We start from the raw sequence: 70,324 nt of genomic DNA on the forward strand, positions 1-70,324 counted from the left end.
TATTTTCATATCTCAGAATCTAAAAATATAACTTTCTTGAAAATTAAAAATGTATCAAATATTAATCATGATCATAAGAATGAATAGGTCTTTTTAACAGGGAAGACAATACTGCAATAATTCATACTTCAAAGCTTATATTTAACACTAATACACAGCCATTAGTTTTCATAGAACAAACCAGTGACTATTGTTGAGCTGTCTAATCATTAGAAAATATAAAATTATACATAATGACACAATATCATTCTAGTATTTTGTTTGCATGATGCATATTTAAAAAAAAAAAAATTAAATATTTTGACAAAAGACCGTGATACATATTAATATTAAGGATACTTTAATTGTAGAAAAGGATATTTAACTAAAGCATACAAATAAGATGGATCTATTATTAATATAATTGAATAAATAAAATAATAACAGTCAAATCACATATTTAATGCGTATTAATTGGGATAAAAAAGAATAGGTATCTAACACAAAATCAACACAAAGTATACACATAATTACAGTATACAAAAATGTTCTCACAAGATAAATAAAAATAACTTAACAATCATTATATAAACCATAAACAATAAAAATTTGTTGGTACCAATAATTGAATAATTCTATACAATGATGACATTATTGCTTAATTTGTAATAACTATACAATATCTTACAATTATAACACATTTCATGTTAGTTAATAAACATTTTAACTGATGTTTGATTTTGTGTGGCTACCTATACAATATTAAAAACTATATTGTACAATGTTAATTTAAAGTTATAACATGTATTCAACTTAACTAAAATTGGTAAAAATATCTTTGTAATATTGCCATAATAAAAAATTATAATGAATAATGAATATAAAAACACATATTTTGAGTTAATTAATGATCATTCATACTCAAACAAACATTTTTTGTTTGAATATCGAGATATATGTTTTTAATCATTGAATAGATATTTTAAAATATTCATTCTATAAGATTATTTTAACATGAATCTTAATTTAAGTTAATTTTTTATACCATTTAAAATAATATTATTTACTTTTAAAAGTTTTGGGCATTTTACGTAAGAATATTAATAAATTGTTATACATATGTAAGTGTGTAAATGTGTATGAATATTAACAACAGATATTTTATATTATTTTTGAGTTTATGGTTTTTACACTTTTGTTAAAGAGTAATATAAATAATACTTATTTGTATTTATTTTTAATTGATTGTTATTAAATATATATAGTGGTTACAACTTACAAATAAAAACAGCTACAAAATAGTAACATTTACTATAATCTCTATAGGATTACTATTACTAAGAATATATAAATGATACATAAATTATAATATTTACAAAGCTCATTATAAGATTAAGAGTCAAAATGACTACCTATCATTATTTTGTCCATTTTCTAAATGTGTTTGTACATGTACTTTAAGTTCATCATCAGTGTCAAAAGACATTTCACAAACATCACACAAGAATATTACATTATCTGGTTTATTCATCATACTATAAACACACTCACTACATTTTGATGCATATCTTAAATGCATTTTCATATGCTGGACATACTTATACCATGATTCTGATTCCAATAAACATTCTTTGCAAATGTATGGTGGGGTTTCATTATGATTCTCAGTTTTATGTTTGTTTAATGTAGATTCATTTTTTATCATAAAGCAGCTAGAGCATGGTGGTTTAGATGGTAAAACATTACCTTCATTAGATCTTGGTAACCTAAAATAGATAAAACTAAAATTAAGATATATTTTTGAAAACTTAATAGATAAAGAAAATATATTCAAATGATTAAAAGTCAACTGGGAAATTATATTTTATTTTAGGCATTGAAAATTAATTGATCAAAAATGTATTAGAAATAAAAAATTGTTACGTCTAAACCTCAAAGCTTCCTGTATTCCACTGGACATTGACTTAATGGAACACTAAATAATACATACAATTATATAGCGCAATATCAATCATTAAGGTTTAAAAATTACAGTAAAAACTAATAAGTGGGGCTAAGATTTCAGTGTGAAGTGTATTGTTTTTTTGGATACTTGGGATAATGCATTCCTAGTATACAAATTCTTCAAAGTGACACAGCTACTTCAATCATAAGACTTAACATTATTTTGCATTTTTAAGAAATTTTTTAGCATTGTACCTATGAAAATTTTGTATAAATTAGATATTTCAAAATATTAATCAAGACAAGTTGTATTGATATTTACACTTAATTCTTTTGGTATTTATTATTCATAATAAATAATAATTACTCTATTCATGAATGTCATAATTTCTTTATCTATATCTATTTATTAATCTAGACGTGATTTCTTACTAGGACTTAAATTACAATTAATAGGTCAGTTGGAGATATATTGTGTAATTATATATAATTCTAGTATACTGTTTATTTATTGTATGTACATAAGTTTGATACTTTATTTTTGTATCGTTATTATAGTTACAAGAAAGTAAGGAAGTATTAAAAATACCAAAAGTTAAGCAGCCACTTTTTTATTGCTTGCATAATAGCATAGCAATAAAAAAAATGTTAATCAATTTTTAGAAAAATAATGCAATAAAAAAATAATTTTTGAGTTTTTAGAGCACTTAAATATATATCTAACAAGCAATGACTCTTTCATATTCAAATTTATAGTAAATTGCCTCAATGAACAAAAAAAAAAAATAAATAATAAAATTGAACATATGTTAAATTTATTCTTTATTCTTTAGAATAAATTATAGATTACGTTAGTTGAAATGTTAAGATTAATTTTCTAAAATTTCTATTTGAGAAAATAATTTTAAATATTAATCAAATAAGTGATTACCTTGCAAAACATTTTCTACAAGACATACATTCAATAAGTCTTAGTTGACTTTGAAATTGCATAGGAAGTATATCTTCTTCTATAAGACCAGCCTTGACTAGAGCATTTTTCCAAAATAATGGACCAATTAATTTAGCTCCATTAATTTGACCAGTAGAATTTTTTTGTAGTTTTAAAGTTTCTAGAAGCTTTTGGTATTCTTCAGTATTATAATCGGTTAGTTGTTGTTTTCTTTTTCTAAGCATATTTTGTATATCTTGTCTTGAACTTTCAATTGCTTCCTGAACAGCATCTCTTTCACTTTTTTCTTCTTCAACCTAAAATAAATTTTAAGTTACATTTAAGTTTTTTACTAATTTTTAATTAATTTTTTTTTCATTATATATTACATCTAAATTAACATTTTCCAATTCTTGTTGTTTTTTTTCCCATGCTTTTTTAGCAAATAAAGGACCAAATGGTTCGCTATCTTTTCTAAACTTTCGTGAACTAAGTTTTTTCTTTTTATAGTATGAAACTTTGGGATTAAAATCTTCATCACTGTCAGATGAACTAGATTGATAAGGTCGAGAATAACGGATAGACATTTTATTATGTACATCCAAATAATGTATATAGTAATTTTTTTCACCAACAATAGTTTTTTGACACAGAGAACAAATCAATGTTCTCACATTATTATGACTTTTTAAATGCGTTCGAAAATTTGCTATATGACGAAATTTACGATCACATACCCGACAATGATGTGGTTTTTCTCCTGTATGAGTTAACATGTGTTCATTGTATGACAGTTGACTTTTACAAAGTTTTAGACAATCATTGCATCTGTAGTATTTTGATGGCTTTATTGAAGATTGAGGTAAAGGTTCACTTATACTGTTAATATTACTATGATGAAAAGTCTCATCATCAATGTGAGTACGCAAATGTGCATCTAGGTCAAATTGTGTATTGTATGATACATTGCACATAAAACACGAATAACATTCATCATACATATCTTCTGTTTCACTTTCTGATTGATGATTTTGAATTGAATATACCTGATCCATTATTTTATCTTCCATCTACAAAATAAATAAATATAATTACTTACATAAAATATAGTTAAATATTTTTATATACTCAATAAAGCAAGAGAGTACCCAATATTTACACATTGTATCTTGTTCAGTTTTAATAAAAATAAAAATTAAAAGTTTAACAATCATATGTATAAAAAAAATGAATTAAAAAAAAAAACTGGTCACTTCAGATTCTAATTTATTAGTATATCGGATTCACTAAATTTTCATAATTAAACTGAGTATTGCCATAATTTAGGGATTTGTCTTTGTACAATATTTAACCATCTAAATATTATACATACTACTCCAACCACCACCAGTACTAAGATAATAGTTTTCATCATGATCTTTTTTAAGGAAATTAAATTTTGTCAAGAATTATTTTTACCACAATTTAAACTAAGTTCACGATTACAACCAATTGTTTTTAACAATTATTTGTAAAAAAAAATGTATTCATTAATTAACATTGAATGAATAGTACAATACCATACAGAAGAATTAATGGTAACGGTGTCATATGCTATCTACATATAAAATAATGTCCACACATGATTTTATAGTGTAATCTTAATTTGTTTTAAACCACAATACTTCATGGATAAATTAAGATTATTAATGAATGTTCTCAATTAAAGTTGAAAAGTATTTATTTATATTGTCAAAATTTTTTATTATATTTATGGACCGCCACCATTCTTCTTTAAATGCCTTTTCAGCCATTTAGTGGCACAGTGTAATTTTATATCATTTTTCCTTTAATACGTTGCCAAATATATTTACATAGGTATTCAACATAGGGTTTCAGCACCTGTTTCTGGATCAATAAAATTATTTTTATGATTTACAGTATTGTGTATATAACTATGATTATTTAAACTACTGTAAGCTTAAAAGTTTTTCATTCATCTGAGAAAATGGATGTCCCTGGTTCAATTTCTGTTTGAACAATTGGAAGCAAAGTGATGCAGTCTCTCTTTTGAACATAAAATAATCGGCCTTATAGAATGTAGATAAATAATATTACGATTGTATAGATAACATACAACGATAAATAGTATTTGTAGATAATAAATGACACTAGCATTTATTGAGTAGATAGCATATGACACCACTACCGATTTAATTACCACAATTTTAAACATTGAAAAGAATATTTCAAATCAAATTCTTATGACTAAGAACATAATTTAAAAAAATTTAATGTTAATGTAACTATTTTTTTATATGCATACACATTTTATATAAATAAATATTTTACCGGATCCTCATTTTTGATATTTTGAATTACGCTTTCGTCATAGTTACAAGAATTAGGAATACTGACATCTGGAAAGTCCTCCATAATAGGCTCAGCCTTAATGTCATTTAATTCCGTTTTGATGACCATATTAAAATCCATTCTGTAAACTATAGTATATTAAATCTATTTATATAATTAAAAAACGTAATTTAAATGTTAACACGGCATAAATATAAATAATTATATTATAATACATTAATGTGAAACCACGTAAGTGATAATTATCATGCTTATTACTTAGCAGCATTTTCAATTACACTGTATCTAATACATTATTATCAAAGCTTACCAGTTTATTTATGATCTAGTACAGTTTTTTTTTTAAATACTAGTGGATATTAGATTATTTATTAAACGATAAAAATGCAATTATTTAACGACGAAAAGTTTAAATACTCAAATAACATTCACATTCCACAAACACCGGGGATTCGTGTTTACTTGAATTTTGGATGTTGGATGTAGATTACAGGAAAAATGCTTTTTAGGTAACAGTTTTACAAACTCTTTGGTTGGCCAAGGAGAATCTGAATAAATTTAAATCATTTTCAGGATAAATTATTTTAATGTTAAATTATTTATTATTTATTATTATAGAACTCAAAATGTTAATACAAGGTAATTTCAGGGTATTTATGTAATTATTTTAATGTTAAATTTAATACTCTCAATTATTAATTGACGAGATAATTTGGAAACTTTTTCTATTAAAACGATGAATTTTATTGTATTTAGTATTAAATAAATAATAAATTTAAAAATTATAAGCTAATAATAAATAAATACAATTTTGTTTTTTAAAGGAAAAAAAACTATAATATTATTTTTAAGCTTTATGGTTTATAGTTTATGCCTTTTACTATCTATTAGATCTTAAAATGAATACAAAGGAAATAATTGTTGGTAAATACACCAACCAACTGTTTTGTGCTATTCATAATAAAAAAAATTTAAATTTTGTGGATTTAATGTGCTCTTTAGATTTTTTAATTTTTCATTCTTTAAAGTATGATTTTGTGTTTGTTTCGGAGTAAATAACTTAAAAACTTAAAACAAGATTAAAAAATAAATCCCCTGAAACGGCTGAAACGAGTGAATAACAATATAAAACAGTATGTACTTCAGCCCTAGTCAAAATAGATATTTTTTATTTACTAAAATTTTTACTAACTTTTTTTTTGAGTAAATAACGATAAAAATTTATTACTAGTTCAAAATTGTTGAAAATTCAATACAAGATCTCACAAAAGTTGTTCTAAAATCTGCATAAAATTGAAAAATTACATTGATAAGATTTTTTGTTTAACACATTTGAAGTGTAAGTACCTATTTACAAAATTCATCAAAATCACAAAAATACAAGTATTTTGTTGTAAAAAATTTAAAACATTATATTTAAAAAAAATAATGTATGAAAATAAAGTATAATTTTCCTTAAAGTATTTTATACTGTAACTATCTTAAAAATATACAAAGTAGTGTTGTAACTACATGGGCGCTCATTAACTCAATTTTAGGGAGGGGGTAAAATTTGTTAAAAAAAAAGTCTTAAAATATAAATTTAATAAGTGTTTAAACTGTGCATTTACTTACTTAGTCATCAATACGCCAATATAAATATATTTATTTTTTTTATTTCAAATCCCTACAGTGATAAAAAAAAATAAAATAATTTAAATGCTCTTTAGCATGGGCACCCATAGGTAATATTTTAGGGGGGTCAAAATAAAAAAATTTTCGAATGTAAGATAATAAAGATTTAATGTTATTTTTCACATATAAATGTATACACTATACATGCATGTTATATTTTTATTTGTATATATATATATATATATATATATATATATATATATATATATATATGTATATAGTGTATTAATATAATAATTGCCATACGAAAAAATAAATAAATATATAATAATTGTCATATGAATAAATAAATTAATAAATAATAATTGCCATACGAATAAATAAATAAATAATAATTTTAATAAGTATATAAAAAAAATAGAAATTAAATAATATAATTAAGTATATATTATTCGGTATTAGTAAATAAGAACTGTAAATTTCTTCGTTTTATTCCAAACATATTAATGACATCCAGAATGAAAGAATCCTTGTTTGCGTTAGGTTAAAATATTTTGTAGTACCTATATTGTGATTTTTATAGATTTACCACAAATTATCTGCGATAAATTATTTTACGTATAGGTTATACAGACTACAGAATACGACCTATCTATGATGTTAATATACGATAACAATGAGTATATTTTTATATTTATTTCATATCTTAAAAGTGATTTCAACAAATAATTTGCCTCGGTAATAAGGTAATATTGTGGTAATATTTTTTCCAGGGGGGGCAAGTGCCCTGTCTTGCCCCCCCCAATGGGCGCCCATGCTCTTTAGGTAATTAGATAATATTTATAATAATAGACACTAATACTTTTAGGATTATATTATTTTTCTAGGGAGGGGGCAAGTACCGCGTTTTGCTCCCCCCTAATAGACTACCATGTTAGGTAGATAGGTACTATTGTCGAAGCCTTTTTGGTATTAACTAAGCATTCATCAATATGAAAATTCTACAATGAAATTTTATTATTTAGTATTGCATTACGTCATGTTATACATATTGCTGAATTATTTATGTCTATTTTTTCAAAATAATTCCACTCTTCACTGATATTTTTATGAGTCATTTTTAATAATTTTAATCAAAATATATCTATTTATTTTTAATTCATTAAAATGTAAAATTAAACAAAACAAGTGAATTAACGTTTTTCTTTGAATTAAAGCAGGACAGCACAAAATTCTCACAAAAAAAACTCAAAAGAAATACAGTTACTTACCGAATTCGTGAAAACGATTGGACTTTAAACGTTATTGTCATGAACAGTACGATTGAGATATCTCATTTATAAGTTATAAGTTATAACTATTATGATTATCACATAGCAATGTGTAAATTTCGGAGTTTCATACAACTTTTTTCATAAGTCACAGTAATAATAAATACCTACTTACTTAAAAAACATTAAAAATACAGAAATCTGAATAAGTACTATAAATATTCGAATATTTGAATAGGTTTATCCTATTATGGATAATTGAGAATATTTGAATTTTACAATTTTAATTATTTGGATATTACATTCTAATTATCAAGATATAATAACTCCAATCGTTAATATAAACATTATTTTTTATTGATATAATATATTTATAGTTAAAATTTGAACAAAACTATGCGTTTTACCATAGAATACTGAATAATGATATTAATTATTTTGTTATAATTCAAAAACATTATTTGTAGGGATTTAAAATTTATATGTATAAATATTTTATTATGAATTTTCTAACATGTAATGACATTTTTAAAATACTTAGGTAGATAAGTAGATTAATTTTAATTTTTAAAATATTATCTATTTTAATAGTACCTACATAACTATTCACACTGTTTTACAGTATTTAGAGTAAGGTATTATCTCCAAATATAATAACAATAATGTGTGGTATTGGTATATAAATAAATACATTATTGTAATAATTAATTAATTGCTAATGAAATAATGAATGCAATGTTTTCAGCAAAAATTAAATCAATTTACGGTAGGTAATAGGTACTATAAGTTTAACAAATTACTTTTGTAGAATAATATTATACGAAACATAAAAATATTATAAATTACGTTTAAATTGTTTTTAGATAGAATAAAAAATTTTCATAAAAAAATAATTGAATATTCAGTGTGAAAACTTTATTGAATAGATTAGCAGGATAATAATTGGAATTATAATAGGAACTTAAAAATAAATCAATTGAAAGTGGATATAAAAGTTTGAATATTTTAAGACTTAAATTGGTGATTAATAAGAAGAAATATCTTTTTTTTTGTCTAAAAACAATTAAATATATATATATAACAATTGTTTTTATTAAATTTCTTGGTATTTTAAAAAAAACAGATAAAATATCTAAAAATACTTGAGTATGCTAACCTATACAATGTAAATCTACTTACTTGAAATCTAATGCATTAAATATTTATTTCTTCGTCATTAACTACATCGATCATAAACTATAATTATATAATGTCTCAAGTTAAAAATAATATATATTATCATTGATTTTATTGTTCTAATTGTACAACATATCTTTTATGTACTTAATGTCTAAATAAAAATAATTGTATTTAAGTTAGTAATTACTAAGCTTTTGAAGCTTAAAAACTATTCCATTAGTTCCATTCTTATTAATTTCTGAATTATTGCATCATAATCAATTTTTGATAAAACTTCATTTATCAGGTCATCTATAATTGTTTCTGAAATACTTAAAAATAAAGTCATACAATTAAATTAAATTAATAAATACAATTAATTTTTTTCTAAGATTTATGGTTTAAAATTAAATATAGAAATTAGAAAACTTTAAATAAAATTGAAGTTGGGTGGTTTTTGAATAATGATGATTTAGAACTCAGAAGTAAATATCATAATTAAATTATAACGTGAACAATTTATGGTTGTTTTGAAATAATTACCTATTAATTAAATGTTTATAGAATAGTATATGAATATACTTTGTTTATTGTTACCTCACTTTTATCATATTTATAGTTTTATCAGAAGATAGGTTCATCATACAAAAATATTTACCACTTAGTGAAAACAAATATAAATTAAAAATGTTTTACTTCAGAAAATTAAAACATCTTGTGTTAGTTATTAAGTTATAGTTATCTAGTATTTGCATTAATAATTAAATAATATATCAAGCTAAAAGTTTAAATTTAATGCAGAGAAAAATATTAAATTGACTCAATTAAAAAGAAGTTTTTGTTTATGTGTATAAAATAATTTTATAAATACTAGGGTATACTAAGAATGTAGAGAAGATATCTTTTTTGTATTATGGGATTAACACAGATTAAAAATATATTTACTTGAATAAGATATTAACATCATACTCTTCTATTAATGATTGTTGTTTGAATTGTCTTTTGTACAAATAATGTTCCTTAGTTAGTTCTGGAGTTATATATAAAGTCAAACATCCATTTTGAGAGAGCCTTATATCTTAATAACATAAAAATAATAGATTAATTTATTATTTAATTGAACACAGGATAATTAAAATGTAATTTGTTGTATTATTACTCTAGATACACTTTAATTAAAATACCTCTTTATAAACTATAAATTAACTAATTTAGTACTTTTAATAGGAAATTGTCTCCAGATGTTTTCTTGTACAATATAAAGGCCAACATTACTTGTTTTTTTTAATTGATTTGACCTGAAATATTTATTTATTTATTTAAAATATAATCATAATTAGGTATAAGCTAATAAAGTTATAACTTATAATTAATAAGAGTTTTTTAAAAATAAATTCTTTAATATTCTTGAACGTGAATTTAAAATAAATTATCTGATAACAAAAATAAAATATACATAAACATAATTACAATATCATACAATTAAACCAATAATATATTATACCCAATATTTAAATACCATTTTGGTTTGTACCTACTTAATTTAGATACTAGAAAAATTAAAAATATAAATCTAGATATACACATTTATACATACTTTGATACTTTTAAGGCAGTTGAAAATTTAATTGCTTCATTGGTATCAATTAATTTTTCATCTTGTTTCTCTTCAAAAACAAAATTATAATTTGTTTCCTAAAATAAAATTGGACGCTAAAATGTAATAAATATATGCATTATAATGTATCTTACTTTCAATTTTCTAAAGGGGTACTCTTCCATTACAGTTTTTATATTGTCTAAATTATTTTTAGTTTTTAAGATATTATCTGTTTTTGACAAAATTTTATTTCCAGATAATTCAAATGATTTTTTTGACCATCCTTGAGCATAGTATGATCCCAATTTTGATTTATCTTGATTATACATACTTAATCGATTTGAATTGGCAGAAAACAATTGAGTTTTAGATTTACTTAAAGCTTTATTAGAAAGCTCATTTAATATATTACCGTGAATGTCAATATCTGTGTCTTTATAATCACATTCATCCAACATATTCTCTAAATCTTTGCAATTTTTAACTAAATCCTAGAATCATTAAGTTCAAAATTTTAAATATATTTTCATCTGCAATAGAAATATTAATAAAAAGAATATAACTTAAGTAATACATACAAAACTTTCTTTCTTTTTTTTTGAAAATAGTTCGCCATAAATATATTTTCCAGTAATTAATGATAAAGCTGATATAGTTTGTATTAAACTTTTCATTTTATTTTGAATAGGGTTATAAATTCCAGCTTCCAAGGTTTTTGAACATATCTGAGAGTGATATAGAGCATTATAAAAATTATATATTAATTAATTATATTTATAAATACCTTTATGGCGTTAATTGCTAATTTATAGCATTTAATTAACTTAATTTGAAAAGCTTTTCTTAATGTGACATTAGTTTTATTTTTTTTATTGTGCAGGTCTTTATGTTTTGATTCTTTTTTAATTTCAGAAAACTGAAATACAATTATTAAATTTAAAAAGTAACAATTAATAATGTGATTTACTGTGATTATAAAGGTCCTCAAACATTGCAATAGTGGTATAAAATATAGTAGCCATACACAGTTAATTGACATGGTGAAAGATAATAGAATTTAATTGCCATCGCTGCAGTGTGTAGACCTTAAAATATTTATGGATAAATGTTGATACTTGATAATTGTTTGAACTTGATATACAAAAATTATACTAAACAAAGATTTCTTCCTATAACTCAATGAGAGGTCAAATATTTGAAATAGGATCAATCTTTTACTGTGGTCAGTGGTGTGTACAACTCTCTAAACCAGTGATTCTCAATCTTTTTTGTACAATGACACCCTAATATAGATTCATAAAAATGATGGCACACTTAGAGGCTTAGACTGGGAGAATACCGGCCTACTAATCCAGGCAGCTCATAGACAATATAAAACAGTTAATGTTTAAAAAATGTTGTTATTAGTACTTCACGCGACACATTTGGACTTATTTGGTGATATACTGAGTGAGAACCACGGCTCTAAACGATAATAAATTTAGAGGGATTTATTACACATAGATAATCAAATAACTATAAACAAAAAGGTATTTAATCAGAAATACAATATAACAAATAGAGTTTTACAACCTAATAAAAATAGCTGCAAGAGATAGGAGTCATGTCATCAATAATATGAAAAATTAAATTTTTTTAATAGGAAATTTTCCATTAGATTACACTGTTGACTGTCACCCAAACTTTGTTCTAATTCATATGTTTTCATCAAAACTTTTATTTCAAATTTCTGACCACCAAAGGTATACCAAGAAATTAAATTCAACATGCAAGAAACAAAATGAAATTTAGTACCACTCATTTATAATATTTTTTCCACATGTATTTTACATAATTAATGTATAAGAATTGACTATTTAAAAACAAAATTATTTTCAATAAAAATTAGAAATTTTTATTTTTAAATTATTTATTTCTATAGTAATTAATTGTTTAATCTTAACAAGTATAAAAAAAAATACTAGTGATCCCCCCCTCCTCCAAAGATTTATTAATTTAAAATTTATCCTGGTTAAGAGTTATTTCCTCTTTAAAACTAATGTTATACTAACATTTATTACAGTAAGTAAGTTGCTTATATTTCTCAATATTTTTTCCTTCGAGACAGTTAAAAAGTTAGTCTAATTGTTTTGTTTAATAGGTATGTTCATAAGTATATTGTATATCAAAGTAAATCATTACTAAATTTTAATTATTTACCAGTGAGTTTAGATCAAATATGTAATTATTTGTTTGTAGATCACATTCTTTTATTTTAATTTGTACTTTTCTAGCACTTTTTAAAACAGGTGGCAAAAGTGCATTTTCTAAAATATTAGAAAACTCAATAAATGTTTTAAACAAACGACTATAAAAAAAAAAAAAAACAAAATAAATATCAAAGTTAAAATTAATTAATACTTAAGTATTATGATTATAGTAAATACTTTCTAAGCCCGTGTATATGATTAAGATCATAAGGATCATGCAATGAGTATAAATTTACTGAATCGTGCATGCTAGATTGGCTGTTTCTACACTTATTAAATGAGTGTTCACTTTGTTTAATATCTGTATTATTTTCAATAGTGTATGCTTTTTTTAAATCTGTACTTTTGATTGATTCCATGTAAATGTTCCAATGTTGATCATCTATTTGTTTTTGTCGACAACGATTGATTTTTTTGTAAGCTCTATTAAAATCTTCTTTGGAAATATGCTGAAATAATAATTTAAAATTTATACTGCGGTAATAATTAAGATAATAAAACATACATCTAGCCAATTCATAAATATCAATGTACTTTATCTGAAAATTATATTATTCTACTGAAAATTATTTTTAAATTAACCGATCTTATAATATTTAGACTATTAAAGTAAATGCCAGATTGTAATGTCATATCTAATTTAGTATCTGTAAAACATATTGATAATTTAGCAAAAATTATTCCTTAATAATTAAATTAATTGTGCATAAATTATTAAAAAAATGATTTTATTAAGCTAAGTAATAAAATACCCACTTTAAATTTGAAACATTCTTCCTCCATATTTTGCTTTCAGGAATAGTTCAATTATTATTATTTAAAACAAACATAAGTAGAATGCATAATTTAGTAAATAAATGTTGAATATAACTAATGTTTAGAAATCAAAAAGAAAATTTATTTTTACAATGAAATTACTAGATTCAATTGTTGAGTAATTACAGAATATTCCAAATTAAATGTATATTTTGTGAATATTTGAATTTTAAAAATTTGTTGCAATCTAAGCTTTTATTTAATGAGTTTTTACGAACTATTGACATTCGTTTTCATTAATCGATATTTGTCTTACTGTAAATTTTAATTCAAGGAATAGCAAAAGTTCTTAAATTTGTAAATTGTATAATCCACGCGTTATAATAGTTAAACAAACATTTCTCAAAGGTTTAAGGCTTGTACCCTGTATTTGGCAAATAATTACTAGTCTATAACGTCTATAACTGACAATCACGCAGAACTATAGAAGTGTGTATACCGTTTCCTGGGTAACAAGTAACAGTTAATAAACACTTGACTGCAATAACCTAACAACTAAAGAAATAATTTAAAATACCTAGTAATTTTTTTTTTTTTAATCATATTATTACGCAATTTGCATTTGTTATTTAAGGAATGATCCGTACGGTGAAAATATTAGTAAAATACAATAATTTAAATTTAAAATTAATAAGTTAATAGTTATTAAATAAGTCAATGCATTATTGATGATTCTATATTTTAATCCAAAATTGTGTATTATTCAAAATTTAATGATATGATATCAGATAAAAAATGTTAGGTTAGGTTCCATAGTAGAGTAATAAGAGAAGAAAATAATAAAAAATAAAAATTGTTAACTATTTTTTATTTGTTTTCTTATAGTCCGTAATTTTATCATAAACATGAATACATGATATCACAGATTATTGAAACACATTTTAAAACACAATACATGTGTGATAACTGATAATATTACAAATTACAATTTAGGAGTAATGTGATTTAAAATTATAATTTACTTATTATATAGTTAGGTATTACAAATAACAAAATATTTCAATAGGACTTAAGAGTTAAGATCAAGGTTCATAAATCTTCTAAATCACAAACGGCTTACGGACAATTGTTAAAATGAATCCATTAACGTAAGTATAACTTTTTTAAAAGATTGTTTCTTACTTAATAAACCAATTATAAATTTATTCGGTATGTTTTATTTTTAAATTTTATGTAGTTTATCTTGCGCAATAACTTAAATGTATTATTATTCACAGAACTCATAGAAGTATAAAAAATAATACGTTATCATTTACCAAAATAACATAATATGGTATGTAAATGTAGTTCTACGTATCTTTGAAATTCTCTACATTAAATTTATACATTTGGCAAATGACAGTAAAGTGAATTGTGAGAATTTTACATTCTATTTCTCAAAAAACCTATCTAATAATGTATATGTATACGTATCATAATAATTAATAACCGAAAAGACATTTTATTACTAATAATAGTATAAATAAACTGCATGTTTATTGTAAATATTTTCACATTCTACTTAGAATAACTTTTTTTATACAATAATTATTTTATTGAATTCATATTTGATACATAAGTGATAGAAATATTACAGTGATCTACTCAATGATAAGATATACGCAAAAAGTTAAATATAACATTTTGCATCATACTAATCCATTGTATAGTACCCACCTACCCATTTTTTATCGAGGCAATGGCCTCAAAAAAGCCTACTTTGGCTTGCTACTGCACATAAGTATTATTATTTAGGTCGATAAAGATGTTAATTAATTCAGAAGACAGTAAGAACTTAATTTAAAAACTATGTGCTTATTTTTAATTTATATAATTTTCCTTAAAATATCATTTTGAAATCATAAAATATTATTGATTGTATTGATAATTGACATAGCTATAACTATGATTATTATTAAAAATGTTAATTTGGATAATTTATTTTTTTGGTACTGTTACTATTTTATTTGTTTAAACGCATGTACTGTGATAATTAATATTACAATCAAACTTGGTTTCTCGAACTTCTTTAATTTGAAATTGTTATTACCTCAAGCTTTTCTCTGGTCCTTAAAATTTCCTACTTAGACAATGTGAAAAAATGTTGTTTAACTCTAATATTTTCGTGGATAACTCGAAGTTCTGAGTTTTATTAATATTATGTTATTGTCATATTTCTCTCATGTAATTATGCATGTATTTTAATATCAAAAATAAGGACTATTACTCATTAGTGTTATCGTCACCGATAAGTGATACGGTTCACTACAAACGCTAAGATCAACAGCAAAACTCAAACAAAAATAAATACCTTTTTTAAATCATTTTCTGATCTCATTTTTGTTTATACATAAATAACTTTAAAAAAATATTTATACATAATTCATGTATAAATACATAGGAATTAATATATTTTGTGTTATTTCAAAAATTTTTAATTTGGATAACTCAAACTTTTTTCCAGCTCCTTCAATTTTGAGCTAACCAAGTTTGATTGTCCTAAGGTCAACAAGCTAAAAAATCTAACTGAAAAAATACAAAATGACTTTTAACACAGAACTTGTAAAAAATTATTCAAATTTTGGGTTAACTGTTTTAGGATATTTTATTTTTATTTCAATAAATATGGATGTTTTTGAACAAAATATCATTTGAATTTTATGAGTATTGGGTCTTGAATTTTTTAGAGGTTGTTTCCTGGTGATTTGAGTGTACATTTTTGCTTAAAATATTATTTTAAAATAAATTATATACAAAAATGTTATGAAATTATATTGAAAATATTAACTTATAGTATAATTGTTGTTATTTTAATAAGAATGTATTAAATTATATATATATTTCTTAAAAAATTTAATATAGCTTATTTTAAAAAATATATAATTTATATATAAATTCGTAAATACTAACCTAATTATCACTGTAGACTGTATAACATATTTATAAATATGTTTTTAAAATAAATTTAATATTTCTCTGAACAAATTTATTTGCTTATTGTATTACTTAATAATTTAGATAGATTGTAATTAAAAATAGTTTGATAATAAAAAAAAAAATTATTATTAATAAATTTTTCTATTTTATCACAATTTTCACTTTTATAACTGTATTACGAGGCCATATCAATGGTACTTTGGCAACAATACATATAAAATTTAAAACTGATCATCCATTTGTGGATCATAAATAACACATCAATGAAAAACCATATGTGCAGCTGTTAAAACAGTCCTAAATAAAAAATATATAAAAAAAAGTGGGCAAGTGACTGTCACTCGCCTTTAAGTAGGTGTCGAATGGATAATTATAATGGATGTATTAAATTTGAATTCAGTAAGATATTATATACAAAAAAAAGAAATCTGAACGAAGACAGTCTATCGGCCTATATCACTAGTATATTTTATGTTGTTTGTTAATAATGTTATTAAGTTATTTAATCTTTAGTTATACAGTAGGTTAAATTATTTTTAGTCAAGAAATTGCATTTGAAAATATCATTGTGAGTATAAAATATTGTAAATTAAGAACTTCAAATTTTAATAAAAGAAAATTATGCTTAAATATATATTAGATTTTTTGGTTAAAAAAAAAAAAAAACAAAACCGTTATTTAAAAGTAAAAATATTTACTATTTGAAACTAAGTCGAGTATCAACAATAGTGTAATATCAATATTATTTTATATATATATATATATTTGTTTATGTTTATATAAAGTGTAATTTATTACATACTTAAAATATATTTATGTATTTTATTCTTTTAGAAATATGAGAAATGTGAAAAAACTCAGTGAACAAGAATTGCAACGACTACCTAAAAGTTCATGGCATGATGAATATAAATCAAGTGCATGGATATTTGTTGGTGGATTACCTTATGACCTTTCTGAAGGCGATATTATGTCTATATTTTCCCAGTAATTGAATTTTGTATAATTTAATAATCATTTACAATTATTGAAAAATTAATAAATTATTTTTAATTTTAGATATGGAGAAATTACTAATCTAAATTTGGTACGGGATAAAGACACTGGTAAACAGAAAGGATTTTGTTTTGTATGCTATGAAGACCAAAGAAGTACAATATTAGCAGTAGATAACTTCAATGGTACACGTGTACTAGGTCGAATATTACGTGTTGATCATGTTAAAGATTACAAACCACCGAAAAACTCAGAACCTACTAACAAAATTAAGACTGAAAAGTTTGATGATGATTTCCAGGTTAAAACTGAAATCAAAGAGGAAATTTTATCACCACAGGTTCGAAGAACAATTGAAACTCCAGAAATCAAACAAGAAGTTTACACTCCAGAAATAAAACGAGAAGTTTGTACTCCAGAAATAATTAAAAGTCCTGTTTATAAAAGTAATAAATCACCTAAAAAATCTAAAGATAAGAAACGGTACCACAGTGATAAATCTAAAGAAAAAGATGATATACATTATAAATATCAAAGAGAAGACTTAAAAGAAAAACATAGAAAAAAACATAGTAAAAGTGAACAAGATATATTTTATAAGAAAGATAAAAGTCATAAACGATCTAGACACAGTCAAAGTCAAGAGAAGGATATTAGTAAAAATTCTAAAGGTATATCATCTAAAGATTATAATAGTAGAGATAAATCAAGAGAAAGAGATAGAAAGAAGATAAAAGACGATAGAAGAGAATATGATAACAAGGATTATGACGACAAGAATAAAAGAAAAAGTTATCAAAAAGATGACAGGAATTATAAAAAACAAAAAAAATATTAAAAGTCTATGTAAATATAATGTGAGTTTATATCAAAACCAATACTATTTTAATTTAACAGTTATCCATCTATTTATTATTTAATTTTCTTCACTGTTTCCAAAATTATTAGTTTCTTCCGTTGTAGTTTGAATTATCAGTGATTTTCTACTCATGTGTGGAGTTGACACACAACTTTCTTCCTTTTTTAAAATAGGTTTGCTTATATTAGCTTTCTTATGTAAGTAATTAAGTTCAAGAGTAGACTTCAATAAATCAACTTTAGGGAGTTGCAATGATGCACTTCGAAGATCACTTTGGGATTTAGTTGCTGTTAGTAGTTCTTTATCCAATGATGCTAAAGATCCACGATGATTAAATTTAATCATTAAGCTTAAACGTCTAGCCTCAGCTTCTAAATCAGACAAATCTTCTTTATTGTTCTCTTCAACTCCTTTAAGAGATTCTACTTCTGATGGTTCTAAATTTAAAAAAAAATATATAATAAACATAAATTATACTATTAATTTTAATTGACAAAGTTTACCTGATTTTTCAGTATTAGTTTGATCTTCAAACTTGTAAAGCCACATACAATGTAATAGACCATATATAGTTCCACTTAAAATTCCAAGTAACCCCATTAATCTAAAAGATTGTCTTGTTCCATAGGATCCAATTAAAAGTCCTCCAATAAAACTTCCACTACCACGACCTTAAATATATTTAAATATTTTCAGTTTTAATAATAACCGTGACAAATAAAATATTATTTACCAAGACTGAAGTGGGACATTCCAATGACACCAATCAGTGTTGCTAGAAGATTTTTAGGCGCAAGTAAAGCACAATATGTAGCAGCAGCAACCCACATTAAATGGACTGCCAAAGATTCAATTGCTTCAAATGGAAAAACCCACCATGGATCTCTATGGTAAAAATGTCATATTATAAAATAAGTATTTTATAAATATTTAATGTGATCTTACTCAATAAATGAATAACCCATTAATCTAGCTGCGTGTGAAAAGAAAGCTATCACAATGATATTGACATGTCCAATTTTTTTTGATATTTTTTCTGCACCATACAAAAATGGTATACTACTAATTGTTGCTACTGACACTGTGATTCCTATAAATTCCATTTTGTTATTTCAATTCATTATTTTTTTTTTTTTTTTTTTAATAAAACTTACCTAATAAATAATTAGAAGCACCCAATTCTTTAAGGTACAAAAATAAATATGACTCTATAAATCCCCAACAATTTCCAAGCATGAACAAAAAAAAAATAAATGCTGTTACATGTGGCAATTTTAAAAGTCTTAGCATATCTTTTAAAATGTGATCTGCAGGCATTTTAATGCCTACCGGCATCATTAGTAATGTTACCATTGATAAAACAAGGAGGATATCATAAGTGTAGAATGCAGATGAATAATCCGTGTAACCTAATATGACAACATTAATTACATTTATTTTGTTACTTTATAATTTAAGTTTAAGTTGTTAATAATTATAATGATTAACAGTATTGATATTTTTCTTCATAATAAATCATATCACATTATTTGTTGTACCTTTTTTTTAAACTCATAGAATCAATTAGCCAACCAGTGAGAGGAGAGAATAATGCCATCCCCACAGTAGAAAATAATCTTTCTCTTCCAAACTGTCCGCCATATCTTTGTATAAGGCTTAAAGCAATAGGATCCATAACTGTAACCGATGCTGCTAACATAGTAGTACCTATAAACCGCAGACCAAAATAAATCCAAAACACTTTTTCGTTTGAGGGTTTATACTCGGGTGGGCATCGTTCAGGTCCACCTGTCCTGTATTAAAAAATGTATTCATTTTACTAAGTTTAATATAATGAAACAAGGTTATCTGAGGTTATTTGGTATATTATCTCGGGTTTATTACAACCGGTACCTACCCATTTTGATTTTTGTATAACAATTCAAAATATTTTAAAACCAGTATATGTGCGGTCCACGCAGGATATGCCATTTAAGCAAATTTATTTTGTAGGTAAATACACTTAAATATAAATATGTAACATCACTGCAGTATACCTGAAAATACATTTTTGGAGCATACAATCCGCAGCGAGCTCTTTTAGTTTGTTATACGTTAAGTTTGTAGCTAGCACTCTACCGCCACATCGTAAATCATGATCGAGAAGTGCTGAAAAATTCACTCCAGATGATACCAACATATCCGACGAAAAATGTTGACGGAAATCCGTTACTTGTTCGTCTTGATCAAGTTCTGGGAGTTCCATTCCTATAATATATAATACATGTCACATTGTCATACGTATGTAATGGAATCGGAAACAAAATATTATTGAAAAATGATTATATCCCGGATTCGTTGATTCATCATGAATCATTCATGCATCAACGCAGGAATTAAAACGTGATGTTTAAAGTAGGCAAGTATAATATTATTGTCTTTATTTAGCATTTACTTAAAATACAAAAATACGATAGTAAGCTATAAGGTTGTGAACAGTATTAGACCTGCCTTTGAACTTTCAGATGTTCCTAACGATCTTGACCGTCTGTCGAGCTCTTACGTTGATCTCCGTCTACATCATATGTTACCTACATGATCTTTTCATAAAGAGTGATGGTCATGGTGGTGGTAATTTTTCTAGGCGGACAAGATGGATTTTGGGTTCTCATAATATGATTGAGTATTCTAGTAAATTCGCATCCCTATCCGTAAACATCGAGTTTCGACTTTAAAGACTACTAGAATTGACGCGTGACAATAATGTAACGGTCGACGTACAAGCATCGGTTTAAGGGAGGTGTGCAGTAGCTTATGTGATTTAATAAATTCGACACAAAATTCTTCTAAGTGTTTTTTTTTTATTAGAAATATTTCTAAGTCAAAATAATAAAATTCTGTCGTGAAAGTACTCGCTCTAACTCTCGTAAATCACGTCTGAAAAGGGCTCATCTCGGGTTCTCTCACATAGGTTCTTTCCCCTCTATTTTTGGTTATATCACTTCTGGTCAAGTGATATTCATTACGTCGTATTTCCACGGTTTACGAGTTCTCGGGCCAATGCGAACCTATGCGTGATGATCCTACTATCTTATGGAGCCTGGATGACGTACATCTAATACCTAAATCCTTTAGTTTATGAATACGCGCGATTGCATTAATTTGATTGATTTTGTACTTAACGCGTTACGTTATCCCCGTATAAAAAGTTATAGTTACAACCTGTATTTGTTTTGATTTATATTTGACGATGAATTACGAGTACAGGGTATATCAGGTCTGCCCCATAAGGCCATAATTATGAATTATATTGTTGTACCTTTCTCCTCCTTGTTATATTGGTACTATATAGTGGAATATGAAAGTCTACGTAGTACCTACATTGTATTGTATACGATATCAGAGCACGCGTAGCAATACTTCAATTTTATTGTTTTGTTAATACAGTAAAATGTTCACTACGCTCTTAGCCCTTACTTATGCTTGTATTGTTAATTACCTCAGTGTCGCCACACTGTATGAAATGTATGTTATAATATTCAATTATTTATACTTATATAATTCATGTGGGGCGTGTAATAATATGTAGGTACCTATGATTTGAATACAACTTAATACGTATTAAATATAATAAGGTATCACGCACGCACAATTTTACAATAAAGTTAATGTTATAGGTAGCGTTTTATTAATGGAAATAATTGAACAGATTAATTTATCTACAGCTAGATTGAATCAGATATAGGCAATGACATATCTAAATTAAAGCTAGACTAGTATTTTGGGTGAAGGTGATGATGATTACATATTTTTGTATTATGCCCCGTATTTAATATATTTATCAAATAAAACATTTATTGTAATATTTATTTACCGAATATTAATTTAACAATTTTATCATGTTACCAAGGCCCAGCTCTCAACATGGAACGATCCATCGATCATCCATATCAAATATTATGCAACTGGTCAGACGTATAAACTGGAGGTTACTAGTTAGTGGTTAGTACATACGGATCTCTGGATGTGTTTAGCAGATAAATTATAGATCAATATAACTATATAAGTACCTACCTATTTATTATATATTTCAAAATTATAATTTACTAAAAAACGAAACTTCCACCACGTTCTGACACTGTGTATGGTTAAAAAAAGATCAACCCCTAAAATATAGTTCAAATTACGCCACTACAATATATACCGAAGAATATGTTGTAAGTAATTATAATTTTACTTATAGTTCCAATCTTATAGTACCTACCTAATGTTTCCGTCGGATTCATAAGACCTGGGTGCATGTCCAACACCACAAACACGGTGGCTTCTTTTTTACTAGATGTATCGTTGATGTTGTTTAATCCAGCACCGATGTTGGCGATTTCTTTTACAGTTTCATTATTTAATAAAACTCCCATTCTTACTTTATTTTTCTTTGGTTCGGGTTTTTTTACACTGTAAAATGCCAATTGACGAATAACATAAAAATCATTGCTGATTTGTTTTTATCAATTTCTATTTTATGGTTTTATATAAACCAAATCACTCTAATTAAGAACCTATACGTCTAAATTTATACTTAACTTTATAATTTTCATTTTGGTGTCCTTTTATAAGTATAATATTTATTAATTTAGATTCCTATTTAGAGTCCTCAACAATTTTATAAGTTAATCACTCGTGATTACAATACTTACATTTGTTTAGTCGCATTTTTAGCTTGTTTGGTTTTTTCGTAAATGAAATATAAATCTGGGTCGTCTATCCCTGGTTGGTGATTGTTTACGGGTGGTACAATACAGTTGGGAAGCTGTTGCTAAAAAGTGAAAATTATAAACCAAACAAATTGATCTATGTATTCATAATAGGTTAATCCTATCATACGAGTAAATGTAGAGTCGTAGAAATTTTTGATTTAAATAAATATGTAGGTAGGTACCTACTTCTACGTAGTTGTCAGTTTATTACATAGGTATAGGCCTATATAGTTATTTTAAAATTAATCTATAAAATAAGCATAAAGAGCTTTAAAGTTTGTTAAATAATAAAAATGATTAAATATACTGAAATATTTTTGTTCTTTAATTATCTTTAATAAAATTTTCAAATATACATAACTACCACTGCGTCACCACAAACGTCTAACGGTTATTATGTTACATATTATATTATATATAATAAATTTAAATACTTGTTGGGGATTTGTAAGTCCAGTAATAAAAGTTGGTGGTCTAACAGCAATACTTTGTTCAATTTTTGTTATCCCTTTGTTTTCATCGTGCGGTACAGTGTTATCTCTCAACAAGCAATAATCATCACATTCATCTAAAACTAAATTGATTTCTTCGGCTTCTGGACATTCTCTGCTTGGACAAGGACTCCACCAAACCTGGTACACCGTTAATTGTTTATTAAAATAAGAAAATGCCTTTTAGCTTTTATTTAGAATAGTTATTGTGCATTTAAAATATATAAATATATATATTACTTGTATATACTACCCTCTAAAAAAGAATGCCGTAAATTTCCCACTTGATATTTAAAAAAAAATGTATTTTTATGTTTAGTTATTTTTAAACTGTCTCATAATACTCCAATCTTCATAAATAATAAATATAATAGTACAACATGCATTATTATAAAATAAATATTTGTTATTTTAATTTTTTGAAGGTATTTATTAAATGTATAAATTATGAATTTAATAGAACTAAACGCAATAGGTTATAATAATCTTTGCCTAAATTTTATTTTTAGTTTTGTTTGTAAAAAGTAACAATTATTTACAATTTTTATTAAGCAAAAAATAACTATTTCAATTAAAAATATACACCGTAAATTGAAATGCAGTAATATAGGTAAATATTAAATACCTAATACTATATTATGATGAAAACCCAAACTATAATAATCATTAGACAGTACCCAGTTTTTTTTTTTTACGAAAATTGAATGATAAAATGTGGTCAGATTTTTAAATAAAAATTTCATGAGTAAATATGGAATTATTTATAAATTTAACAAAAAATGCTGACAATGTCGTATATGAAATGTAGTATATCTACAACAATCTTTTTTGCTTCTTTTGCTAAATAACAGATTTTCACCTATTATGTAGGTATAAATACTCTACAATATCTGCAATTATGTTTTATTTTTTTATAAGCACGAATTTTTAGTAAATAATCATATCAGTTATCTACGGTAGTCTAAGTCTTCAGAATTACAAAGAACGTGTAAAACTATAACATATAAATACTGTAAAAACATATCATTAGATGCTTTTTTTTTTTTTAATTTTATTTTATTGCATTTTTTTTTAGCATGGCAGTGGATATCTAAATAAAATACCTTATGCAATGTTTTATTCTGTCTATTAATTATGTATACATGTTATATAATATATAAATATAAATTATCTATATAAAAAATAAAATGTTGGTTTTAGTCTTTTTAATTTAATTTAGTAAGGTTACAATTTGTAATTATTGAACATAACATAGCATAATGTAATGAATTTATTTTTTAAAAGCACAATATTTAAAGTTTAATTTTATTTCTTAAGTTTAAAAGTTTAAATTTTTAATTACATCAACTTTTCCAGATTCTGGATGTCTCATGACATATGCAGATGGTATTGCTCCAGGTGTTTCCATTTGTGGTATTAATATCAAAGAATGATGAAATATAGCATTTAATGCCAGTGATATAAATAAAACTGGTTTATAATGACCAAATTTATCTACCAGAAATCCTAAATCCATGTTTTTTAAAATACAATTATTCAAATTTTATAGTACAATTCAAAATTTACAATTTATTACGTAATATTTCTACTTAGTACGATTATAAATACCTGAAACAGGTGGAGCTAAAAATGTAGTTAGTGGCAATGCCAAATAAACAATAGCAATTTCTTCTACAGATAAACCAATGCTTTGCATGTGAATAGTTAAGTATGGAATTAATGACGAAGTTGCTAAAAAGTAAATATTAAATATAAAAAAAGTCTCCTTAAATAGTTAAAGAAATATATATTATGTTGGTTCACATTGTTAATATTATATTAAATTAGTTCTAGACTTACCTCCATACATCAGAAATAAAGTAATTTTTAACATAATAAGATTATAATTAATATTACACTTTTTACAAAATCTCTGTATTGGACCATCATCAGTTTCTTTTTTCCCAGACATTTTTTTGTACCTGAAGACTTTCTAGTAGTGAGTTGTACTAATGTTTAAGAAATAAAAATGGATGAATTTTGAGGAAAAACATGGATGTGTTTAAAAAAACTTATCTCTAATGATTTAATATTTTATATAGGTGCATGCTAATATGCTATTGTTTCATTGTTTGTTTTTACATAAACTATGATATCATGATTTACCATATAGTGAAGTTAATTTAGATAACTAAAATAAAGTCTAATAAATGAGTTGTTTATTGTGATAGTAAATTTAATGTAAACATTGTAAGTATAATAAAACAACTATGGTTTTAATAGTTATAATAATTAAATTAGTTGTTACAATAATAACAGTGTTGACATTAAACATTTTATTATGCTCCATTTTTTAATTTATTGACCAATCCGCTTAAGGAATAATTACTGCTTGGATTAGTTAATGCAACAAATTGTTGTGCAACTTCTTCAGCAACCTGAAATAATTTTCACAATAATAATTCTATGATTGAAAATACAATATAATAAATATATTAATCAGAATTATGTTAAGAATCAGTTAACAAACAAAATAATTATATAATATAAATACAAAAGTGACTAAATTTACTTTAACTTGTGCTTCAAGAGTGGAAGCTCCTAAATGAGGAGTGGCAATAACTTTTGGATGTGAAATAAGAGTCTTAAGTTCAGAACTTTTGGGTGGTTCTTCTGTCAAAACATCCAATCCAGCACCACCACATTTTTCATTCTATTAATTTAACCAAATTTTAACATCAATTAAAAAATTTTAATTCTAAATAAAATTATTCAACTCACATTCAAAGCTCTTAGAAGAGCAGCTTCATCCACAATACCACCTCTAGCTACATTAATAATTTTCACTCCTTTTTTACATTTACTGAATACATCATCATTGATCAAATCTAATTAAAAAAAAAAAAAAGAAGTTTATTAGTATGGCATTGGACACATTTGGTACCAGTTCATCAAGTTGTATAATTTACTTGCTGAAGTAAGAATACAACTGTCGATTTCTAATCAGATAAGAAGAATAAATTTAAAGAATAAATCATAAATTAATTAATAACTATTAAAAATGCAGTATAGGTCAATACCTATATGTAGGTCACACTGAAAATGTATGTGTAAGTCACACATTGGACCAGTGCCCTAATTTTATTTCTATAATAATTGTACATCTCAAATAATAAATTATAATTAATTTAAGATTTTGTGTTTTTTCATACATAATAGGTTATATTTTTCTAATTTATTTTTATTTCACCATAGTAAAAAGCTTAAAAAAAATTAAATTTAGATAAGTAGGCACATTATTTTGGGTATGGACAGGCCCGTCGCTAAGGTACAAGCAAGCCATGCATTGCTTTAGGGCGGCAAAATTTTTTAAAGAAATTGAGGCAGCAAATTGTAATATTATACGTATAATTATTTAATTTAGTATCTTAAGAGCAGCATTAAAATTTTTGCTTTAGGGTGGAAAATATCTTATGACGGGCCTGGGTATGGACCTATAATAAAATTAATATATTTTTATTATCTTACAGATGTATTTTATTAATTTTTGTGCACCATCTTTAGTAATCACTAAGTGATTACTGACATAATTACTCACTTTTTGTTTGTTCAATCAATGGTGTGTGTATAGTAATATAATCAGCAATAGGCCAAATCTGTTCTAAAGTTAACAATTCTACTCCAAATGTTGCTGCAGTTTCTTTGTTGATAAATGGATCATATCCTACAGTCTAAATAAAAAAAATCACAGATTCTATATTTTATTTAAAAAAAAAATACTGTTTTTTATTGATGTACCTTCATACCAAATGCTTGCATTCTATAAGCTACCTCACGGCCAATTCTACCTAAACCAAGAATACCAATAGTCTTCTCCTTGATTTCAGTTCCCATATAGAGCTTTCTATCCCATCTTCCTTCTTTTAACGATTGACATCCTTGAGGTACGTTTCTAAATTTAAAATATTAATATGTCATGGTTTATGTTAGGATAGATTAGCCAGATAATGAAAATATTATCCAATTGTTAACATTTTCTATTAAATCATTATGGAGCAAAGCTTTAAGTTATGGTTATATTATGATTTAGTAGAAGCTAATATCATTACAGGACCTGTAAATACTTTATATACACTTAATTAATTACTTAAGACATAGAAAAGAGTTAATTATATGTAAAATTAAATTTAAGTATATATTAAGTATGGTAGTATAATATACTCACATTAATTATAATTATAATTTAGAACTTTTAATATAATATATTTTAAAACAAAATAAAATTGATCATATTATATTGTAGTTTTTATCATTATATAAATCTATTAATCTAAAAAAAATAAACTTAAATGTGACTTAATAGTGTGTTTGTGTAAATTTACCAAGTACTATTAACACAAAATAAAAACACATATTTTGGATTTTTTCAATCTTAGTTGATTAATTAATTATAAAAAGACATTAATGTTGGATTGTATGAACAATCATTAAATGTTTAATAAATTAATAATGAGCTAATATTCCCTTAAAAATGATTTCGTGGTCTGTGATTTGTCCATTAAGTTTTATTGAACCACTAAATTAATCAATTTTTCTAGCAACTCGGTATAAGAAATTTAAAGAATATAATATTAATTACTTTATTGGTAACGTTATTTCACTGATCATCCATTATTCAGACTTGCTCACTTACTTAAATATAATAATAATAACCAATCACACTTTGTACAAAGGCTAACTTAAAAATAAACAAAAAAAAAAAAAAAAGGATAACTTATTATTATTATTAGGTTTTTAGATTAATATGATCTATTAACGTAACTTTAAACTTTAATTTAAATATGTTAAATAAAGATAACTGATTTATATCTGATATAAAAAAAAGTTTATAAAATATAAATATATTTTAAAATTTAAACTTACCGAGCCAATGATAATATTAATGAGCATGTCAGTTCACAAGCGCTATTTGAGTTTCCACCAGGAGTACTACAATAAAAATAATAAAGTTAGAACTATAATATTATATATAAAAATAAGATAGAGATTTTGAGAAGGGGTTGATAACCATATGGCGTTAACAGTTTACATTTAATTATATAATAAGATTTTTCAAAAATGTGAGTATAAATTTAATCAAAGTAAAAATATAGTGATTTTAGCCTGGAAGCTAAAATTTTAAATCCTTCTAATCTTAACAAATATTGAAGGACCGTTTGCCTATATGCTGAAATTATTTTCAACATTTTTTTAATATTATTAAATGCTTTATTATTTATCAATCATTTCATAAAGACTAACTATTAAATAACATAATAAAATAATTTCATACGAACATGTGTTCCAAAAACCATTCAACCTAATAAATAGTATCTTACTATAAAAAAATATTCTATAGTTAATTACCATACTGTTGAAGTTAAATTATTAATAATAAAAATCTTTATATTCATATATTATTTTTCTTTTTTTTTTTATTTAGTGAAACAGCTACACTATGAAAATATGTACCCACTTTTACTATTTGTAAAACATGCATAACACTACAGTTTTAATTAAAAATGATGAATTTTCAGTAAGTTAAAGTAAGATATTATAAGCACCCTGTACACATAGAAACGGAATTGGTAATATATTATAAACACTCCCTGCTACAAGTTAATAAAATTAAATTCAACTATGTTTTGAATCATTAAAATAAATTTAAAACTGTACTTATATTATTAAAAGAAAAATATACTTTGGGCTCACTAGTATCTGGGCCTAGGCACCATTACATTTTCTAATCACTCTTGGTTACGTTATTATTAAAACAAGGACACTTTTATAATCTTCTCTTTCCTTACCCACCATATATAAAAACAGGTTCTAAATTTCAAAACATTTTATTTTCAAAATATTATTATAATGCATCCTTTAACAAATTATATATATTTTTATTGGAAAAATTAATTTACTGATTTGAATCAGGTACCTACTTATTGTTGATAATCACATAAAAATAACACAAGCAATTCTAAAATATAATATTAAACAGTAGCATAAAATTATTTTTCATTATAAAAACCATTTTTGATGATACATTTAAAATATACTTTCATTTTTAACTTAAAATATGATGAAATCATAAATCAATGTGAAAAAATGATAATTTTATTAGTAATCAAATACTCAACAAATATTAATAGGTAGGTTAGGATTATGTACCTAAATAATGAATTGCTATTAATGAAATATTACACTTCAATTAGGCAGGGAAATAGTATCAACACTTTAAATATATATATATATATTGTTACTATAAATTAAATTTGTATCTACCGAAGACATGATAATATCAAGCATAATATTAATATGCATCTATTATAATCTTTTTAATTACCAAGTTTAAATGTTAGAAAAAATCACAACAATTAACATCAGAAATACAACTAAATTTTATCTGAAATTATATATGACTAACCACTTAAAATTATATTACTGAGATTATTAAATGTCTTTATACATTATAACTTATAAGCATATTTATATAACTAATTCAAGTGGCATTTAATAAGTTAATCATTGATAAACTTTAATTAATGTTAGTATTTAATGAATAAAAAAAAATGAAATGATTGTATTATATTTTATGAAATCTGTTATCTGTATATATATGCAGACACAGAAACTGGTGAGTTATCAAACATGCCCAGATGGGAAAAATTAAATTTTAGACATTAATCATAACTATTCTAGGCCATTTTAAAGATTTCTAGACTGGTAAAAATTAGAATTGAACATAACTTTTTATTGCAATTATTGATAATGTAACTATTAAAATTAAATAGTTTTGTATAACTATAAACATAAATAAAAAATGTGTATCAAAAGAAATGTTTTTAATAATTAAATCATGTTTTTACAAAAAGAATAAAACTAGTTTTTTAATTTTTGGTTCATTTACCAATTTTTTTAGAAAATTTCTGTTTCCTAATTTTTTTTAGATATATTTAATTATTGTACTACTGGTGCTTTAAATTGATTAACTGATGTCTACTTTCAAATTAAAAATAAATTATTTACTCAGTATAAAAATAGTTATAGGTATTAGGTTATACAACTCAACTTTGAACTTACTTAAGGACTAATATTCCTGCATCAGTTGCAGCGTTTAAATCAATATTGTCAACCCCTGTTCCAGCTCTTCCAATAACTTTAAGACCATACTGGGCTCCAGCTTCTATTACTGCCTTAGTTACTTTTGTATCTGAACGAACAACCAATCCATCATATAATCCAGCCTGGGGAAATAATTTATTCGAACCTGATTATTTTTTTTCTATAATAATTATTATATTTAAGAACATACAAGTTAATTGTATTAATTATAATAAGGTTGACTGCAGTAAGATTGTACTACTTGCAGGGTGTACTATCACCGATTTGACCATAGTTGATAGAAAAAGACCATCACATGCCTACTTTGCAGAAGACAACAGGAAACCACTGTACAGTAAATTTCCTTAGTATATAAAAACAAGTCTAAATCGGAGAATTTCAAACTTTTTTTTGTGTTCCATCAATATATATTACATATCAGATACATTACCTTGTATGATTAAAAATAGAATTAAAACATTGTCAACATATTTATTTCAAAATTATAAGGTAGTAAAATATTATTTTAAATTTTATTTATATTTTTTATACTAAAATTTAATATCTACCACTCTAATACTGTTAAATCAAATTACCTTAAGGTAAAAAACTAAAAAAAAATAAATAAATTTATTATACAAAATTAATTAATTAATGGATCACTAAATTAAGTTTAAGGGATCATCGGCCCAGCAGGTATTAATTGATTAAATATATAGCGATTAATAATGCAACCCGGCATTAATATTGAGGTACCTACTTAATCGTCACATCACAGTGTTATAAATAATGAAATATCAAATAGCAATTGCAATATTACCTTTAACTCTGCTACAAGAGCATCAGTCGGCAATTTGTATTTTGATTGAACTTGAATACCATTTTTTTCAAGAAGTGTAGCACAAACGGGATCGCAAGCGTCGCTGATGAGTACCTTTTTAATGGACAAACGTGGACTGGACATGTCTGTCGATGAGTGTGCGTGTGACCGTATAGGACAAGAGCGAACAGCGCTGTGGGAACGTGCTGAACGTAGTGAGTGTAGAAATGTACTGATCACCGATGTCTGTCGTCTCGAGGGTATTGAGTATTGACTATCGAAATATTCGAAATTGAACAACAAAGTGGTCGAACTGGTTTGAACGGCACGAGTGGTGAATGGCTCAAAATCTCTACGGACAGCAGTTTCGTCTTTTTTACGATCGAGCAATTATTTCAATTGATATTTCTTATCGAAGTATACCTATTATAATTACTATATTCACAAGTATTGTAATAAATATAGCCACTAATTATTTGCGGTCTTGAATTTTAACTTGATTCTTTTTATAATCACTTTTGATAAACGTAATCTTTTTTTTTTTCTATTGGTTTGGTCTTTGACCCAAGTATTATAATTATTTTATTACGATGCATATGAATACATGATTAAGTATACATGGCACCATGTGTACAATTATTGAAAAAATAATTGATTAATATAATAATATTAATTACTATATATAGTCTATGACACTATATATACATATAATAATATAGTGTTTAATATGTACAAATACAGAATGAACCGAGCATATAATATACACTTAATAGAATTCTCATTTTAGTTAGATTTACTTTTTACTTTTCATTTTATATGGGTACAAAAAAAAACTGTTTATACTTATTACGTAATTTTTTTTTTTATATCATGCGCGTGATGTAGATAATCAGTTTTATAATTTATTATTATTAAACTTAAATTTATAAAAAAAAAAAAAAATGGTTAATTTAAATAAACATTTAATTATTTCAAGACGATATTTTCATAAACTTTATGATAAAAATATAGTGAAATTCTCAAAAGTTTAAAAATATATAATTATAAGACTATAAAAAAAAAAAGTTAATGAATAAAAAAAATGTACATACATGTTATAAACAAAATACATATTAATAGATACTATATGTATTGAAAATGTAATGTATTTTAATATATTTCAAATTGAATTTACTTCTATATGACCATATTGACATTGAAATAATATTTTTATGATATTCAATGACTATTTGAAAATCATGAATTGTTCTATCGGTAAGAAAAATTGAGTTAATTATTCAATTATTCATATCCTAATCAATATAATTATACTAAGCCTCTAAATTAAATAATAGTTAGAGAGATCATACAACAGTATACATCGTATATTATAATTTTATCACTAGAGCACGGATTTTTATGCACTAATATTTAATAAGTATTGATATATGCCATATAATATACAGTAAAATCATGAAAATATGCAAGACATTTTTTTTTATTTATTTAAAATTTACAAACAAAACAGCTTATAATAATTAATTACTTAAATACTTAATGACAAATTTCGCTAAATATGTTAAACATTTCGAATTTTGTAAAAATATGCAAACAAATTTCAGTATTAGATTCAAAATATTATAATCGTGAAAATAACTGACAAAAATCCAAAAAAGTAAAAAGAAAAAATATGAGATTGCATAGAAATCCATGCTCTGATTATAATTAAGATTGTGTAACAATAAAGTATCCTATCAGATATAGGTATATAAATATAAAATATAACTAAGTATTTGAACTTACTTACCTGAAGCTCATGGACTACTGTTAAATTATATATTGTCTATTTTAAATGACATAAAAACATATTTTAAGGACTTTAAGAGAATATAAATCCGATTTCTAGTACTAAATAACTATTGTTAAGAGACTAAAGCTGTAACCCATGTTTTATCAGTATCAATGTAAATAATGATTATAATTTATAATAGTAGGTAGTATATTATTCTTATTTACTAAATTTTTCATTTATATGATACTCGTTGTTGCATAGAAAAAAAAATCGTTGATAGAAAATTAATAGGGTATGCATGTGCCCCAGTGTTCCTCCCCTAATATGTCCTAGATTTTAAAAATAATAGGAAAAAATAAGAATTTTCACGCCAAATCAGTTTTTTAACCATGGGCGTAGCTAGAATTTCAATCAGGAAGAGCAGTGGCATAGCAAATTTTCGATTATAACGTAAAGCTTATATGTTTGGTATAAGAAATAGAATTTAATTTAAAGCGCAGGAGAGGCACTTGTCCCCCCTTCTCCACTATCACTACGCCTATGTTTCTAACTGTTGTTATTAAAAAACAAATAATACTAGATACAAGATACTAGATAGTTACAGATGTAATGTTCACCAAGTGTCCACGTTAGCATTTTTTTTTTTTATTTGAAAAAAGAGGCTTCAACAACTAAGGTTATTAGCCTTGTAAATATTACATAGTGAGTGTTACATTAATTTGAATTATAAAATACAAGTTGTTACGTATAAATATTTTTGAGTCATATAAAATTTTACATCGTATACATGTTGATAATAATGATTTATAAGTTATTTATAATATTAATTTTTGTGAGGAAATTTAAAGTTTTTGTGCTGTTGTCTTCATTAAGTTCTTCTTCTAGGTTGTCTGGTATCAATAGTGTGTTTCGTATATTTTGGAATGATGGGCAGTCTTGGATGATATGCTGGATGGATAGGTTTTCATGGCATTCATTGCAAATGAGTGATGGGTCTTTGCTTATTAAGAAAGCATGTGTCAGGAAAGAATGTCCAATTCTTAATCTGGTTAGAGCAACTTCTTATCATCTGCTTAGGTTTTGCGGGATGAGCCACTTTTTGATACATTTTTTAATCTGTTTTAGTTTGTTGGAAGATGGAACGGAATCCTAGTGACTTTGACATACCATGTTTATTTTTTGTCTAATTGATAGTTTTATATCGTTAACTAGAATGTCGGTGATTGTAGGGAGGGCGATTGTTTTGGTTGCTTTATCTGCTGACATGACGACCATTTCATTATCGGCAATGCCCATATGTGATGGAACCCACATAAATTCAATTTTATTTTGTGTTAGGGATAATTCGTTTTGGATGTTTTGGGTTATTTTATTTGACGAAAATGGATTTTGGAGAGCCAGGAGAGCACTTAGAGAGTCGCTAATTATGAGTATGGCAGTTATTTGAGATTGTCAGATTTATTAATTTGATTGCCTCTAGTATGGTGTAATTTTCTGCAGAGAAATTGCTGCTTTCTGGAGGGAGTTTGTGTAAACATTATAAAAGCCAATAAAAAATAGGGTATAGCCGTGTAGGTAAGTGAGTACAGCTCTGTTGTACATTTACATTAGATGTCGATTGGGTAATTATTACAATTGCGTTCAATTTGAATTCAGTGATATATTATTGTATATGAAAAACGATTCTGATTCTGATTCTGATTTTTTGATGTTTTTATACTATTTTAATTTTTTTATCAATTTATGTAATTCAAATTTAACAACATATTTTTATGAATAACGTTTAACAGTAAAAATAAGTTCATTATATAAATATGTTATGTCTTAAAATAAATTAAAAATATCATTAGATATAGTAAAAATTATTATAATATAATATACATAAGAGTTTTTAGTTTCTACAAATAATGTTTTTTAAATAATAAAAAAAAGGAACAAATGTTATAATTAATCGTTAAAATTTTTTTTCGTTTTTTATAATGTCTATAAAAAGTAATTGTATTTATACAGTTAAATTCACTTATAACGATCTTCGCAAGGGACCTAGATAATCTGATCATTATAACCGAACTTTGTTATATCCGAATTATAAAAGGCAACTACACATAAGATATAAAATCAGTCAAATACATTGCTTAGAATCGTTTTACCTGTAATATCCTTATATAATGCATCCCCACTGTTATTTGATAATAACAATAAAATTTAACACATACACAATACCTTTTTATTTTTTTTTTTTTTCCTTCTTGAAACCGGGAACGGGTGGGAACTGTTTAGCACAATACTGCCACCCGAACCCGTATTGTTTATTCACCATAACAAAAAATTACAATAACATAGCGATACATACTATATATACATACGTGGGGGCCTCTAACCACCCTAGGTATTTGGCCTTCAGCCCAAAAACTCAACCACCATATATTAATCGCGCCTATCTGGACCGCTCCACATCCTCCTTTCGCCCGAGAATCGCCTCCACCATTCTGCCAAACGCCAACCTCTGCTTCTCCGCCATGGCCTCAATACGTCGTCTCCTGAACGCATCATCTGGAAGGAGCTCCTGCTCCGGCCCCATGATGATATCTGGCACATCACTGGGCCCACATACACGATACCTATTGTGGTATGTTTTGTATGTTCGGATTCTTTGATACAACGATTAGTAGCGCATTCTATTATTCTAAGATGTATTGTTTTGTGTATTGCTTAAATTTTTTTATTTGGTGGTGAAATTAATTTCAAATGATTTTTATACTCTTCAACAGCGTCTGGACTATGTCAACGTTTTAAGAGAGAAACAAATTTTGAAAATAAATTTCCTTGACCTTTCAGTTTTATAATTTTTGGCTCACATTTTCCGCATTGAACCTCCGTTTTATTTTAAAATGCACATGATTTTTCAGGTAAAAAAAAAAATACCATAAATTGATGGGAGGAGTACGATTCCGCACGTTTTTTTTTTTTTTTTTGAACACGATTCCGCACACTTAATTGTTTATAGGAATACAATAAGAATTGGGTGCAACATTGTCAAATTTATTACAAACAGTTTATTACGATCTCATAATTGTCATTATAAAAAATAATTTTAATAATTTTAAATTTAATAATATAATATAAATAATATAATAATTTAATATAATTTTTTCCCTTGATACATAAAGCCAAAAATATAATAATTAACCAACAAGTATAAAATAATCTTGTCATTATCAAAATATCATACAAACTCGGATGTTCGGTAAATTGTGGTATACACCTAAAATATTATAGTTTCGCCTTTGCACCATACGATGTCCATTTGCCGTCTATTTATAGTATATTGTTATCTTTATCGACTTTATCAAAAGACCCAAATTATCTTAATTTTAATTAGTTTGAACTTGAAATATCGTAGTAAAGAAGTGGAAAAGTTCAGGTGCCTAAATATTATGCACTAATTGTATCAATCTCATGTTAAAAGAAAAAACGTGCAGAATCGTATTCCTCATGGCAACGTCGCAATCAAATACAATAAGTATTTGGGTAGAAAAAAAAGGTAATATCGAACAATGAACGTGCGGAATCGTGTTTTACCCAAATTGATTGTCGAAGTTGTGTTAGACAATCTAGAATTGATGAATTTTTCTATAATTTTCTGATCCAGAAAAGTTCCTTTTGTTGTCACCCATTGTAATACGTAGTTTCAAATTAAATGTTTATACGGAATAGAGCGAAAAACAACAAAATTAAACCAGAAATATACTAATTAGTAATCACTAACTAAATACGGGATGGGTACACGAGATTTGTTGTACGTTTACAGATAAATTTGGATAAAAAATGAGTATTGCTATTGATTATAAATACAATCAATGGTATTACGAACATTTTCAAATAAAAATATAAGCACAGCTTATTGGCCGGTAAAAAATGTGTAACTCTAGAATTTATAAATATAAAATAGCTGACATTTTTAACGTAAATTTATAATTTTAATAATATGTATTGTAGGCATATTATCTAATACAAGATCGTTGTTACGCAATAAATTTGGCGATAATGATTAATGATTACAAACATGTAAATATAATCATGATTACTAATTAGTGATTACTTTTAAAAAATGATTAAACGATTAACAACTAATGTAATTTAATAAATTAATCGTAGTCGATTACGCAATTTAATCGTAAAATCAACACTGTGTAGTGTGTACCTACATATAATATGCATGTTATCATTGTTATCAATTAATTATCATTATAAATCTATTGTTAATTGTATTTTTAAAAGCTTTTGGTCGCTTAAAACTTAAATAAATAAACTTTATAGATGTCAATTCGACAAATTATTTTATATTCTTGATAGGTACAACACTACAACGTACTAACTAATTTGCATGGTCTTGTAATAGTGAAAGCCTTATAAACAATACCGATGTATTTTCGTTATACCATGTTCGTTTGAACAAGTATTGTTTTGCAGTTTTAAACTACATGCGACAAACGAATCGAAGGCAAACAATGCGAATTTCCACCTAAAACATAAGACTATAAAATCAAATATTTTTGAATAAAAATATGTTTTAAATAAACACAAAACAAAAATAATTTACTGTATATTTAATACTATTTGTTACTATTTTTTCAAACTTTTCAAATTCAATAAGAACATTATCGAAAATTTATATTATCTTAAAACTATAAGTCCACAAATCAATGTGTAAATTCATTTTTCAATGTAAAACTCTAATCACAATTAGAATTAATAATACAAAATACTTAAGCGTTATATTCGATCAAAAATTTTATATTTATTTATGGAATTAAACAAATTAAAACTTCTAGATAATATTATACATTTACCCAGGGCCAGATTTAAAATTTGTAGGCCCCTAGGTTCAACTGTGGCGTGGGTCCTACCAGACGGTTTTTAGGAAATAGGAATAGCATATGCACAAATAGATTAAACTATTTTTAAAAGTTTTCAAATAATTTTATTCTTAAATCGATTGCAGTGCAACTTCTTAACTGTTAATGATTTGCTTGAAAAAAAAAAATTATTTATAATATACAATTAAAGTGTAGATTCAATTATCACACAGTAGTTAAAGTATTCTACAATATTTATTGCAACATTGCAACAGTAATAATTAAATTAACAACATATTCAACATAATAATAGGCATATAATATATTAATATAGCTTAATAAATAATAAAAACTAGGTTTAAAGATTTTAACTCTGATCGGTTTACGTCGTAAGTTTATGTTGATGAAATTATTTACAAATTATAATATCTTCATAATTTATTTTTCTTAAAATGTATGATGTGTGGAGAGGGCTCTGTTGTGGTGCGGGCCCATATGCTGCGCTTAAATTCAGCCCTGTATCCACCGACAATCATTAAATAATGAAGAATTGTTACGGAACTTATGAATAGAAAATATCGTGAATTTAAATACAACGCTCTTAACCTATGAGAACATTTTGTGAGAATATGCATTTTTATGTTATCTTCATTGATACGTCAAAACTTTTATGTAAGTCAACAAAACGAGTTAATATTTAAAATATTTTTTATTTAAGTATAATTTGTGGGACTTGATAATAATGTGTGATTATTTAATTTATTATAATATTAATTAAATTATTCATACAGAAATTCAAAAATATACAAACAGTAAAAAAAAAAATGTAATTAAATTACTACAAAATTAGGCAAAATCACTAATTTTTTTCTATTTTTAATTTCTAAAATTTAAAAAAGTTTTTAAAAGCTCTTATTAGGTGGGTATGTCAATTCTTGTTTACAGTTGTCATATTATTTTTGAGTTTTCTATGTAATTATAATAAGTAATATATTTATATATATATTTCGCATGACAGAGTAGACTTCAGTAGAGCAACAAATTTAAACATGTAAATATCAACAGGCATATATACTAAGTAATAATGAATCATTAAAAAAAAAAAGTTAAAAAACTAGAGTTGCACACTAACGCAATTGGTAAACAACTAGCTAGAAATTAGACGATTGAAGTTATGCGATTTAATTTAAGTTTATCAGATTTAGAAACGTGTCTTTTCCATTGAATGTATAGTATACTCTATAAACGTGTTTAATATACTACACCGATGACAGGCCAATCATAGGCACACATCATGAGCCATTTATTGCCTCACAATCTTCAAAACCATCTTACCAACATGGAATACGATTAATATGAGCATACTAAATGACAATTTAAAATAAATCAATCTGAATCCGTACATACCACACTTACCCTCCGATTTTTACTTTACATAAAGGTCTACATTTATGGCACTCAAATTCCCAGGCTAATCACGCAGCTCATTCCAAGTCAAATATCTCAGCCAAACTTTAGATCAAAACGTTTCAATTTAAACTATCGATTATATTTACTCAAAAATCAAAATCGTTGTCAACAATAATAGACACATCAACCTACATCAACAGTAAGCAGAATAAACTGCTAATTTACTAATTTTTAATCAAACTAGTTTGGACTTATAGCATTCAGCTGCGGGGAATGTAAAAACTCTAAACGTAACAAAATTCAAACCTTTTAGAATTTAGAATGTAGCATTTATAAAACTACTAAATGCCACTCCTTACGTTATTTCACTATAACTATACATTCCGAACTCAAATTTAAAATAGTCCATGATAAAGTAAAAATCTCTTATAAGAGTTTCCATAACCATCTTGCCTTAAACAACAATCCATTAATACAAAATCTGACGGTTTCTCCATACTCGACAACCCGCCCAAACGTCTAAAATGTAAATATAGTTCCATGGCCTCTCGTCTTCTCCTGCAATGTAAATCAATAAATTAAATAATATAATATTAATAAATTATACAAGCCTAAGTTTTATTAATGGATAATTGCTCTATATTATGTTTAATTAAAAAAATAAGTACAGTGGTCGCCGTTTATTATAATCACGGTTAATGTTATCAATCGTTTATTGTTATCGAAAAGTGTAAGTACGGGCCGGATCTATACTTATATGTGTAAATTATGTCGGTTTTTGTAATCAATACGCCGCATAATATTATCAGTTTGAGTTCATAAAATCATAATTTTGTAACATACAATCAAATTTTTCGTCGAATGTCTCATAATAAAGATAAAAATTGTAATAAAGATATAAATGTCTATATACTATACACATTGATATCACATTTATATCTATCTTTCGTTCGTATACATATTATACATATTTATTTATTTACATTTAATTTTTTTTTTTAAATTTTAAATTTCCAATTTATACCTACGTACGTATATGTACTTTATTTATAAATAAATAATAATAAATAAAAAAATTATATTTTTATTAACTATGTATTTAACGTAGATTTTATTATTTTTTATAATTTTTTTAACTTTCGTTTAATGTTATCAATCGGATTATGTTATCAGTTATGTCCCGTACCAAAGTGATTACATTAAGCGGCGATCACTGTATGTATGTATACTATTTTCGTTTTATATCATTAAATTTTAAAATAAATTGAAAATACGCATACTTAGGTACATTTGTCAATGAATATTGTTTGTATATTAAAAAAAAAAAATATTATTTTTATTTTTCAGAGGTTCTATTCTATCAAAACAAGGATTTTATCTTTATAATGGTGGACGGATAGACGATGTAGTGAAATATTAATATATCTTAACCTATTTTTTTAAATTTTTATGCTGCTAAATATATATTTTGTAAAATAATAAAAACATCATAATATATGTATATATACTTTTACAAAATGTTTTTACTTTTCACGTTAATGGCCAATGTGCGTTAGGTGGTGTGATAAATTATTTTTAGTGCACAACATAATATGATTTTGAAACTTAAAAACAATAATTGTATTGTGTATACCTAAATAAACTACGTTATTTAATGCTGTTTGTAAAAGTGGTTTACTCAGTTGCTTATGGATACACAATTTTGTTTTGTTCTTACTGATTGATCCTTTAAATATCGTTGTTTAACATAACTTTGTATTATTCTTGCTATATCTTATTATAAACGCAGTTAAAGTCATTAATTTATATTAGGCACCTATTTATAAACATGGTCACCTATAATAATATCTTAACTATTTGCGTTTTGTTTTATTTTATCGGATGTATAAATGCTGATAGTAAGTATATATATACTTTTATTTCACATGCTAATTCAATGATTAATATTTAATAGATAATCTTAGACTTGTAGAAGTTTGTGTTTTGCCGCAACTTTATGAAAGGTGGCTTAGCTGTAAAAATTATAAATTTAAGTTAGCCATTCATAAACTTATTGAATATTATAAAGCATTATTGGTTTTCATTTTTGGTTATTTTTTTTATATTTAATTTACAATTTATATATAATAGATAAAATATAATGTATAATTGATCAATAATAATTAGAAATTACCTACTATAGTTGTAAAGTTATTTATAAAGTCTAATTTAAAATATTTACAACTCTATTTATTATTACATTAACAACAATACTTGACAAGTGCTTATTTTACCAATTTTAATACGTGCAGCTAAAGACACTCTCATGTCAATCGATGTCATCGTTAAACGTGTCAAACGCTTATACAAAAATATTGTGAAAATGCGTTTTCAATATTTGTTAATTAGTAAATGAAAATTTGTGAGGAATCTTGTAGTTATTAAACTTTCACCCTATATGACTCAATGAACATTTTTTTATTGGCATTCATAGAAAAAAAATAAAATTCAAAAAGAGTTAATAAGTTATTTGAAAAATAAAATTGTACTGTGTGAAGGAAATGCTAACATAAAATTTTGGTGAAAATTTCGTATTTGTAAAATAACATGATTTGTATTAACTTATTTAGTTTTCTCGTTCATGGATTGCACGGGTAAGTAATTATACTTTAATTTATATTCATATTTTATACATTAATCTTGTAAATATAATGGATTACACTGTTTGTGATTACATTCATACATAATCATATTATTATTTGTACAAAAGTAAGTTAGTTATTTTTATTATCTATAGCGGAAATCGATAACAGCAAATGTTGGAAACGTTTGACAACAAAGAAATTCCGACTGTTTGTTTGCTAAATAGTGAAATAGACGCGTGAACGCCATGTTCCATTGTTAGGTATGTTTGGTTCAAATAACCAAAACTGTAGTTATGTTTGTTTAAAATTTCATTTCTATATAAATAGTTTAGTATCATGGAGGACCAATAATATAACTTTTTATACTTTACATTACGGCTAATTAATATACTGCAACTATTGCTTACGAATTTCAACCCAAGAAATGTTTCTAACATTAGCATTCGAACTTAAAAACGTTTACCGCTATCGAATTTTCTCATAGGTTTTTACAGACAATAAATAAAATAATGTCATTAATTGGAGGATATTTAATATCATTTCTATCAATAATAGTTCATTTTATTTTTTTCCAATAATACTTACAATTTAATTAAATTTTTATTTAATTTCTATGTTTAATGGGTTATTTGCAATGAAATTGTGATATTATTTATAAAATAAAATACTTGATAGGTAAATTTGTTATTCAATATAGTATCAGATCTGTTTTAAATCTACCATTTTTATATTGTCATTTAGAGAATTAACAGCGTTTGATAATTTAAACGTTTTTTTAAATGTAACTAATAGTTAAATAATGTGAAAAGAGGTCATTCTGGTAACAAAATTCGATCGTAAAAAACATGCTTTCGTATAGTTCCCATTTTTATTAGCCTATATATTAATCGTAGAAACATGATTTTTTGCAAAAATAAACTTGAGAAGTTCTACTTGACAACTACGTATTAGATTTTCGAATATTTTTTCAAATCGATTATATTTGCCTTCGAAATTTTTTAAATTTTTTAAATATCATATCAATAAGGCAAAAAAAAATTTCAAAAACTGGAGCGCAATTGTCTAGAAGAACTTCCCAAGTTTATTTTGATGAAAAAACTTTATTGATAGAAAAATGGGAAGTACAAAAGTATGTTTGTGGTAAGAAAATAAAAAGTTTATAGTCGTCGTGTACTGTCCTGCTGAGTTTAGCTGCAGCGTTGGAAAACATATCCATTATCCGTACCACTAACCCGCCACACGACTGCAGCCCACTGCTTCATATGTCACAACACTCACAACTAGTTTTCATATCGCAACTGGGCCATTTGCAATTAATAAATAATTAAATAGTCAATATGAAAACAATAATGTTGGCGATAAGATAATATTTGCATAATGTTTTTTATAAAATCGATATCGAATTTTATATTTTGTTACCTACATTTATGATTTATATTATTCTGTTTACCATAATATACTCAAATTAATAATCACATGTCATAAAATTTTTATAATTCATTTAAAAGAACTACAATTTCAATAATTATTTAATGATAAAATTAATTTTATTAATTTTGAGCAATAAAATATGAAATTCGAATCGATACAATAAAAAAACACCGTAGGACCGTAGGTAAGTACGAAAAATTATAATCTGTTAAATAAAGTGACCGACGTAATCAATGTACAATACGATATGACATACTCGTAATAACTAAAATAATTTAAATAATTAGTGACTTAAATCCCAAATTATACTAATTGTATGTATAAAGCAGTTAAATACTGTATTTACTTTTAATTATTACTCAAGTAAATTTATTACAAATAAACAGATTATGTATTTATTGATAGAAAGAAATGGATTGAATCCAATTCAATATAAAATAAAATTAATTACAGATGGTATTAATAAACATTCAATTTTTTTTTTTTTTTTTTAACTTTGTTTAACAATTAGTTTAGTTAATTGGGTATTAGCGAGAAACGTTAAGGAACAATATGACATAGAAGTTTTATACAAAAATAAAGAGGAGAATAAAAAACTAAATTAAAAATAATAGCAATAGTTTAAAAAAGATCTAACCTTATTTTTTGGTTTGAGAATTGAGAGGTCAGAGGATATATTTGGTGTCAAAAGAAATGTTGAAAGAATTGAAAATGAATAATAGGTGATCTCGTAGGGATGATAATCTGGGATAGGTGAAGATTTGGTGGATAATGTCACTAACCATAGGGCCATTAGGGAATGTGCAGAGAGGGGAATCGGTCAATGAAAGTTTATCATTAAAAGAATGAGAAGGACATAGAGTGTAGCCAAAACAGAGACGATAAAACTATACTATACTTTTTAAGTTGTGAAACCAGGGTAGTAGTGGGATAGTTGGAGATCAGGAGATATGTCTCTGTTCTGGGTGAAAAAAGTGAGGAGGGAGTGATTTCCGGTGTTTAAATCATAGATTGGTTGTGCAAATCCTAAGATTGAGGATAAAGTCATACCATGGAATTTTTGAACTCAGATGACATCAGTGGGTAGCCGAGGATTTTGCAAGTTTGTTGGTGAATTAATTTCCTGCAATAGCAGTATGTTCTGAATTTCTGATAACCATAAAAATTGTATCTGTGTCTAATTCTGTTAGAGCATATAAAATTTTTTCTAATAAATATTATAAGAGGAGAAATATGTGAATTGAGTAACCGGTTGATAGGGGATCGAGTGATCCGACCGTGAAAATCAAGACAAATAGCGAGATAGTGTAATGACTTATAAATAAAATCAAGAAAAATATTATTAACATAATTAGGTAGATGCAGATATTAGGCAATAATTGTGTGTAGTACCTATTTATAGGAAGTTTTTGTTTTGGAGTGTTATGAGGTGTTCGCGCCGCGATAAGCTATATATATATACATAATTCTAATCACAAAACGATGCGACCTTTCCCAACGCACTCCGGTTCCTATCTGATAAGTGATATTATTATTATTATTATTTTTATTAGTGCTATTATCGCTATTAATTGTTGTTGATTTTTTTGGCGTGTACAGTGTTGTGCCTTTTGCATATTATTATTATGTTTTTGTCTTTGGTCGTGCAAATTGCCATTATTATTTTAATTATTATTTTATTACCATTATCTATGGATACCTGTATTCGGCCAACGCCCTTATTATCATTGTTATTATTTTTCTTGTCATTTTTTTTTCACTCTTTCGTTGTCTGTCGTCTTCATTTTATTACTATTGTTCTTTTTTTGATATTGTTTGCATGCATTGCACATCGTTAACATTAATCTTGTTATATTTTATTAATCCAGTTTTGATTTGTTACTGTTGCCATTGCGGTACTAATAAATATAAGTTAAGTTAAGTTAAGTTATTTGTAAGTGTCCAATTCATGTGAGCCTCGTGAGTCATTGCACTTGACCGAACCGACCATAACCCATAGTCCCCCCAATAACTAAATTCAACTTCCTCTATCCTGTGTTTTATAACTTGAGTCCTCTCCGTTGTTTTATCTTATTTCTCCATGTTGTGTCGTTCTGTGAATTGCGTTGAAGGCGGACGGCGGTACATATAAATTATAGATACGTTGAGTTGCCTACCAACAACGCCGTAAATGTATTCATATCTTTTTTTTTATTTGGTATTGTGGGCGCCAACTGTTGGGGCAAACATGAGGGGAATCAGTAAATATCGTGAGTTGATTTCGTATAATGGATAAGACTGTCAGTTTTAATAATAAAATTGCGCGTGGCTTCAAAAGTATGTGTTGTTAAGGCAAGAAGTGGGCGAGCCGTTTGGACATAGGCGTCAAGAGTAATAAATCTTGAGGAAGAAATTGAAAATATGGATTCTTTGTTTGATAATTTATTTTAGTAACGATTTACCGGCGAGCCATTTAACTTGATTGTAATAAGTTTGACATAATGTTTCGACCCAAATAGCTGAAGAGTGGATGGATTTTAAGGCACTGATGAGGGATCTTAGGGGACAAGTTGCTTGTGTTTTATTGATTTTACTAATATGTAAGAAAGAAGGAGAGCCCGGAAAGAAAAAAATAATAGTGTTATAAAATTAAATAAATAAAAGTATTGAAAAGAATTGAACTTAGGCAGCTGCCTTGGGGTGGGTCGATTAATGTAAATTGTACGTTGGTGGTGCCAAAGGGAGAGATAAAATATAAAAGTATATAAGAGAATAGTCTAGAGATAAAATTGATAAAAAAAGGTTGGAGATTAAGAGAAGGAATCGAAGGCACCGCGAAAATCAATAAACATGACAAAAAGTACTCTTTATTATTAAAATATTGATAAATGTCACTCATAAAGTTAGCAAGGTCATTAAAGGTATACTCTTATTGAGTTAAACTTTAACCACTAATTAAATCTATTACTTAAAAATCAATATTCATATAGATAATTGCAAAATATTTAGTATTTTATACATATTTAGGGGGACAGGAGTTTAAATTAACTTTTAGTTTGTAAACGCATGCACGTATCCTATTTTAATTACGCAAGTGACATAAATACAAAATAGTCAATTCTACTCAATAGCGTTTAGGTCAAACGTCCTAAGCAGAGCTACACAGGTCCATGAAATAATAATATAATACTTCTCCTGAGACTACTGTGCGCAGCCTCGTTGTGAGGACAATGAGCGTGGTTATAGGCGACCAATGACCACCACTGTAGCAAAATGGAATTTAACACCATCTCCTGCACGTTAAATACATTTCCCATTTCCCATTTACTGATTTACCAAAACAGACATTTAATCAATAATGTCACCATTAAAACTGAAATCTTAATGTAGACATTAACTAGGTAAAAATCAAACGACGAATTAAAATTCAATTTGAAAACTATTTATTTTTATTTCTTTAGTATTTGAAGATTATCTAAATATACTTTTTAAAACAATATAAATATAACAAGTTCTATTGATACCTGTACTATGTTTGATTATTGGTTAAAATTATTTTTATTTATTTTTTTTTAGAGGTTATTAGAGGGATATTGGTTAATTTTTTGTCACGTTTTCGCCAAAAACTTAATTTTAAATTTCAGTTGTTAATAAGGAACATTTTTCCGCGTGTTGCGGGGATTGATAAGTCCATTCGGTTTTTTAGACCGGCGACACTTCACCCCTTTATTTAATCGCGTTGTCTCCTCATCCGGGCAGTCGTACCAGGATGAGCACTCGAGAGCTAGACACCCTTAAGCTTCCCGCCCTCCGGCCAGTTCTATTAAGGCACGATCGCGAGATACTCCTGTGGCTAGGGCACGACGATTTCCCGCTCGAACCAAGCCTCTTCTAAATAAGGCGCTACTCCCGCAATTGTCCCGAGTCTTTCCTCAAGTACGGCGGCTGTGTCACGGATGAGTGCGGGCCCTCTATGAACACCCGCGGTCACGCGTCACCCGGCCATCGCCTTCCGGAGCGCCAGGCTGCTATTAGCAAGCTTGTCCGACGGGGCTAATTTCCGGATCCCGTGGTACGAGATTTGACCCCGGCGTTCTGGCCCTGGCAACTGCCGCACTGTTCCGCAAGCAAATAATCGGAGCAACGCATGTGTTTTCCGTGGCGATCTCCTTTTAATATAACAAGGAACAGTAATATTATTAGTAAAGTGAAAATTCCACTACGCGACGCACAAATATAAATAAATAATAAATGTTTTATTAATAAAGAACTAATCTTTTACAGAAAAAATGGTTTCTGCTGGTTTAATGAATCAGAAGAATTCAGGTAAAATTACATTGAATTTTGAATTTTTATATCTCAATATTGTTTAATAACAGATCAATTAATCATTGATTATAGTTTTTTTTTAATATTTTCATTTTACATTACATATTTTGTGTAGTAATTAGATTATTGATAGAATATTTTAGCCTAATGCTAATAAATAAATTCGTTATCACTATAGCACTGGATCCTGGGAAATTTGAGTATTTATTTATGTTATAGAGCGCGGATTTATATGCATTAAAAACCTACCAAACATGCACTAAAATATTATAAGTATGCATGAAAAATGAAAAATATGCATAAAAAATTAGCAAAAAAATAGTTATTTATTGAACAAAAGTGAAATAATGTCAATGTTTAATCATGGTCGTAATCGATATTTTCTTATTTTGGTATATATATTTTATTATCTCATATTGATCTACGATCATATATTTGAGAAAACCGTTTATATCTACATGTATAAATATTAATTAATTTTAATATTAATGGAAACTATAAAAATATAATATCTTTTTTCTTATATTATAATAGACAATAGTATGTATTTAAAAAATGTCTAAAAAAATAAAAAACACCGAAATATGCATTAAAAGATGAAATATGAAATTTCAATTGTAAAATAAGCCCTTAAAATAGAAAATTTCGAAATATGCACTAAAAAAGTTTCATTTTTAAAATTATTAAGTACGATATGTCATGAAACAAATTTTGTGCTTATTTAGCATATCATATGATCAACTAGAATAAATATGCAATTGCATAAAAAACCGCGCTATACAGTTTTGTATGATGCAAATGACATAAAAAATGAATAGACATGTTATTTACACAATATATTAATGCCACATGTTATCCTAACAACTCAAAGCTTATCCATTTTATATCTATGTGTAAATTCTCAATGCTTTATTATGTCATTAAGAAATTATTTATTGTAATATCATAGACTTGAGAGTTGAGTTTATCTGAAAATACGTAGATCACTTGGTATGTAAACAAAAACCACGAATATTATCACCGTGCAAAATTAGTCTGACTACCGTCCAGGCATTTTGCAAAAGTAAATCAAGTACTGAGAATATAAGTTTTTTCAATTACCTATCTAAAAGACGATCGTCTAGCATTATGGATAAAAGATTGTTGTATAAAAGATTTGACTAAAGAATTATAATCGATTTATAAATTTTATAAATTTTATAGGCATTTTACTTAAATTGTTTATATTATAAATAACTAATATTTTGCATTTTTTTTATATGAAAATTATGTTTAACTACACAATAAGTCATAGTTGATTATAGTATAAAAATATTATCAAGTACCAAACTGAAAATTAAATTATCATGTACATATTTGTAATACATTGTACCTATTTATAGAAAGCGTTCCTTATGAAATTGGTAATTGGAAAATAACAGTTAAAGAATTAAGTAAATATATATATATGATAATTGTATAGTATTTTATTTAAATATAAAATAAAAATAAATAAATAAAAGCTATCAAAAGTAATAAATACAGTACTTCCAAGTATCCAAGAAACTTTAAAACAAATGCAACCACACACAATATGATTTAACATAAACATTTTTTTATATAGTATATGAATATATTAGGTTTAAGTTTGTGCAAATAAATTAGAATACCTAGTATTAGTATTAATATTTAGTAATATTATATAAAAATAATATTGAATATCGAGTTTTACAATCAATCTAAAAGTCAAATGTTTATGCTGATATATTTTTTATGATATGTAAAATTGATACATATTTTATGATATCCCTTTACGTTGACAGTTTGTTTCTAATGATAACAACTAAGTTATAATTATTCAAATCATTTAATTTGTTTTATTGCTTCATAATAATATCCTTACAATTCCATTTGTGTTAGTCAGGTATAGACATGTAGCTTGTTTTGTATTCTATAATGTATAAATAAAAGTTTATATTCAAATCAAAAATTAAATTTCATGTTTACAACACATATTAATATATTTATAAATTATATTAATTAGATAATGCGCAGATCTATAGTTTACAATGATGTTAATATACTGTTATGTTAAATGTAAACCATAGTTTTTAGCATAATTGTACAGCTATAAAAACAAGTTTATTTATAGTAAAATAGTTAAAAAACACAGAGGTCATTCCCTAATTCTTAATAGTCATTTCAGATCATTCATAATACAAAAATTTAATAATTGATAATATTTCTTTCTTAAATAGTTAAATTTATTTCAATTGAATAATATGCTTAACTCAAAAATTATATTCTTGATTACTAGCAACAATTTAATGAATCTGTATATAAAATTTTCAGTTTTAAAATCTAAGTATAAATACATAAATTACTCTACGTATTTAAAAAAATGTTCAAAAATCTATTAAATTGAATCTTAAATATTTTTGGAAATTTTTGAACTAAAAAAAACTTTAAAAAATGTTTTCTTACTTAATGCATTTTAATAACGAAGAGGCAAAGGATGGTTAATCTATAGTTAATATTTTTAATCAATGAACAACGCGATTTTCTTTAGGACGGTCAACTATTACTAAATCTAGCCACTTTTAAACAAATTATCTTCGATTCTTTTAATATAAATAAACAGACATATGTGATATAAACTGGTTTAAAAAAAAATCTTTTGATCAAATTGTAAATCATAAATTATTGATATCAACATTAAAATATTATTGTATAGGTACAACATTTTTTAATATCAAAGTTTTCTTAATTTTTAACAGAGAGATTTCAAATAATTTTTTTTATTTTATTATAATTAAATGTTTCAGCATATTGATCATGCTATTACAAGTTTGTAGATTATAATTAATTACGGTTTAATGAATTTCGGTTTATATAAATAGAATATGGGATGAGAATTGTAGATAATTTTAATGAGGTTTATGGATAAGAGATTTAATGTTGGAAATAATGGCTGTTATGGGAATATTGTTGTGAGTTTGCTTAAAATTATAGTTATTAGAGAAATTAATGAATTTAATAATGTTTGAGTTCGTTTAGATGTTTGACGTTGAATTTGTGGTACAGGATATTGGTTGGGTAGCTGTTACACTGGCATATGATGGACCGGACGGAGATGAATGCGATGCATGATGACGTGAAGTGCCTTGTTGTTTTGGAATGTCTACCTTTTTTGGTTTGTTTGTGGATTTTGTCAGTTTTTTGTAAATTATACAACCTTTGTATGATGTTGTATGTGCACCAGAGCATAGTGCACATTTAGCCGGGAGGCTACTATCTTTGGTGCACATATCAGTTGAGTGATTTTCGCCGCATTTAACGCATCTGAGCTACTGACTACTGCAGTAGTTGCGCGTATGACCGCAGGCTTGGCATGTGAAGCATTGAAACGGGTTTTTGCGTTTTGTATGTAGTTTTTTAATCAATACTGGAGAGTGAAGGAGTTTTGTAATCTTGAAAATATTTTTATTGTTTTATTTAAGAGCCAGTTCTACACGAAACAGTGGTAAAGGACGATGGTTCTTTTTGATATTAACCACGCGCGTGGCCGAGTGTCCTAGTTCAGGCAGGGCGTTTATAATATCAGTTATGATAGAGGAGTGATGCAGATTTCTGATTATTGCTTTGTATTGTCGTTTGCAGTGAGGCCGAAAAGAGTGAAATTCGGCATTGGTTTCTTTTAAGTAATCAATTACTATGTTGTAGTTTATGCGGTTGTTGGGCCGGATTATAATAAATGATGATATGGACTTAAATGAAATATCGTTAGTGCCTGTGAGTTATATTAGTTTCTTGCTGAATATTGAGAAATTGGTGACGTTCTTTGTGTAGATCGCCGGTATTCGAGTAGGCATAGGTGTGGTTTTAGTTTTATATAGTTGCTCATAGACTACTATGTTATCGTTAGGTTGAAATACCTCATTTTCGATTTTGTCATCAGTAACCTTGGCTAGTGCCGTGTATCGATTTGGTGATGATATGACTTGATTTTCTTTTTTTCTTGTGGTGATGGGTTAGAAGGCGAGGACAAATGCCGTTTTGATTTTTGGATTTGTGGCTGTCGAGGCTGCGCCATGTTTAGCGGAATTGAAGTAATTACGAGGACCGATAACAAAGTGGACGTGAGCGTGAACATGTGTTCATGATGAACGTTATCGCCAGACTGGGATTTCAAATTATAAAATATAATGGTTTTTTTCTCGAATTCCATACTAATTACATCAGGAATTTCACAAGTAGACCTTAATTCTTCAAAATTATTTCGGGCATGGACCAGTTGCGCCTAAAACAATATTTGTACTTTAGGTCAGTATACCTACCAATTGCGCCGCTTAAATTTTAGGTCAGTACACCAATTGTGCTACTTATATTTTAGGTTCCTTACTTTTACATGAACATACGTAAGTTCCTACATGGCGGAAAAAGTTACATTATATGTTCATATGTATATAAACAATTAAATATAGCTATTAGCTAACTAATATAGTAATATACATTCAAATATACTTAATTTAAAGCAAAACATATACGAAATTACGGGAAAATACGTCAAGCTACAAGCTGATAATAGTACCTATCCCAACGTAGGGCGAAATATAAAATATCTTAATTATTATTATTAACGAACATATTATAAAGTATCAATTTGAGTGATAGACGATAACAAGTTTTCATTATCATTAATGATCGTTATCCACCTATTTATCCGCCTAATTTGTACCACACACTGTCTAATAAGTACTATATAGACATATATACTATAATATATGGGATAACACAAATCACAAAGGTATGACATTTATATGTACGAATGTATGATATTGTAATTTGCTTATAATTCACTCTGTATATTTATAGAAATTTAACGATCAAAAAATGTACTAATAAAAACATATATAGTAGATAGGTACCTTGTCAGCAGTTTAGTATATTTTTACTTTTGAGTGTTTGAAGTTACAATATGGACCTTTCACAACAAGTTCTGAGTGAAAAAGGTAAACCGTTATTGATTATTAATGAATTTAAATTTCGAAAATTAGTAAATCAAAAGATGGAATTAAGTGGAGGTGTACCGTCAAATTATGTATCTCAAATGTATATTCTGATGAAAGTGTAACTACGCTTTTAACTTCCAACTTAAATTATAATCACGAAAAAAGTGCAAATATTAACAGGCAAATTGTTGCTAATTCTTTAAAAAGAAAAGCAATAGATCAAATAACACGACCACTGAAATTAATTCGAAACGAAGTGCAATCATGTGCAGTTGATTTAACGTTGAACAATGTGAATTCCATAAGACGAAGTGTTTATCGTTCACGCAGAAAAACGTTACCACTATTACCAAAAAACTTACCAGAAGTACATGCAACATGCAGCTTTAACTAATTTGGATACAAGTACAATAAGTGCATACAAGGGTGAGAATATATTGTTAATAAACGATAGTATTTTAAATATAATATGTTTTTCAACACAAACAAATTTAGAATTTTTATGTACTTGTGAAAAAATATTTGTTGATGGAACTTTTGAATTTTGTTCCAAATTTTTTTATCAGCTATTCACGATACATGGCTTAAAAAACGGTCACTATATACCATTAGTATTTACTTTGCTGCCAAATAAGTTGTTTAGTACCTACGAATATTTATTTTAAGTTTTGACTAGTAAATGTGCAACTTTTAACTTTTATTTTAATCCAAAAACAGTCGTTGCCGATTTTGAACAAGTAATTCATTTTGAAGTTAAAAAAGTTTGGCCTTCAATAATTCTGGTAGGTTGTAGATTTCATTTAACACAAGCTTGGTGAAAGAATATCCAAAGATGTGGACTACAAACTGAGTATAAAAATACAGATTCTGAAATAGGAAAATGGCTACATTCAATTTTTGGTTTGTTACTTTTTCCACATTATGAAGTGGAGGATGTTTTTATAAATGAACTAATGATGATTCAGCCAACGAATTCAAAAGTTGCTAAATTCACTGACTATATCGTTGAAAATTATGTATCATCAACCCCTACATTCCCTCCCATACTGTGGGCATCGAATACAATAAGCTCTGAACGTACAACCAATGCATGTGAAAGTTTTCACGCTTCATTTTCATCAAATTTTTATTCCTCCCATACAAACATTTTTGTTTTTCTAAAAGCAATTATAGAAACACAAACCAGCACTTATATTTCAATAAACAGTACTGAAGAAGACAAATATACATCAAACCGAGTGTATTTAGTGAAAAAAAGTGGCCATAGAATCTATTATTGAGAAATATAAATCCGGAAAAATTACTAGCAAAGAATTTTTAAAACCAGTCTCTTATTATTATAGTAAAACATAAAAAAATATTAAATGAAAAACATAAATTTTAATTATACTTTTATATTTTTATGTATATTAATTATGTATTATTGTCGATTAACGTTATTGACGTGTATCTATATGTGTATGATTTTTTTATAGATTTATATTGTACAAATATTATTAATATTGACGTTCATTTTATAATTTTTTGTATTGACTAAAAAAATTGATTTATAATATATATTTTTATAAAAGTATTTTTATATACTAGGTCTAATAATAAACCCTGAAAACAACTGAGCGCGATTAGTCTATTTATCTAAAAAAGATAGAGTGCAATTGATATATTAAAAGATCATTTTAAGCACAATTGGTAAACTCCCATTATTTCTACTAAATTAAAATATACTAATATTGTACGGTTTGCCGATGACGCTAAAGCCTATAACTTAATTATTTGCTCTGTTTCTGAAGATTTAGAATTGCAATCTAATTTAGATGTATTTTGCGATGGTACATAAATAATGTCATATAACTACATATAAGTACATTTTAAATTATTTTATTTTCTCAAAAAAAAAAAACAAACTATTTTTGATTTTAATTATTATTTATTACATTTCAAAATTAAACATGTTAATTTAATAAATAGGTGTATTTTTTTATACGAAAATGAATTTCAAGGACTATATTAATGAATTAAAAAATAAATCATTCTCAAAATTGGGTTTCATAAAACGGATTTATTTAAATTTAAAAAATAATTTTGCTTTAAGAAAAATTATTTTTTTGTTGTACGTTCTCAGTCGGAATATGTATTCTTTTATGTTATCCTGGTGCCGTAATTTTAAATCAAACCCTTAATAATTCGACTCGAAACTATTTTATATGTTTCATCCTTCAAATGCAATGTTGAACGACTTTCTCATTCTGATTATGAAGGAGTGTCCAGAAATTCTGATGTTTCTACTTTAGAAAAAATTATTGTTTTCTTTAAAATATTAAAGAATGCAGTTTAATACCAAGAAAAACCAGAAGGCAGAAATATTCAATTTTAAAGCAAAGTTAAGTAAACCAGAAATAATTACTTAAATACTTCAAAAATTATAAGTATACTAATTAATCTTTTTTTCTATCCTGTAAATTCATTATCAGGCAACTGCAAATTGAGTAAAATAATATTTGTTTTTTTTTTTGCAATTTAATCAATATTAAATCAGAATTTAATGTGTAATAATTATTTAATAATATACTGTATACACTATAAAATTGATTCTTTTTTCTTTCCTCCTTCTCTAGTACTATATTTAAAGTGTATTAATATAAGTTATGATATTTTATTTTATTTGAAAAAAAACATTTTAATATTCATTGTTAATGACTTTTTAACATAATGGTCAGGATTATTAAACTAACAATTTAACTATCTAATCATATTTTAATATTTTGTAAACTCTTCTTATACTATATCTGTGATCTCAATAATATTTATTGAATACGATATCGTTGTTTATCACTATTAATATGTCAATTACTTTATTTGCCACATGTCTATTATACTGAAACACCATATATTATTTAAACAGAATTTATTCCGTAAATAAATATATTAAATAAAATTGAAATAAAGTAATAGGCGAGAAGTACAATATTCTTACATTGTAAAGACTAGAGAATACAAATTAAGCACTCTCCAATAAAAAAAAAAATGTTGGCTTCGACACTGAATTATTATACAATTGCACTAGTAAACTAATAATTCGACATAAAATATTTATTTATTCATTATTGTATTTATATTATATCACTTAATTAATTTAGGTTCAGTAAACTTCCTAGGTATGTTAATATTTTCATTGTTCTATAAACGCCATTATTTTTAATATTGTTTTTTTTATTAATAAACTACTTACAATGGAAAGCGTTTACAAATTATGGATATTTATGACTATATGTCTACAATTAATTTTAAATATAAAATATATTGCTAATAAAGTAATAAACTTACTTTAACCAATCGTTTACAGAACCAGTATAAACTTTTATACACAAGGCGAAAAAAAATAAGTATAAAGGTTGTGTTATATTGGTTATGCTAGTCTACATAAATCTGATAAATAATATAAAACGTATTCTATACATTTATGATACATGCACTAGAATTAATATTAATATTATAATATTATACTGATATTAAATTTTTATTTTTATTATTAGGACTTGGACCACTTGAATTTTGTCGGCAATACTCACTCAAATCAAATGAGTAGTATAAATAATAAATTCATAATTTTTTAATCTTACAATTATATAATAGATCAATGCACTCAAATATTAAACCTAATAATGCAATATTGGTTCTGCTGATCACAAATTTGTTATGTTGTAATTTTGTGAGTGGGTGTGACGTCTTGTTATGTATAACAGTGTGAGGGTTATCAGAGCCTATTAATTATGATTTAACCATAGTTAAGGAGCTTCAGGTAAGAAAGTTAAAATACTAAGTTATATATATTTTATATTGCTGCATAATCTCAATTATAATTTAAAGTTATTATACACTTACGATTGTGCAACAATAAAATATACCAGATATAACTTAATATTTAAACTTTCTTTTGTAATACTTAAATTATATTACGGAACACTTACATGTAAAGCGAGAGGTTGATACTCGGTAGGCTAAGATAAATTGAACAAGCGATGTGTGCCTCTTATAAATTGTTATATGTTAACATGAGTGTGTATATGTACACGGATAACTTTTATACGTCTAGTAAGCATTATTTCTGTACTTCCTTATTTATGTTTAAAGGTAATTGTAAAGGTATCACAATTACACAACCAGCGGAGTACTAAAGCTGGCCATACACGATCCGGTTTGCCGGAGACACCGAACTGCGCAATCACATACTTTCTGACCAACAGTCCTATTTTTTCGACTTTTTTTTTTAATCAGCTTTATTTTTTTAAACATATTTTAAAATTCACATACAATGGCAACCCTAGACGACGACGCCCAGAGCCGGCGCGAGCTATTTTGCCGCACTATTAAAACTAACTAAATAAAAAAAATTAAATAATTATATGATACAAATTATGCAATAATATTGGTTTATCTAAATACATTTATTTTCAGTCATAATATTTTCGTCATAAACATAAAATTAAAGTATAAAGTAGTCTTTACATAACACATAGATATAAATATACTAATAATATTAATACAATTATAAAATTGCGAAAGTTTTAGCTAAAATGCCACCCATGGGTATTTAGCCAAAATTGCCGTCCTGGGCTATCGCTCAAGCCGCCCCTGACGACGCCATAGTTTTGGTAGGCTTAGCTCTAATTCTTAAAAACAAAGAACGAAAAAAAAAAACGCGAAAAATGGAACAAAAGATTGGCTCTTAAAACGAAAAACATACAGTCATATTAATTTATTAAATAAATTGAGATTCGAACCAATGGATTTCAAAAATTATTTACGAATGCATGAGGATACTTATCGTAAACTATTATTAATGGTTACGCCTTTAATACAAAAACAAGACACTATATTGCGAAAAAATATTTCTTCGCACGAGAGGTTAGCAGTTACCTTAAGATTCCTTGCATTGGAAGGAGTTACGAGGACTTAAAATACACTTCAACTATTTCATCTCAAGCTCTTGGAAAAATTATTCCTAAGACCTGTGATGCCTTGTCTTGAATATTACGTAGGGAATATTTAAAGGTAAGTACACAAAATATTGTAATGAATATCATAATTTTTTTATTTGATTTTAAATCATATGAAATATGTAATTAAATCTATATATATATACTCGTATTAGATTATTTTTCAAGTGAGTTTGTAAAAGTAGTAAAATATAATGAGCAGCATTTTCTGAATCTGGTTGAGTTTGTTGAGTATTTGTGTGGCCGGCAAAATCATCATTTTCTTCACATGTAGAACTGTAGATATCGTTTTCAGAATAATTGAAATTTGTACTAAAATTGGAATTTTTACTATGATTTTGTGAGTAAAAGCTTTATGTAATTTCTGCTGCTGTTGTGAACTTGTGCTGTAATGTCAAGCTATCCATTTCAGCCTCAAAAAGGATATCATTAATTTACTTTTCAGCATTAATTCGCTGCTTTTTTTTTCCAATTCCCTCAATCTCACAGCAAAACCTTTTGCAATAATGTCATAACGATCTTCTTTCATTTTTGGACGTTTAAAATGGTCACGCACCGACAGAAACACCTCGTTACTTAACTTTGCATCAGTTTTTTTGTTTTTTCTGCCCTCGGTGGATTAAAGTCTTCAGATCGCGCAACTATAGAATTTTGAGTGTTGTTTACTGAGTCGATTGAGAGTATACCTTCTACTTAATTTTCCTTTGCCTGATAATCATCTATGCCAATCTGAAATAAAAATGATGTTATTAAAATTGTTTTTTTTCAGTCTCCTACGTCTGAAAAAGAGTGGAAAGGAACTGCACAATTATTCGAGGAACGTTGGAACTTTCTACACTGTGTAACCTAACCTAACCTAACCTGCACTTGACGGAAAGCACATAAATATTGTTCCCCCCAGCTGGAGGTGGATCCGATTTTTTCAATTACAAAGGCCACTATAGTATGGTTCTCTAAGGTTTAGTAAATGCAAAGTATCAATTTATGTTGGCAGATTTTGGAACAGATGAAAGAAGACCTGATGGAGAGGTTCTTCAAAACACAACATTTTTTGAAAAACTACTAAATGAAGAATTAAACATTTCGTGTGCAGACAACATTGGGGAAAGTTCCAAGCAATTTCCATAAGTTTTTGTTTGCGATGATGCGTTTCCGTTACGAATTGATATGCTTAAACCGTTTCGACAATCACAATTGGATTGTTATGAAAAAAAAATATTCAATTATAGGTTGAGTCGCGCACGACACATCATGGAAAATGCGTTCGGAACATTGGCAAATCAATTTTGTGTACTCCACACTCAAATTAATAATGAAACAAAAAAATTGAAAAAATTGTAATGGCAGCATGTGCATTACATAACTTTTTCATTGTAAATTCTGCTACTTCATACGCGCCTCAAAAATGTTTTTACCAAGAAGACATAGTAAACGGAAGTGTAACTACGCTTGGATACAACGTTGAAAATAGTAATATGCACAGTTTAGAATCTAAACTTTAGATCGTCGTAACTTGGGAAATATTACAAATACGGCAAAACATGTACGAGGAAATTTTATGAATTATTTCTATAATGAAGGTACCGTACTATGGCAAAATAAGTTTATCGCGTAATTTATTGTTTTTTTTTATCAAATAAAATATATTTTATTTATAATACAGTGTAATATAATTTTTATTAAACTATATGATTAATATTAAAATTTGAACAATTTATATGAATTATTTTATCAACCTCAGATATTTTCTCCTCTGTTATGTCCAAATTTGATGTTGATTCTCGAAGTTAGGTCACTTAAAAAGTTCATCATATGATAAACATCGTCAGCAGAAGCTCCAAACTTGAGAGAAGATTCATATTTTTTTTTTTTCGGACGCTGCTTCTTAAATTGTTTATTTTCTTTACCACTACATCTTTGTTTGTTTCTGGTTCCGATACCTTTAATTTTTGTATTAATACTTTGTAAGCTGCTTTTTTTAGTTGTCGATTATAGTGCTCCTTAGATTTTATTTGCCAGAGACATGGATGTAATTTATACAAATCGATAAATTTCTCCAAAATCTTACAGTTCATTATTATATTATATAATTTAATTTAATAAAATATATATAATATAATATAATATATTAAAGAACAGTTAAACTAGTTGACAACAAACAAATTTAAATAAACAGAAAAAATACGATGCCACGATAGCGAACCACCTGGTCAAACGATAACACGATCACATGGGTACACACGCTCCGATATGCCTGTACAGTCATGTTTGCACAAGCCAAAAGAATAGATTTTTATTTTTTGTTTCTTTTTCGGCAACCTGTACAATCCCCGAAAACTGCGCAAACTTGTCACACAAATGTTTCGGAAAAACTGTGCAGTACGTTTGCACAGTCCGACCTCTCCGGAAAACCAGATCGTGTATGGCCCTGAGAGAAAACGGGGTCATCGACTCGTGATGGACTGAAAGATGTTTAGCTTCCCAAAAATTATTTACACACTCTGCTAAAAAAAATATGGATACAAAAATATTTTTATTTTTTTAAATCTTAAATTAATATTATTAATTTACAGTACCTAAAAATATGTATGAATGGCATGTACATTGTATAATTTAAATTAATTTTCATTAAATAGATTCTATGGCGAATTATAATTTTTACATTGCTTTAATTACAAGCTATCCACGATTTGTTAAATTTCTACTATTTATAGAAAGTTATTGTATTAAAAATTTATAAATTCATAATTTTTTTTTTTTTTGAATACCTAATTTTTAGGTAGTTAATATTTTGTTGCTGAAGAGATAGGGCTATACATAAATACTTTTAACTTATTATTACCATTTATTCATTTGTTGTCATGCACAAATCAATTTTAGAGACTAAAATTTGGATAACATATTTTTAAAGGCCAAGAAACTAGAATTTAAAAAATAAACATAGGTATAAATCATAATACAATTTATTGTTTGTATATTATACACATAATATTGTCTTGTAATTATACATAATATCACCTGTATTAGAATTAAATTTTCCATTGCCCACTTTTCTTATGAAAATTTAGCCAGGATTCACTAAAATTTTTGATTTAAGGTTATTCTATAGTGTAATATGCTTATCAAAAATTACAATTTACATTTTATAACAATAAGCGACTAAGCGATGTACGCATGCTGCCAACCCATTTTTATGTAATTATTCTTATTTTTTTGATTATTAAATGTCATAAATACCAATGTCGGTGGAATTAAATTTATATTTTTATTAGTATTTACGATAAAAGATAAATGCCCGTGGCATCACAAAAATTGAAAATTGACCGTAACGTTCCAAGTTATCATGTTTCAGTTATAAAATGATTGATTTTTTTTACTCATTACTTATGATTTATATTCAACTCATAATAAAAAAAAAACTAATTAAATTAAACGTAATTTATTTTTATTTTTTTAGATGGAGAATCTACAACTCCTGCTGCATATTGTACTTAAATAAAGTACAATTAAATTATTTTTTTGAATGTACAGTCTTAATTATATTTATTTATTACATTAAATTACTAAATCATGTATTTATTTTATAATTAAGAAGTTTCGATTTAAAAATAATGTGTATTAATAAATACGATGTTGTTATAAGTTTTTAAATAGACTTATAACAACGTTTTATTTGATAAAATACAATTTATTTTATATAATATATTTTATTCAATTAATATTTGTTTAATAATACATTTATGTAATAAGTGTAAACAGATTTTTCTTCAAATTTGTTTTTGTTTTCTTTCACAGTTTATTCTTACTTAAAATAATTTATAAAAAATTTATAACATTTATGAGCATTCATTCTTTTAATTTTTTTTTAATCAGTAAAAATTAATTAGTATTGATAGAATTTAATGATAAATCAGATGATTTTTTTTTTTTACAATAATTATTGCACAATATATTATTTAAACACAGGCTCTTAAATAATTATCGATGTATGCATATCACCTTAAACTAAGTTATATTTTATTAAAAACAAAAAATAAAACTATGTTCAATGGCTTCAATTATTTATTATATTAAAATAAAATAATTAAAGAATCCTATTTATTTTAACTTCTTAGAAATATTTTATGGAAAATGTTCAATAAAATAATTCTATTTATTTTTAATAAGGTTGTATTCTTTTACACTTTATTACTTTTCGAATAATTTCCTAATACTAGCTAATTAAAATGTACAGTTCAATAATTTAAAAAATTAATTATAAATCTTAAAAAAAAATTGTACATAATATTTTAGAATAGGCGTTAGATGTAGTCTTTGATTTGCCCTTTATAGATATAACTTGCAAAATGCAGTGTAAAAAATTACTGTTTCTTTAATTATTTTTCAGTCAAACTATATAAAACCATTCAATTTCGTGTTTAATTGGTACATTATTGTATTACTGTTCAAAAAGTATGAACATTCTGTGAATAGTAATATACATTGAATTGAAAACCTTTAGTAAAATTTATATGAAATGCATATTTATTTTGTTATTAGTGTATGATTTGAAATATTTCGTTACTATCAATATCGTTGTCTGTTACTGATAATCTTTCTATTATCTTTGCTATTCGCTAATGCGTCTTATCCCTCAATATTCATAAAATATGTAGTTCTATGTAGGCATGCAGTTATTTAGATATTGTTCACACTGTTTTTAATTTGATGAAGAAATGGAGAAATTTATCTAATTGAAATAATATACTTGCATGAAAGTCGCGACGTTCGAAATCGAACAACGATCAAGATTATAACAAAAAAAAGTGGGGTGTTCAATTCGAATAAGATATGTAGTAGATTTTACAGTTTATTAATCAATCAAAAAAATTGAATTCATTTTAAGTTTCTGATTATTAATATTAGAATATATAAATTGAAAGAGTTTAATAGTAAAAAAAAATACAATCGCTTATTTTTAGACAATATTTTAACAAATTCCTAGTGTGATAATTAGAAATAATTCGATAAATATTATCATTTTTCCTTTTTTTTTTTTATATATTATATTTAAATTTTTTTTATAGTTTTATTATTTTATTATTAATATATATTATCATGGGCGCCCATAAGTAATTTGCCTCGGTAATAAGGTAATATTGTGGTAATATTTTTTCCAGGGGGGGGGCAAGTGCCCTGTCTTGTCCAACCCAATGGGCGCCCATGTATATTATTATGTTTAAACTTAAAAATGTATGTGTTCCTAATAACAAACTACGAAGAACAAAATAAAATAAAATATTGTAGAGGTATCGAATTAAATAATTTTATAAAGTAGCATTTAAAAACGATACATCTAAGAATAATTATGTGATTGTAACTAAATTTTTTATAACTACTATATCCTAGCGAGCTGATTTCAAATGTCTATAAGATTTAATGTACATGATATGCATATTACATCTGTTCGGAACTGCTGTGCGAGTTTGAGTTCTATTTTCCGGGACCGGTTGACCGCCTGGTTAGGGCCTAGGTATCCTAACCTACGAGAGCTTTTCCTCATCTCCCGTTTGCTTCTAGTGCGTTACTTTTCCCCGTCATCATCGTGCTTTACGTCGCCGTCAACTCTGTTGTAATTTTTCGTCACCCGTGCTTGCCGGTTACGATCCGTCATCAGTCAGTCGTCTCTTTCTCATCACATATTGAATAATACCGTTTTTACCCGCGAACACGGGTCACTGCCGGACTGTTGTGGTGCGCGTCATTTTTTTACATTTTGAGTCGACGCCCGTCAAATAAATCGCCTGTGAATGATTCGTTACCGCTACGGTTGTGTGGTCAAGCCATCCTTGTCGACACGTGCTTTGTCGTCGGCCTTTGGGCAGAGACGGACGATCGACGGGTGAAGTTAAATTATATTTTATGCATTGTAGGTAATCCGTCCGTCGTGCATCGCGTTCTTGAGCACCGTAATCATTCGCCATATCCACCGCAGATACGTCCTGCCGCAGTCATTGATATAATTATATTGAGTATCTAAATTGTATAATAGTTAAGGAGATCATACAATCATATACGTACATTATATATAGTGTTATCGAAGTTTGCATAAAATTAGTTCAGAGAGTGCCAAATTAATCCCAACTTATTATTAATTAAATATTTTTCCACGCCAATCTTTATTAATCTATATTTTTTGATTTGATTTTTTTAAATAAACTTAATGTGTAATTTCATTTTTCAATGTAAAACTCTAATCACAATTAGAATTAATAATACAAAATACTTAAGCATTATATTCGATCAAAAATTTTATATTTATTTATGGAATTAAACAAACTAAAACTTCTAGATAATATTATACATTTACCCAGGGCCAGATTTAAAATTTGTAGGCCCCTAGGTTCAACTGTGGCGTGGGTCCTACCAGAGGGTTTTTAGGAAATAGGAATAGCATATGCACAAATAGATTAAACCATTTTTAAAAGTTTTCAAATAATTTTATTCTTAAATCGATTGTAGTGCAACTTCTTAACTGTTAGTGATTTGCCTGAAAAAAATTTATTTATAATATACAATTTAAGTGTAGATTCAATTATCACATAGTAGTTAAAGTATTCAACAATATTTATTGCAACATTGCAACAGTAATAATTAAATTAACAACATATTCAACATAATAATAGGTATATAATATAGCTTAATAAATAATAAAAACTAGGTTTAAAGATTTTAACTCTGATCGGTTTACGTCGTAAGTTTATGTTGATGAAATTATTTACAAATTATAATATCTTCATAATTTATTTTTCTTAAAATGTATGATGTGTGGTGAGGGTTCTATTGTGGTGCGGGCCCATATGCTGCGCTTAAATTCAGCCCTGTATCCACCGACAATCATTAAATAATGAAGAATTGTTACGGAACTTATGAATAGAAAATATCGTGAATTTAAATACAATGCTCTTAACCTATGAGAACATTTTGTGAGAATATGCATTTTTATGTTATTTTCATTGATACGTCAAAACTTTTATGTAAGTCAACCTTAGTTAATATCTAAAATATTAAAATATTTTTTATGTAAGTATAATTTGTGGGATTGATTAGTTTAACAAACTTATAGGTACAACAATGTTAGTTAGAGAAGAGCATCAAAGTTTTTTTCAACTTTAAAAAAAAAATGAGGAGGTAGTCGACTTTTCTTTGGCAATACCTTGTCCCGTCTCTCGGCTGTGTGCCTAATTTTCTAGTATTGACTTAATTTTATAATTTTAAAATCCTTATCAAAATATCTATGCTCTAAAGTCTAAATTGCGTTTTATTTTTGAGTTGAGTTGTATGTGTTTATGAGTTTTTATATTGATTGCAGATAAACGATTCATAAAAAAAAATAAATTTTAATTTAATTAACGCATTCATTTTTTCAATGAGCGTAAACACATTTGTTTGAAAAAAACATAAACGTGAACGTGAACAAGTTCCTTTTTAAAGGATTGAACGTGAACGTGAGCAAATTCATTTTTTTTAGTTAATATTCTAAATATTGCTCGCATAAAAAATCGGACACTCTTCCCTCACACACTTATATTTAATTAGTAAAAAGCCTCAACACATATACAACACATGCTACCAAATTCTAACCATCTAATCTAACCTAACCTTGGAAGAATCTACACAATATTCCTCAACCCACACTTACTTGGAAATAGATGTAGCATTTGATAAAGACCAAGCCTAGAAAATAATCGAATTTCTAAGTACTGCAAATACTATTAAATAACTTAAAAAAAAAGTAAAATCTTTTATTCTTGAAATGTATCACCTAATCTTAAGAACACTATACTTATGTAAAAATTTTACAGGCTGATATAACAAAAAAAAGAAACAATTAGAAGATGAATCTATAGTTTCTTACATTAATGCTGCAGAATTTTTGTGTAGAAAAATAGATAAAAAAAATTCCACAAGAGGAAATCGTTCACAACATTATGAAAAGGTCTTAGACCAAATATTATTAGATACATGAATATAAGGGACAACAATAGTTTAAATTATTTAAAAGAAAATGTAAGAAAACACGAAATAACAGCATTTATGATCATTGATCACAGATCAAAGAGCTCAAACACCCTCAGAAATTAGAACCTACATAATACAGAATAAATTAAATCAAATAAATAACCTAGTTGTTGAAGAAAAGAAAATAAGTAATAATATTAAAAAAATTAAAACAAATTATTAAAAAATCGCTCATTTTGCCCAAAAACAAAAATCAAATAATAAATGTGAAATATGCTGTTCAAATAATCATAATACAAATAATTGCTTTAAAAAATAAATAATAGTAATATTAAATGTCAACTATACGGAAAACTAGGACACAGAGCACTAAACCTTAAAAAAAAAAAAATAAATAAAAAAAAAAATGTTTAATATATAATCTCAAAAATCATGAATCAATAAATATTTTTATAAAGACGAAAATATTATGAAATTTTAATTATATATATACAGCAAAATAATGTTTAAAACTAAACATAGATTGAAATACTAAAACTGAGGTTGGACCACAATTTTGTTCGTGCCGTGTGGCGATTTAAATATTATACTCAAACGCATAGCCTTTTTAACTTTTAATTATAATTTATAATCAAAAAAAAAAAAAAAAAATCAAATATATAATAATATCAATCAACAAATTAAAGAGGTTCCGAATAATTTTATTTTATACCTAACAAATTTTGATAAATTTTTAAATTCATATATTTGTTGTGATTCTTGACGCTTGACAGTACATCAATCGCAGCTGTCAATAGACTATAAGTTATAAGTTATAACATAGGCTAATACAATAGTGATTTTTATCTATAATTACATGCCGTGTATAACGTTTTTGTTCCATTTAAAAGAAATACTTATTGAAAAATGGAGTTCTTTATCAATGGAAACATAAATTAGCTATATATTATGACAAACTATTTGCATATTTTTGTGATTTTAATGATTTTGTAATAATTCAGAGTTACAGAAGTTTTAAAAAAATTAGACTGTTGTGTATATTTAAAAGTTTTGAACTGCTGTAAGAAAAATTTGTTTTATGTTTATGAAATAAATAAAAAACCCACATTAATATTAAAGTGTTGTAAACTATATACAACAATATATCTCCGATAGACGATAGTTATGTTATGTTTGTTGGATCAGGTATTGTTTTGTAGTTTTAAACCACATGCGATTAGGCGAATCGAAGGCAAACAATGCGGGTTACTGCGTAAAATATGACTATAAAATAAAATATTTATGAGTAAAATCAATATGTTTTAAATAAGCACATTACAACATCATAAAAATTATTCACTGCGAATTGAGTATAATTTGTTACCATTTTTTCAAACTTTTCAAATTCAATAAGAATATTGTCGAATATTTTTATTTTAAAAGCCTGCTTCTCAATATTATGTAGATCTATTTTTCAATATAAATGTCAAACCAAAAATAAAATTAATAATACAAAACATTTAGGCTAGGATCACACTATGCGTTTTGTCGGCAATCGAAAAATACTATCCCGATTAACCGCAATCGGGACGATCGATCATACTGTGCGTTTTATCGGTAACCGAATACATACAAATGAGATTGAAAAGGCCGAAAATCGTTTTTAATTTAAATTAAAATTTTAAATTGATTTTTTATTTTAACAAAATTTATCTAATATTATAAGTAAAAAAATAACAAAAAGGTTGTGTAATTAGAATTATTTGTTTTTATTTAAAACGTGTATCAACTAATTATGCTAATAAATAATAATATACATCTATAATATAAATAAAATATAATATATATATATTTATATATACATATATGTATATTACAAATATATTTTAAGTTTTTTAATTATTTAAATTTAAAAATGATAATAAATTATTTATAAAATTTTCAATTTCGGTCACCGATAACCTGCGCAAATGTGATCGGACAAACTGCATTGCATGTGTTGGGCATTATATCCCGAAACGCATCCGGACGGTTGGGCCCCAACACGTTGCGGTCGCTTCCAGACAGTTTTTAATCGGTTCTGCAAATTGGTCTAGTCTGGCCCTGATAACGCGTTTACCTATTTTATTTTAAAGTGTTGCGGTTCAAATCCGGTTGGTCGGGAACCGACAAAATGCAAGGTGTGATCCTAGCCGTTGTATTTGATCGAAACTTAATTTATTTATTTATAGAATCAAACAAATTAAAACTCCTAGATTATTTTATCGTATATTCATCGACCATCATAAAACAATGAACAATTGTTACGGAACTTAATTATAGTCAGAGACGGATTTTCCATTAGGCACTGTAGGCAGTTGTCTAGGGCGGCAAAGATTGTAGTGTTTACTTAAAAAACATCAAAGTTATAAAAAAAAAAAAAAAAATTAAATACTTTATTTTTACAAAAAATAAATAATAATGTGGGCATTTATTTTATATTTTATATTTTTCTATATTGTATATGGTATATGGATATGGTAACTTGTTCAATTTGTTCACCTATTATAGGGGCAGCAAATTGTTGGTGCCTAAAGCCGTAAAAAAGATAAATCCTCCTCTGATTATCGTGCCTTGAAATATAACATTTTAAATCTATAAGAAGTAAGAACACTTTTAAAGAAAATACGTTTTTACGTTAGCTTAGATGGCACGTTTAAAATATCATGTTGATCAACAAAACGAGTTCATACCTTAAAGTATTGAAAATATATGTTTTGCTTAAGTGTAATTTGAAGGATTAACTTGATAATTATGTGCGATTTAAAATCAAAAAATATAATAGAAATGAATGAGCTTGAGCAAATGTATAAGTGAAATACTAAAACGAATAAGCCCTCAGATAATAATAGAACCAGCTAAGGCAAAACTTAACACTAATAATTAAAACGGTATTAAAGTTCTAAAAAAATATAATTTAAATATTAAAACGAGAAACAGAAATAAAAATAAAAAGAGGTGTGAATTTTATGTGGTTAATACATAAGTGAGGATTTAAAAAGGATTTAATAATAGAAAAATTAGAAGAATTTACAGAATGGGTACATCTTATTATTATAGTTAAGAAACCAAATGGAGATATAACAATATACGGATAAGTTTCGATACATACAATTTAAATTAAGTGATAGAAAAAAAAAATTTTCAAATTCCAACGGTTGAAGATATTTTTAAGCAATTGTCAAGGGAAAAACTATTTAGTAACTTAAACGCAAATCAAGGCTTTTATCAGATAATAAAATGACAAATGAAAGTTCTAAAATGTATATATTCTCCAGACAAATGAGTTGATATAGTTCTTAATAATACTTTTAAGTATTTGAAGGATTGGAAGGTGTTGATATATTCCTATATTATATTAAACATAAAAAAGTTTATGGTAGCAACAAGGAGGAACACGACGGGAGACTGAGAAAAGTACTTCAAATTGCTACGGTATGCTTCGTTCAGTTACGTATTGTTAATAAATAAATAGCATTATTCCTATACTTCTTTATTAACTTATATTATGTTTACTGGTTTAGATTTCACCACTAAAATGTACCACAAGGCTCCTACAGAGATGGTTGGCCTTATATGTGTAAAAGTATAATAACAAAATAATACTCAGAGTTATATCACAAAATTTCAGTGTATCGGTAAAGGACGGGTGACACAGTTATAAAAAGTATACTATAATTTAAATGACATCGTCATGCTACAACTATATATATAATGAACAGATGTGTAATGATGTTATCTAATCTATATTATATAATTAATAAATATTTTGTACAGATATAATAAAATAATTTAAAATAATTATGATAACATAAGTTATAAGTCTTTAATATTAAATAAGATAAAAGTATAAGAACAATAGATATAGCACGCTACTATGCACACTATACAGGATATTAGTTATAAAAGCCGGTTACCGCCGTCATAACATATATCCTTACCATCTTTCTGTATAGACGATCACAACGAGAGTAAAGACTACGCGATCGGATATACTAGAAGACATAAGTGTAAGTTGTTAATAGTTAAAATTAAATAATTTATGTATTAAAAAGTGCTTAAT

General features: G+C 26.1%; 5 protein-coding genes across 6 annotated transcripts; 1 reads left to right on the forward strand and 4 right to left on the reverse strand.

Annotated features, from left to right (window-relative positions):
- Nucleotides 1–1,216: 1,216 nt before the first annotated feature.
- On the reverse strand, nt 1,217–5,684 carry LOC112601718 (zinc finger protein 26-like). 2 transcript variants are annotated; one of them, XM_025349467.1, is made up of 5 exons: nt 5,517–5,684; nt 5,186–5,327; nt 3,244–3,924; nt 2,855–3,171; nt 1,217–1,745 (listed from the first exon to the last, which is right to left on the reverse strand). In XM_025349467.1, exons 2-5 carry the CDS (start codon nt 5,324–5,326, stop codon nt 1,388–1,390), a joined length of 1,497 nt encoding a protein of 498 aa, XP_025205252.1. In that variant the 5' UTR covers nt 5,327; nt 5,517–5,684; the 3' UTR covers nt 1,217–1,387. The 2 variants fall into 2 exon arrangements, with proteins under 2 accessions (XP_025205252.1, XP_025205251.1); XM_025349466.1 differs by having other exon boundaries at nt 5,186–5,334.
- A 3,661-nt stretch (nt 5,685–9,345) lies between these two features.
- Nucleotides 9,346–14,549, reverse strand: LOC112601880. Its single transcript, XM_025349739.1, has 10 exons — nt 13,855–14,549; nt 13,276–13,547; nt 13,049–13,196; nt 11,634–11,765; nt 11,428–11,574; nt 11,002–11,340; nt 10,847–10,944; nt 10,468–10,547; nt 10,195–10,327; nt 9,346–9,581 (listed from the first exon to the last, which is right to left on the reverse strand). Exons 1-10 carry the CDS (start codon nt 13,879–13,881, stop codon nt 9,479–9,481), a joined length of 1,479 nt encoding a protein of 492 aa, XP_025205524.1. The 5' UTR covers nt 13,882–14,549; the 3' UTR covers nt 9,346–9,478.
- Nucleotides 14,550–14,845: 296 nt separating this feature from the next.
- LOC112601882 (U2 snRNP component ist3) lies at nt 14,846–19,471 on the forward strand. Its single transcript, XM_025349741.1, has 4 exons — nt 14,846–15,002; nt 17,665–17,817; nt 17,890–18,683; nt 19,382–19,471. Exons 1-3 carry the CDS (start codon nt 14,989–14,991, stop codon nt 18,662–18,664), a joined length of 942 nt encoding a protein of 313 aa, XP_025205526.1. The 5' UTR covers nt 14,846–14,988; the 3' UTR covers nt 18,665–18,683; nt 19,382–19,471.
- LOC112601879 lies at nt 18,707–25,994 on the reverse strand. The gene is made up of 13 exons (XM_025349738.1): nt 25,752–25,994; nt 25,521–25,643; nt 25,255–25,418; nt 23,856–24,053; nt 23,362–23,480; nt 22,929–23,119; nt 20,722–20,932; nt 20,227–20,478; nt 19,840–20,096; nt 19,631–19,775; nt 19,419–19,570; nt 19,189–19,356; nt 18,707–19,122 (listed from the first exon to the last, which is right to left on the reverse strand). Exons 1-13 carry the CDS (start codon nt 25,861–25,863, stop codon nt 18,743–18,745), a joined length of 2,472 nt encoding a protein of 823 aa, XP_025205523.1. The 5' UTR covers nt 25,864–25,994; the 3' UTR covers nt 18,707–18,742.
- A 99-nt stretch (nt 25,995–26,093) lies between these two features.
- On the reverse strand, nt 26,094–32,283 carry LOC112601881 (D-3-phosphoglycerate dehydrogenase). Its single transcript, XM_025349740.1, has 8 exons — nt 31,852–32,283; nt 31,011–31,174; nt 28,815–28,880; nt 27,690–27,843; nt 27,490–27,622; nt 26,673–26,779; nt 26,464–26,604; nt 26,094–26,329 (listed from the first exon to the last, which is right to left on the reverse strand). The coding sequence occupies exons 1-8, from the start codon at nt 31,993–31,995 to the stop codon at nt 26,231–26,233; spliced, it is 1,008 nt and encodes a 335-aa protein (XP_025205525.1). The 5' UTR covers nt 31,996–32,283; the 3' UTR covers nt 26,094–26,230.
- Nucleotides 32,284–70,324: the final 38,041 nt, after the last annotated feature.

This window comes from Melanaphis sacchari, unplaced genomic scaffold (genome assembly GCF_002803265.2).
Source record: "Melanaphis sacchari strain LSU unplaced genomic scaffold, SCAv2.0 Contig7_pilon_pilon, whole genome shotgun sequence".
Lineage (NCBI taxonomy): Eukaryota > Metazoa > Arthropoda > Insecta > Hemiptera > Aphididae > Melanaphis > Melanaphis sacchari.

Coding starts and splice junctions, on each gene's coding strand:
- LOC112601718 (XM_025349467.1), bottom strand. CDS start 5,326: ATGGATTTTAATATGGTCATCAAAACGGAATTAAATGACATTAAGGCT. Junction 3,925..5,185: donor ATATCAAAAATGAGGATCCG/GTAAAATATTTA, acceptor TTTATTTTGTAG/ATGGAAGATAAAATAATGGA. Junction 3,172..3,243: donor TGGAAAATGTTAATTTAGAT/GTAATATATAAT, acceptor AATTTATTTTAG/GTTGAAGAAGAAAAAAGTGA.
- LOC112601880 (XM_025349739.1), bottom strand. CDS start 13,881: ATGGAGGAAGAATGTTTCAAATTTAAA. Junction 10,945..11,001: donor ACCCCTTTAGAAAATTGAAA/GTAAGATACATT, acceptor ATTTTATTTTAG/GAAACAAATTATAATTTTGT. Junction 9,582..10,194: donor GATGTTAATATCTTATTCAA/GTAAATATATTT, acceptor TTTATTTTTAAG/TATTTCAGAAACAATTATAG.
- LOC112601882 (XM_025349741.1), top strand. Junction 17,818..17,889: donor ATTATGTCTATATTTTCCCA/GTAATTGAATTT, acceptor TTTTAATTTTAG/ATATGGAGAAATTACTAATC.
- LOC112601879 (XM_025349738.1), bottom strand. CDS start 25,863: ATGTCTGGGAAAAAAGAAACTGATGATGGTCCAATACAGAGATTTTGT. Junction 20,097..20,226: donor GATTCTATGAGTTTAAAAAA/AAGGTACAACAA, acceptor TGTTGTCATATT/AGGTTACACGGATTATTCAT. Junction 19,571..19,630: donor ATGGGTTATTCATTTATTGA/GTAAGATCACAT, acceptor TTTTTACCATAG/AGATCCATGGTGGGTTTTTC.
- LOC112601881 (XM_025349740.1), bottom strand. CDS start 31,995: ATGTCCAGTCCACGTTTGTCCATTAAAAAGGTACTCATCAGCGACGCT. Junction 27,844..28,814: donor TTAATATTATCATTGGCTCG/GTAAGTTTAAAT, acceptor TTTTAAATTTAG/AAACGTACCTCAAGGATGTC. Junction 26,330..26,463: donor CTCTTGAAGCACAAGTTAAA/GTAAATTTAGTC, acceptor AAATTATTTCAG/GTTGCTGAAGAAGTTGCACA.